At 38.8% G+C, this 72,089-nt stretch overlaps 1 protein-coding gene and 1 non-coding gene across 2 annotated transcripts; both read right to left on the bottom strand.

Annotated features, from left to right (window-relative positions):
- Positions 1-19,850: 19,850 nt before the first annotated feature.
- Positions 19,851-22,052, bottom strand: LOC145089516 (uncharacterized). The gene has a single exon (XM_079027944.1). It carries the CDS (start codon positions 22,050-22,052, stop codon positions 19,851-19,853), a length of 2,202 nt encoding a protein of 733 aa, XP_078884070.1.
- Positions 22,053-49,520: 27,468 nt separating this feature from the next.
- Positions 49,521-49,627, bottom strand: LOC145090939 (small nucleolar RNA R71). The gene has a single exon (XR_013701860.1). It is a non-coding gene; the product is annotated as a small nucleolar RNA R71 (small nucleolar RNA).
- Between the last annotated feature and the right edge of the window lie 22,462 nt (positions 49,628-72,089).

Consider the following 72,089-nt stretch of genomic DNA (forward strand, 5'->3'; position numbering starts at 1 on the left):
CAACTATTACATCTACCCATGTTTTACCCAACACATTTTGTAGATATAAAATACATATACAGTTTAAATCATTGGAAACATGTATAAAATGTTCATCCAGCATAGATAGCAAGTATACAGATAATATACACACACATCACGTAATTTATATAAAATACTTCATATCTATGTGTAAGCTGAAAGTAACTATGCACTCACTTGAAAGGTGATGACTCAGCACTCGGACAGCGCTTCGATACTCTCAAAACGATTTTCCTTCGATAAAACCTAGTACCAATACCACTAGGGTTTAGTCTAACGATAACCGCGACAAATTAATTAGTTTGACTATTATTAAGCGTAGTATAACTCATAATAATAACCCAAATAATTATTTTAAGGACCTAATAACATTCCCATAATTATTTGAAAGCTATATTAAAAATTGCGTAAGCGTAGCACACTTACAATGAATTTTATCGAAAACCGGAACTTAATTGGAGCAGCGTTTCGAAACCGAAAGGCTCTTTTTCTCGGGACACCGGGAGCCTCGGGGCTTCCCTCGGGAGCTAAGGGGTTTAACTAGGGCTTAGGGCGGTTTAGATGAGCTAGAGAGAGAAACTAGTGAGAGAAAGATATGAGAAATGTGTGTGAAATCCGGAGCACTTTGCACCTCTATTTATAGTGCGAGGCTTCGGTCATTACACTGGGCGTAGGGAGGCTACGCGGGGCGTAGTCCTCGGATAAGAATGCCAGCTTCGCACCAGCTGGCTCGCACCCCTTCTCGGACCCGGGCAGATCAAGTACACTGGGCGTACCCAGCTTCGGACGCGGGGCGTAAGCAAGACTTCGTGGCGATCATCGGATGCGAGGCGTGATCAGCAAGCAACGGTCAGGATTTTGCCACGTCATCAACAGGCTTCGCAAATTTGACTACAAACTTTAAAAATTCGTAACTTTCGTGTACGAGCTCCATTTTCGACGTTCTTTATATCCACGCGAAGGTGGGAACGTACTCTACAACTTTCATTTAGACTCCGTCAGCTAATTTTGGCTTGATTTTAAATTTTATATTATTAACGGGCCGAGACAGGATTGGTCCGTTAAATCCTCATAACTTCTTCATCCGACAACCGTTTTCGCCCATCTTTTTCTTGTTACGCTACTCTTAACGAGATCTTCGATTCTCGTTCAGGTCGTGTCAGCTAAAAACCGCTCGATCTAATATTCGAATTTCGGGCTGTACACTGCTAGCTCGAAACTTCGAAAAATCATAACTTCTTCATACGAAGTCAGATTTGGGCGTTCTTTTTATCAATGTTCTTAGTTGGACATATTCTACGACTTTTGTTTAGATCACTAAGGCTAAATCTCGCTCTATCGTAAATTCACTATTTACGCTTCCCGGTGCCATGCCGGTTCCGTCGCGAAACTTTGACGGGTCATAACTTCTTCGTTATAACTCGGATTTCGGCGTTCTTTATATGTACAGAAACCTTGTGACATATTCTACAACTTGGTTAAGATTATTCATTCTAAATAATATTTTGTCGAAAAGTCGTTTCCGACCCCTATTGCCTCTAATTTGACTAGCCCGGATTTGCGGGCGTTACACACAAAGTTATGGGACTGGAGGGTCCCACTGAGACACACTGACCAGAGGGTCATACAGAGTTAAAGCCTCGAGTGGCTAATATGTGTAGTATGTGGTATTTTGGGGAACTCACTAAGCATTTATGCTTACGGTGTTATGTGTTATGTGTTTCAGGTAGTAGCGAGGATCACGGGAAGGCGCTGGCATGAGTCGTACATACTGAGGGATTTTATGTATTGAGATCTTGGGATTTTTTTTATCGGATAATATGTGAACATTGAATTTTGGGATTTCTTTATGAATGAATTATGTGTTTAAAATGAATTTATTTTTGAAAATTACGTTGTTACAATAAAACACATGAGTAGCTCGAATATTACACTTTTACTCGTATTACCTTCATCATCTTTGTAACCTCAGATTAAAACAAATAAATCACACCAAGGATGGTGATAATTATCACCGCCCAATGTTTTATGTCGGAGATCCTATAATGGATCAAGGGCTTTCATTGTAACTCACTTGTCTCACTTTGATCATAATTCTATACTCAAGAACCCTAAAATCATGAACCAACTCGCCGAGTCATTCCCCCGACTCGCCGAGTTGTCTGTCCACTCATAGTCGCAATTAAGCAAGTCAACTCGTTGAGTCATCCTTAGACTCGTTGAGTTCAGCTTACTCAGAATCGGCACAACCTGTCTCAACTCGTCGAGTCTATCCTTGGACTCGTCGATTTCTTCAACTAGGGGTGAGGAAAAACCGAACCGCAAACAAAAAAAACCGCATAAACCGAAACCGAAATGAAAACCAATGGTGCGGTTTTTAATTTTGCAAAAACCGAAAATACTCGGTGCGGTGTGGTTTCTAGTCTTGCAAAAACCGCAAAAAAACCGAACCGCACCGCATATATATATATATATATATATATATATATATATATATATATATATATATATATATATTAAATGTTGATATTCGTAAGAACAAAAAACTTATAACAATTAAAATTTCTATAAATATAAATATATATCTTATCTATCAGAGGATGATTGTATATTTTGAGCATACATTCAGTGATATTTATGATAACAAATAATGTTTATGACATTTTTTAACATTTAAATATAAAGAGTACTAGTGATATAGTATCATTTTTATGAATACATTAATTGATATTATCGTATGTACTTGTGAAACAAATAATATATTAAATTCATATTATATTCAGGCATTAAAAATATGTTGGAAGAGTGGTTATGTAATTTGATTTCAAACCAAGAGGTGGTGGTGTCGGTTTATCTCTAATAAATGATTAGCACTCCTCATCTAAGTCTAAGTAACTCGTTGAGTTACTTGAGTTTTAGTAAAAAGGCAAAAAAAAAAAAAAAAAAAAAAAAAAAAAAAAAACCCCGCAAAAACCCGCAATAAAAAACCGCAAAAACCGAATCGCATAAAACCGAACGGTGCGGTTTCTAAATTTCAAAAAACCGAAGTTGCGGTTTTCGATTCGGTTTTGGCCGAAAACCGCACCATGCTCACCCCTATCTTCAACCTCCAAGTCCAAAACTATGTCCAGCTCACTGAGTCATCTCCTAGACTAAACGAGTTCTCTCATTAATAGAAAGAGTTGGGGAACCACGACCCAACTTGCCGATTCACATGAACAACTCGTCGAGTCCCCCAAAATCTTAATCCATTCAGTCGATTTCAGCTGATTTCAGCTGGGTGTATTGCCTCTAAAAAATAGATTTGGACCCCTAAGGTCCTTATGTCATGTAAGTTTCCAACTTTACATGCATTCATGGGGATTTTAGTTCAAAAGGTCCAAAAAGGTGGCTCATAAGGTGCATGGAACTCCCATGGCCATAAAGTTGGCACCTTTATGTCATGGAGTACCTAAAGGACCTAGATCTGCAGTAAATACACCAACTCATGCTTGCACTCATGAATGGTTCCATAAAGGTACTCCAAAATGCCCTAACAACCCCATTAGAAGATCTAGAAAACAAACGGATAAGGTATAGACTTGATCACTAGAAAGTGAAGGAAATGTGATGTTGCTTCTAGATCTACAACCTTATCTTGGAGTCCTCTAGCTTCACCTTCTTCTCACAAGCTTCATATCACACAAAATCACTCAAAAATAAAATGTTTTCATTAAATGCATTTTGGACAAATCAAACATTAGTATTATATTAAGAAATTTTTTTCATTTGCTAGTTTTCAATTAGTTGTTACTTGTCGTCGAACCACCATCAGACCGTCATCGGACCGCCGCCGGAGTAACACCTTCTGGTCGTATTCACAACTTAATAAAACAAACATTATGACTCCCATTTATTTGGTAATATTTTTTAACACATACAATTATACTTGGCACGACGCCGAGTGACGTAAAATATGAATTTAAGATAGAGCGATATTTAGCCTTAGCGATCTAAACGAAAGTTGTAGAGCGTAGTCTCACCTTCGCGTGGATATAAAGAACATCGAAAACAGAGTTCGTATGAAGGAGATATGAATTTTTGAAGTTTAATAAATATTTAATATTTATTTTTATTTATCCTCCGATATTATCCGAAGAAGGGTTAGGCAGTCTATCCGAAGTACGCGCCGCGTACTGCTGTACGCCCCGCGTACAGCAAAGGGCACTCGAGTATTCCGAAGTCGTATGCAATGACGTATGAGAGCCGATGATGTAAGCGCTGACGACCCCCGAGGCGTACGCCCCGCGTACGTGCGAGGGTCCAGCACTATAAAAGGGGATCCGAAGGCAGCTCATTTCTCATTCAAAATTTCTTCCTTCTCTCTAGTCCTTTGCCTCGTTTTGCGTGCCGATTGTACCCCGAAGCCCCAGTATTATTCCCGAGCCCCGAAGTGAGATCCGAAGCCCCGAGAATCCCGAAGAGCGTTATTCCTGAGCCGAAGCCCTGCCCGCGAGGAGCCCGGTTTTTGTGAAGATCTTCCAGATCTACGGAGAGACGCTGCTTCTATAAGCCGTAGTGCTGTCGGATCATCTTCTGATCAAGTGAGTGTATACTACCTTTCATAAACGCAATAATAATACAAGTTTGGTTCGAGTGTATTAAGTATATTGTTGTTTATAAGTGTGAGTGTGTAGTTACCTTCTTCCAACACATTATTATAAAGTATTTTATATAAAATACGTGCTATGTGTATATATTTTGTTGTTATATGTGTCAATGTATATTCACTCTCTTCTATCTCATAGATCTGAGTTATTCTCTATGAAATATGTGTTATGTGTGTGTGTGTGTGTGCCTCATCTGTTATGTGAAATATGTGTTGATCAAAGCATGCTATACAGGTTTTTGTCTATGTATAAAAATGTATATTTTTATCTACTAATATGTTGGGTAGAACATGGGTAGATAGTTGGTGTGTAATAAACAGATGAGAGGCCTCGTTGTTGTTTGATTTAGTCATCTAGCGGAGTTTAGATGACGACCACTGGCTATTCTAGACAGTCTTGTGGAAACATTAGCAGGTTCGCCACCTGTAGGTGTTAATGAACTTGGGTGTTCATTCGCTGTACTCCATCCCCCTCATGGTTGCCTTATTTGACTTATATTGTTGAGGTACCCCCGAAGCATGTGTTGTCGCCCCGATGAAATATTCTTAGACTAAGTCCCTTGTGTTAGTTGTTTTAGGGACATAAAGTGAGAATAACGGGAATGGGTAATTGGGTTATTGTTGGTTGGTGAAAATTAAATATGATTATTTATTGTGGGTTGAAAACCCTATATGCTCACCAGGCTCCCAAGCCTGACCCACTCAGTTTTATTTGTATTACAGGAAGTGGCGCGAGGGCATGAGATGGATGAACCATCAGTTGTTTTGATTGCAAGTCTGTATATGTTTATATTTGTTGAATGACTTGTAATGTATTCGTTTATGCTTATTGGTCTGTATCGAAACATGACACCCCGAGTTTTGATTATAATGAAAAATACATTTCTTTTAAGAAATGCTTTGGTAAACATTGTTTTATCATGTTTTGTTTTTGGGAACAAATTCCACAACTCTTTCAAATCAAATGGATTTACTCTGAAAATTATTTTAAAAGCATAAATGAAATCGGTCTTTTCTGGCCGAGATTTTGGGGATGTCACAGTTGGTATCAGAGCATTAGTTTAAGCGAACTAGGAATTTGTAGGATTTCTAGACTTAAACTTAGAATGCTAAGTGAAGTTTTGAGATGTGTGTCTGTTGTGTTTTAGACACGAGCACTGGTTTATTTTAGGAAAATTGCCTAAAATGCTTTATGTGCTAAATGTTATATGTTGCCATATATGATATTATTTGTTCGGATCTATGGTCTGTTGCCGACCGGATCTAGAAACCTTATGTGTGTAGGATTCTAAGCGTACGTCTACGATATTAGACCTAGCATGTAAACGTTTCGGAGTGATAAGGATGATTTGATTATCTATCGTGATTGAGGATCTAATTTCACCTTATTCGGTGTGTAGATCAAAATGGTGAGAACCAGAAGTGGAGTTGGAAATACTGACGAAAACAGGAATCAACCACCAGTGATTGAGCAAGTACCTGTCGTAGCAGCAGCACCTGAGCCAATAACGATGGCTGGTGTACAAATGATGATTCAGACGATGTTGGATCGTCAGATGGATGAAACTAGACAGTTGCTTCAACAGAATCGTGAAGAACTGTCAATTCGTGTGGAAGAGCCTGAATTAAATGAAGGGCACTCGGAAGGTGGAAACTTCAGTGGGTCTATTGGTCAAGCCAACCCACCGATAGTTAGGCAAAACAACCATGATGGAAGGAATGATGGAATGGGATGAAAGTACAAGGACTTTCTAACTTGCAAACCATCGACCTTCAATGGAAAGGAGGATCCGATTGGAGTTATGGATTGGATCTCCGAAATGGAGTTAGCCTTTATGACTTGTGGCTGCAGAGGCAAGTTGCAGACTATCTATGCCGTGCGACAATTCCGAGGTGGAGCCGTTCGTTGGTGGAACACTCTAGGGAAGACGTTGAGCCCTAATGAGCCACTGCAATTGTCATGGGCAGAGTTCTTGGTGCAGTTCAAGCGCAAGTTTTGCTCGGCTCAAAATTTGTTGGAGTTGGAGAACAAGTTCCTGACATTGACGAAAGGCAGCATGTCAGTTGATGAATACACCAATAGCTTCACCGATAAGATGGAGTTTGCCTTGCGTATCGTCCCAGACGAGTTGACAAAGGTGGACCGGTATGCGAAGGGACTCCCATGGGAGTACGAGGTGCCAGTACATCAGGCACTTACTCTAGAGGCAGCTATCTGGGCTGCCAAGTCTGTGGAGAACATGATCAAGGGGAGAACCACCGACAAGGTTGAGGTTGGTGAGAAAAGGAAGTTTGAAGGAACATCTGGTTCCGGTAAGAAGGGTAAATTTTCAAAATCTGATTCGAAAAAGTTTGGAGGAAAAGGAGGCGAAGCGAAGTGGTGTGATAAGTGTAAGAAAAAGCACTTTGGGAAATGTAGCGAGGATGTGACTTGCTACAAGTGTGGGAAGGTCGGACATTTTGCCAATGAATGTCCGAACAACAAAAGGATGTGTTTTGGTTGTAATGAAGAGGGGCATATTTTGAAAGACTGTCCGAAGAAGGAGGAGGCAGCTAGGCCCAACATTCCACCAAAGCCGAAGGCGAGAGCCTTCCAGATGACACTCGAAGCTGCGAAAGATGAAGCTGATGTCGCTTCAGGTACCTTTCTCGTAAACAAATTACCTGCTCAAATATTTTTTGATTATGGAGCCAACTACTCCTTTATTTCGCATGAGTTTGTGAGTTTGGTAGAAAGCTAGCTTTGCCTGTTGATAGACTAGAGAATGCCTTATTAGTCAAAGTAGCTAGTGGCAAGTTTGTACCTGTTAGCCATCGTATGAAAAACATCTTAATCGACCTTAATGGGAATAAGTTTCACGAGGAATTATTGCCCATCGATCTTAATGGTTTCGACATCGTGTTGGGAATGGATTGGCTTAGCGCCAATGATGCCGAAATTTTGTGCAAGAAGAAGATAGTTAAAGTAAACCCGCCTGGGAAAGATTCATTTATCGTGTATGGGGACAAACGCAGAGTGAATTCTGGAATCATTTCCCTAATGAAAGCCAGAAAGTGTTTGACCAAGGGATGTACATCATATTTAGCATTCGTGATTGATGCTAAGAAGGAAAATAAGGTGATGCAGAGTATTCCAGTGGTGTGTGATTATCCGGAAGTATTTCCCGAAGATCTTCCTGGATTACCACCTGATAGACAAGTGGAGTTCAGAATAGACTTGTTACCAGGAACCACGCCAATAGCAAAAGCACCCTATCGATTAGCACCGACGGAGATGAAGGAGCTAATGATGCAACTTCAGGAGTTATTGGACAAAGATTTCATTAGACCTAGTTCATCGCCCTGGGGAGCTCCGGTGTTATTTGTGAAGAAGAAAGATGGAAGTATGAGAATGTGCATCGATTACAGAGAGCTGAACAAGGCAACAATAAAGAATAGATATCCGTTTCCGAGGATTGATGACCTATTTGATCAATTGCAAGGTTCGAACTATTTCTCGAAGATCGATCTAAGGTTAGGATATCATCAGCTGAAAGTAAGAGAGCAAGATATCGAGAAGACTGCATTCAGAACTAGATATGGACACTACGAGTTCTTGGTTATGTCGTTTGGACTAACCAATGCTCCGACAGCGTTCATGGATTTGATGAATAGGGTTTGTAATCCGTTTCTTGATAAATCCGTGATAGTATTCATAAACGACATTCTGATTTACTCGAAAGGCCAGGAGGAGCATGGCAGACACTTGCGAGAAGTGTTAGAATTTTTGAAGTAGGAGAAGCTGTATGCGAAGTTCTCCAAATGTGATTTTTGGATTCGTGAAGTCCAATTCTTGGGTCACGTGGTCAACCAAGAAGGGATAATGGTTGATCCAGCGAAGATCGAAGCTGTGATGAAGTGGGAACAACCGAAAAGTCCCACAGAGGTTCGAAGCTTTTTAGGATTAGCCGGATATTACCGAAGGTTTATCCAAGGTTTTTCCTCGATCGCTACTCCATTGACAGCTTTGACCCACAAAGGAGCTACTTATGCTTGGAGTGATAAGCATAAAGGAGCATTCGAGAAGCTAAAGAAGAAGCTATGCAAGGCACCGATACTTTCTTTACCCGATGGAGTTGAAGACTTCGCTGTATAGCGATGCGTCTGGGGTTGGATTGGGTTGTGTGTTGACCCAAAGAGAAAAGGTGATAGCATATGCGTCTCGATAGCTGAAAGAGCATGAAAAGAATTACCCGACTCATGATTTGGAGTTGGCAGCGGTAGTTTTCGCTCTGAAAATATGGAGGCATTACCTCTATGGCATGAAGTGCAAACTTTTTACTGATCATAAGAGTCTCCAATATCTCTTTAATCAGAAGGAATTGAATATGAGGCAACGACGCTGGCTAGAATTACTTAAAGACTACGACTGTGAGATACTTTACCACCCCGGTAAAGCTAATGTTGTTGCTGATGCTCTCAGTCGGAAGGTCAATCTTGAAAGGAAAAGGCCAAGAGCGTTGAGAATTGAAGTTGTCTCGACAATTGTGGAGAGTATAAAGAAAGCTCAAGAGGAGGCTTCTGAGAAAAATGACCGAAAGGAGGAACGTTTGGGTAAAACGTTGGTGTTAGGTACAAACGGTCATGGACAGAAGGTATTCCAAGATCATATTTGGGTACCTAAGTCAGGAGGAATTAGGGATCTTCTGATGGAAGAAGCTCACAAAACCATGTACTCAATTCATCCTGGTAGCACTAAAATGTATAGGGACCTGAAACCCTACTACTGGTGGCTGACGATGAAGCTTGATGTTGCAAAGTATGTGGCTGAGTGTGTGACTTGTACGAGAGTCAAGACACAACATCAGAAACCTTAAGGGAGTTTAGAACCATTTCCTGTGCCTATGGGTAAGTGGGAAGACATTGTTATGGACTTTGTCACTAAAGTGCCCAAAACAAAGAATGGTCACGACATGATTTGGGTGGTCGTTGATCGATTCACTAAGAGTGCGCATTTCATAGCAGCCAAGGAGAAATGGTCTATGGAAAAGCTTGTGAACTCTTACGTGAAGGAAATTGTGAGGCTTCACGGTGTTCCGTTAACGATTGTATCGGATCGTGATAGCCGTTTCACCTCAAGGTTTTGGAAAAGTCTACAAGAGGAAATGGGTACCAAGTTATGTTTAAGCACAACTTACCATCCGCAGACTGATGGTCAGAGTGAAAGAACGATACAAACACTTGAAGATATGCTGAGAGCATGTACCTTGGAATTCCTAGGTAACTGGGATGAACATTTACCTTTGGTAGAATTTTCCTACAATAATAGTTTTCACTCGAGCATTAAGATGGCACCTTATCAAGCTTTGTATGGACAGAAGTGTCGTACGCCGTCTTGTTGGCTTGAGGCTGGGGAAAAACAGTTTATGGGACCGGAGATGGTTCATCAAACCGCTGAAAAGTTGAAAATAATTAGGGAAAGAATGTTAGCAGCTCAAGATCGTCAAAAGAGCTATGCTGACAAGAAGCGAAGACCGATGACTTTTGAGATTGGAGATTCGGTTTTGCTTAAAGTCTCGCCGTGGAAGGGACTTATAAGATTTGGAAAAAAGGGAAAGTTGAGTCCAAGGTTTATTGGACCGTTTAAAGCTCTTCAGAGAGTTGGGAACCAAGCTTACAAGCTCGAATTACCCGAAGAACTGAATGGAATTCACAACACTTTTCATGTGTGTTATTTGAGGAAGTTCACGGGAGAAGTTCCCGACATAATTCCAATTTCTGAATTGAGAATTGATGAGAACAAAAGGTTGATTGAAGAACCAGAGGCAAATGTTGACCGAAAGACTAAGAAGTTGCGACGCAAAATGGTTGGGTTAGTGCTTGTCCGATGGAAACACACGAATGGGCCGAATCTCACCTGGGAGACGGAGAGTGACATGATGAGTCGCTATCCGCATTTGTTTGCTGGTGTGTGATTCCGGGACGGAATCATTCTAAGGTGGAGAGAATTGTAACGCCCGTGTTTCTGGGCTTGCCATTTTTAGCAATGTAATAGTCTAGGTTAACCTTTGTAACCCCTATTTGAAATAATAAAAATGTATTATTTGTGATTTATGTGTGTGTTCTTAATTATTATAATTTAATGAATTAAGAATAAAATAAGCGTCAAAATTAAAGTATTAGATATGCCCGATATCTTTGCATAAAGTTGTAGTGGTTGAAACAAGGATTCCGGAGATATAAGAAATGCCAAAATCCGAGTTATAACGAAGAAGTTATGACATGTCGAAGTTTCGCGACAGAACCGGCACGACGCCGAGTGACGTAAAATATGAATTTAAGATAGATCGATATTTAGCCTTAGCGATCTAAACGAAAGTTGTAGAGCATAGTCTCACCTTCGCGTGGATATAAAGAACGTCGAAAACGGAGTTCGTATGAAGGAGATATGAATTTTTGAAGTTTAATAAATATTTAATATTTATTTTTATTTATCCTCCGATATTATCCGAAGAAGGGTTAGGCGGTCTATCCGAAGTACGCACCGCGTACTGCTGTACGCCCCGTGTACAGCGAAGGGCACTCGAGTATTCCGAAGTCGTATGCAATGACGTATGAGGGCCGATGACGTAAGCGCTGACGACCCCCGAGGCGTACATCCCGCGTAGCCTCGTACGCCCCGCGTACGTGCGAGGGTCCAACACTATAAAAGGGGATCCGAAGGCAGCTCATTTCTCATTCAAAATTTCTTCCTTCTCTCTAGTCCTTTGCCTCGTTTTGCGTGCCGATTGTACCCCGAAGCCCCGATATTATTCCCGAGCCCCGAAGTGAGATCCGAAGCCCCGAGAATCCCGAAGAGCATTATTCCCGAGCCGAAGCCCTGCCCACGAGGAGCCCGGTTTTTGTGAAGATCTTCCAGATCTACGGAGAGACGCTGCTTCTATAAGCCGTAGTGCTGTCGGATCATCTTCTGATCAAGTGAGTGTATACTACCTTTCATAAACGCAATAATAATACAAGTTTGGTTCGAGTGTATTAAGTATATTGTTGTTTATAAGTGTGAGTGTGTAGTTACCTTCTTCCAACACATTATTATAAAGTATTTTATATAAAATACGTGCTATGTGTATATATTTTGTTGTTATATGTGTCAATGTATATTCACTCTCTTCTATCTCATAGATCTGAGTTATTCTCTATGAAATATGTGTTATGTGTGTGTGTGTGTGTGTGCCTCATCTGTTATGTGAAATATGTGTTGATCAAAGCATGCTATACAGGTTTTTGTCTATGTATAAAAATGTATATTTTTATCTACTAATATGTTGGGTAGAACATGGGTAGATAGTTGGTGTGTAATAAACAGATGAGAGGCCTCGTTGTTGTTTGATTTAGTTATCTAGCGGAGTTTAGATGACGACCACTGGCTATTCTATACAGTCTTGTGGAAACATTAGCAGGTTCGCCACCTATAGTTTTTAATGAACTTGGGTGTTCATTCGCTGTACTCCATCCCCCTCATGGTTGCCTTATTTGACTTATATTGCTGAGGTACCCTCGAAGCATGTGTTGTCGCCCCGATGAAATATTCTTAGACTAGGTCCCTTGTGTTAGTTGTTTTAGGGACATAAAGTGAGAATAACGGGAATGGGTAATTGGGTTATTGTTGGTTGGTGAAAATTAAATATGATTATTTATTGTGGGTTGAAAACCCTATATGCTCACCAGGCTCCCAAGCCTGACCCACTCAGTTTTATTTGTATTACAGGAAGTGGCGCGAGGGCATGAGATGGATGAACCATCAGTTGTTTTGATTGCAAGTATGTATATGTTTATATTTGTTGAATGACTTGTAATGTATTCGTTTATACTTATTCGTCTGTATCGGAACATGACACCCCGAGTTTTGATTATAATGAAAAATACATTTCTTTTAAGAAATGCTTTGGTAAACATTGTTTTATCATGTTTTGTTTTTGGGAACAAATTCCGCAACTCTTTCAAATCAAAAGGATTTACTCTGAAAATTATTTTAAAAGCATAAATGAAATCGGTCTTTTCTGGCTGAGATTTTGGGGATGTCACACCCGTAGATCCGGGCTAGTCAATTTAGAGACGATAAGCGTCAAAAATGACTTTTTGGTAGAAGATTATTTAGGGTGGATAATCTTAACTAAGTTGTAGTGGTCATGACAAGGATTCCAGAGATATAAAGAACGCCGAAACCCGAGTTATAACGAAGAAGTTATGACCTGCCGAAGTTTCGAGACAGAACTGACACGACGCTGAATGACGTAAAAAGTGAATTTACGTTAGAGTGATATTTATCCTTAGTGATCTAAGCGAAATTCGTAGAGTTCATTAAACTGAGAGCGTGCATAAAAAGAACGCCCAAATCTGACTTCGTATAAGGAAGTTATGATTTTCCGAAGTTTAGACTTAGCGGCATGCAGCCCGAATACTCGATTTGAGATCGAGCAGTTTTTTTAGCCGAAACAATCTAAACGAGAGTCGAAGATCTCGTCGATAGTAGTCCAACTACAAACAGACAGACGAAAACGGAGTTCAAATGAAGGAGTTATGAATTTCGAACGGAGTTTTCCTGTCCCGGCCTACTAAAAATAATATATAAGTAATATATTTATAATATATTAAAAATATAGTCAAAATTAGCCAATAGAGTCTAAACAAGAGTTGTAGAGCATAATCTCACCGACGCGTAGGTATAAAGAACATCGAAAACGGAGTTCGTATGCGAAAGTTATGAATTTCTAAAGTCCGGGGCGCGAAACCCCAAAACTGTCAGATACCAAGACGTGGCAAGCAGTGCCACGACATAGCAAGTCTTCTGACACCTGCTGGAGTCCCCCAGACGTAACTTGCGATGACGCATGCAGTGACGACCAAGCCCACGACGTGGAAAAGGTGCCACGACGTGGCAAGGGCAAATTTTGCCCTTTAAATAGATTTGAAGGGCCAACCGATTATGGTTGCTCCATCCCTTCTCTCCCACTTCCGTAACACCCTCTATGCCCTATTTTAACCCCCTAAAGCCCCGATATCATCCCGAGACCCGAAGCATGTCCCGAAGTCCAAAGATCCCGAGAAGAAAAGAGTTTCCGAGCCGAAGCTCTGCCCGCGAGAAACCCGGTGTGTGAAGTGATCCCGGTTCCACCGAAGAATACTACCATTGCAAGCCGTAGTGCTGTCCGATCATCTTCTGATCATGTGAGTGTATAGTCGCTTTCTTCTAATACATTAATGTTAAGTATTTGCTATGAAATACGTGCTATGTGTGTATATATATTGTTGTTTATTTGGGATGTTTATGGGATCGATAACTTATATACGTTTTAATGAGTTAAACTGTTTATGTATTTTGTATCTGCAAATATGTTGGGTAGAACATGGGTAGATAAGATTGTTGGTATGTGATAAAAGATGACTTGGATCATGAGATAAAAGGATAAAGAGATAAACTTGTTTTAGATCTGTATATATGGATCAGATCAGGAGGTTGGTTTTAGATCCGAGAGTATGGATCAGATCAAGAGGTTAGTTTTAGATCCGGGAATATGGATTAGGTAATGAGGAAAATTTAAGATCCAGGAGTACGGATTATGTATTTTTGAACTACGTGTTCTTTCGATAAGGTATCATGAGTATATTCCCTTTTAGGAACATGATTTTAATACGAGTATTGATTAAAGTACGAAATGTACATATGTATGTGAAGTATTTGTCATTGTCCGAAATACGTGTTAGATATATTTGATGATATACAACGTGCGAATCAGTTATGGTTCAATATGTATTAAGATATGAATATATGATATTATTACTTAAAAACTTTGTGTTAAGTATACACTAGTTTGCATTACCTAAACGGAGTTACTATCGAAAATTGATTATAAGCATTGTAGGCTTGCCTAGTGATGGGTTAAGACTTAAATAGGAATTTTTAGTTCCATTAAGTTTGGACATTGGGTAGCCTTATATTAAGAGTACGTGTGTTGTGAGACTGATGATCGGTGGAGTACGTCCTACGTATAGAAGTACATTTTATGTACGAAGTCCTTTTCAAAGCTCCGTGTCTTGGGTGCTACTTGTGCCAGGTTACTATTATGTTCTCGGGTACGAGTCTTTCGCATACTAGAGTACTATAATGTGCCAGAAGTACTATCATGTACAAAGTCTTTTTGACAATTTTGTGTGTCGGTTACGGGAGCGTATGGGAGTACTCTAGTAGTATTTCCCCATACTTTTATTTTGAGAGAGCTTTGGAGTCAGCGTTTCTTTTATGAAGTGATCGACCGAGCATCATATGTTAGCATTTTCTTTCACAAAGTAATTAAGGGAACTTTGCAGACTGCCTAATAAAGTGTGTCGGTAACATACCACTGCTAGGTATGTCTGGTGTTATATTGTTGGATAGGGTGCGTCTGGGGGTGAAATACCTTATGTATTCAGGCCACTGCTAGGCACAGTTCGATGTCGGGATAGGTAGAGTCTGGGGGTATAATACCTCAAAATTGTCAGACCACGCCTAGGCATTGTTATCTAGATAACTACCCCTGACTTAAAGTGTCTTGTGGTTCTTTCTTTTACGAAAAAAGGTTCGTGGTGAAACTTATTCCATTCCCCTCATTTGATGTCTTTATTGATCCTCGTTTGCTGCAAGGGAATTTCCGAAGCAGCTTCGTCAGTTTTTTGGTTCATATCGATTCTTAGGCTAGATCTCGTAAGATCATTGTATAGGGTCAGTATGTGGGGATCGACGGGATGGGATATATTTTTTAGAAATATGATTTATATGTGTTTATAATATTAGTGGTTTTTCAGGATCGAGATGTAGATAATTATTACATTGTTTGAACTAAGAGCTTTCGTACTCTGTGTTCCTTAGGTGATTGGGTTCACCAGGGATATTCGAACTAAGTGTTCATTCGATATTTGAACTTAGTGTTCATCAGAGATATTTGAACTAAGTGTCTATTAGGTGTTCTTGAACTAGGTGTTCATTAATTATTGTGAACTGTGTGTTCACCAGAGGTAATCTAAGAACCTTGGCGGCACTAGACTTTGTACCAGTTCCTTAGGGCAATCCTTAGGAATGAATGGGAGAAGGGTAATCGGTTCTTAGGATAAATATTTAAGAAATAAATGGAGATAAAGGGGGTGGGTAATTGAATTGATTATTTGATAATTAAATATAATAATTATATTATTGTGGGTTGAAACCCTATATGCTCACCAGACTCCCAAGCCTGACCCTCTCAGTTTTCTTTGTATTACAGGTTATGGCACGAGAGCATAAGTTGGCCGACATAACGAGAGATTTTGGATTATAGGCCAGTAGTTATGAATAACTGTTGTAAGGTCTATTTTGTTCTGTTTATGCTTTTGGTCTGTATTGAACATGACATCCCGAGATTTTGTTATAAAATGAAAATACATTTCATTAAAGAAATGCTTTGATAAATCTTTATCATATTTTGGGAACAAATTCCGCAACAGTTTTCTTTAAAAGATCACTATGATTTTAAAAACAAAGCATAAAAAAATCGGTCTTTTCTGGCCGTGAAATTGGGGATGTCACAAAACTTGAACACCACCAACTACCACATGCCACAACTAACCACTATGCCACTGTCGTAACCATCATTCCTTCTAAATCATATATGTGTATAAAATAATAGATTCACAGCTTAGATATTATATTCACAGTTTAATAAACCATATAATTCACTAATTCTAAGTTTAATGCAAAATAATTATAAAAACTAATACATTATTAAACATTTATACAACACAAAAATAAATATATTCACAAGAAAACCAGTATAAACATACTTACATAAATCACTCATATTTTAAAATAAAATTTATAAAAAATTCACAACCTAATACAGTGAATTCACATTTCAGTACACAAGATTCACAGCTTAATATAATGAATTTATAGCTTAATGTACATAATACACATTCAAAACCATATTCTCAACTTGAAAGTTACATGTATACATTTAGATATATATATGTAAGTTCTTCTTTGAAAGTTTATTTACACAGATATTCATAATTTATATTTTATATCATTTTTGCAAAATTAGATACAATCATATATGTGTATAATGTTTCTTTCATCTTATATTATCGAAGTAAAAAAATTATAAAAAAAAATCATACTACAATACTAGTCAATTCACAACTTAATACAATTAATTCACAATCCAATACACAAAATTCACAGCTTAATATAGTAAATTCACATTTTAAACAGAAAATTCATGACTTAATACAGTCAATGAACAGTTTAATATACAAAAATCACAACTTAATGCAATAAATTCACAATTTAATACTCCCTCCGTCCCAAATTAATCGTCCACTTTTTACTTTTGAAGTCTTTTTTCTTCAACTTTCACCTTAAATATTTTTTTGTGTTATATATTACTTGACGAAACTTATAACATTGAAAAGACATTTAAAATACAATCCATTCATATATTTTGCATCAAATATTATCAATCAAAAAGAAAAATATTTAAGGTCAAAGTTAAAGAATAAAGACTTGAAAAATGAAATGTGGACAATTAATTTGGGACGGAGGTATTATATAAAAAGTATGCATTCACTGCTATATTATCAATTTATATTCTAGAAGAATATATATATATATATATATATATATATATATATATATATGTATATATATATATATATATATATATATATATATATATAATCACAACTTAATGCTTATCAATTCATAGCTTAATACAGTTAGTTCACAATTTAATACATAAAATTCACAGCTTAATATAGCAAATTCACGTTTCAAATAGAAAATTGATGGTTTAATACAGTCAATTCATACTTTAAAACACAAAAATCACAACTTAATGCAATAAATTCACAGTTTATTACATAGAAAGTATGCATTTCACTGCCACATTATCAATTTAAAACTCTTAATACAGTAAATTCACAACTTAAAAAAAATCATTATTTAATACACAAAATTCACAACTTAATTTAGTCAGCTCACAGTTTAAATAGCAAAGTCACATCTTAATTTAGTCAATTCACAGTTTGAAACACAAATATCACAACCGAATACACCATGTTAATATAATGATTTGTTTATAATTCACAATTTAATACACAAGTTTAGGACTCTCATTCACAGTTAATACATCAGTTTAGACATGTATTCATAGCGTAAAATTTTACTAATATTTTGAAGCATTTTATCCAACACCTTGTATGCCAAATTTTAAAGCTAGATAGTATTTATTATTTAAGTTCCATATAATCAATCTCATAATAAAAGTTTGCTTACTATTAATATGTATTTTATCGTTAACTTAAAGCTTATATAATTTATGAATTAATGCCTGAGATGTTTTTTTGACATATTTAGATGCATTGGGGTTTCTGCCAAGAAAGAGGCACCTGTAAACTTTCTGACTGACCCATTGGAAGGAAGATCAACACTTAGACCAGCTGATGTTTTAGTATTTGGATGGGCTGGAGGAAAACATGCATGCATGGATCTAACAGGAGTTTCCCCTCTTGTGGGTTTGGGGAGTGGAGTTTTCATGGTCGGGCAAGCTGCTTTAAAAGCTGCATCAAGCAAAGTGGCACAACATGAGAAAGCGTGCATGGAAAATCAACACATGTTTATACCCTTTGCATTTGATACTTTCGGTTTCCTTGCGTCAGAAGTTGTGTAGCTACTCAATAGATTCCAACGGGTGATGCATTGTAATGTTATGACTCCAAGATCTATAGATGTTGTTTTTAAAAGAATTAGTTTTGTCATCCAAAAAAGGGTTGCGGCACAACTTGTTGCTGATTTATCCACTAAGTCTATGTAAACCGAAAAGTAAATTGTGGAAAAAAAATACATACAATTTTTTTAATTATGTGCAGCTTCTTGGAAATGATAAACTCTCAACCGAAGCAAAGTAAAAAATTGATATCTGGCACACTGTTTGAGCATATAAAAAACATCATTAAAGAGCAATAACTTCAAACTCGCTTTTTGCATTTTAAACATAATCTCTTGAAAAAAATACTCACAAAAACAAATCTCACGCATTTCCCGTCGATCCTTCAACACTTCCTTCTGCCGGAAATCGTGACCAAATAACACACATGTTTGTGTTGAACTTACCGGTAACTCTAAATCATTCTCAGAGCATCTCGATGGAACACCTCCTCATAAGACGTCACTAGAAAATCATTGCATACTCATACTCATATCTGATTTGAAATCTGCTGTGATTATTGATAGTTTAAAAGGAAATGTGATCGAAAAAGTATTAGGGATCTTGATCTCTGTTAGCCGTCACAGAAGTGGCTGAAGGAGAGGAAGAGATTTAATGCAAACAATGGTGTACCGATCTCTAATGGTTAACAGAGAAGACGGTTGTGGCAGATGAAAGGATCTTGGTGGTCGGAAATAAACAAGGTAGCTAGATACAATCGAAGACGAAATCATGAGAAATCGGAAGTAGATTTGGAGGAATCAAAAGCATATCTGGAGGGGCTGGTAGTAAGTCTAGAGCAGGGGCGGAGCCAGGATATAAGATTAAGGGGGGCTGACATCGTAATAATATATTAAAATATAATGTTATACCCGCATAAAGTAATAAGTCTAAATTTTTTTTAAAAAAACTGACAAAGAATTAAAAATTTGTCTCCATTAGTCTGAATCTTCAAATGTTGTCAACTAACTAAAAGCATCGACTCATATTCATCCATTAACCTGCAAGTATTAAAATAAGTAATTATAACATAGATACATATGGTTCATTTTACAAAATTAATATATATATATATATATATATATATATATATATTAATACATATATATATATATATATATATATATATATATATATATATATATAAACATAAAGAAGTAGTACCTTATGCACTTTAAGTTGTGCTCGTCTTTGTTTAATGGAATAGAAATTATCTATAATATCACCCGTAGGAAATATATCAGCAATCTCTCTCTCTCGATGTTAACAAGCAAACAACTTTTAAGAAAATCATCATTCATGGTATTTTGAAGTCGTGTTTTCACAATTTTCATTGCTGACAATGCTCTTTCAGATGTCACGGTAGAAACAGGGAGAGTCAATACAAGACGAATCAATCTGTCAAGCAAAGGATAAGTACCAGATTTTCATGTTTCATGTAGGCCTCTACACAACTTAGAAATTGTAAAAGAATTTTTCAATTGTGGGTGATTTTGCACATCTAGTTCATAATGTTGTAACTCAAGTTTCAACAAATTCCTTTCGTGCTCCGTAAAGTCCATAGGATAATATGATGTTGCCAATTTACATATATCCTCAACATTTAAGGATTTTCTTGGATCTAGCATAATTCTGAGATGGAGAAGCTCTGTTGCAGACTCATTAAATCTAGAGTTCAACTCTTGCAACTGACTATCAATAGCAGCAATGAATACTTCAACTCGATAGTGATGCTCTGTGGTTATATTGTCTTTTTCATGACGTTGGCGAATTACATATCTATAAGTTTCATTCATGTTAGGGACAAGAATGCTATTTTTCTCACAAAAAGAAACCACTTGGTCCAAAAGCGATTGCCAACCTTCATCTCTCAACTTTTGAATCAATATTTTTGTTGTTGAAACCAAGGATAAAGCATTAACAATATCAATAGATTTTTGTTGTAAAGTTTGGCAAAGCTTGTCAGTTATCCCCATTATTTCTTTCATCATGTGCATAACAATGACAAAATCGAATGATAAGGCATGTGTAAGTGCATATGCCGCATCACCTCTTTGAGAAGATGTAGAGCCTTTTATAGCAATATCATTCAATACTATACAAGATGGACCAAACAATCTCATGAAACTGCATATTGATTTGAAATGAGAGCTCCACCAAGTATCACCAGGCCTCTGCAATGTTTGCATTTGATTTATGCCTTTTCCACTCTCAATATCTCCAACCTCAGTTAAATGAGAAATTTCAGCAATTTGAGCATCTTGCAATTGATCATTACGTTTGGAAGAAGAAGATATGACATTAACTACAAAGTTTAAGGTTTTAAAGAAGTTATGTACCTCAGTCACATCTTTAGACGCTGCAACTAGAGCCAATTGTAGTTGATGTGCAAAACAATGTATATAATAAGCATATGGACATTCCTTTAATAATAAAGCTTGCAACCCATTCCATTCTCCACGCATGTTACTAGCCCCATCATATCCTTGACCCCGAATATCTTGAACACTAAGTTTATGATAAGATAAAGAACATAATATCTCATTTTTCAAGGTCAATGAAGTCGTGTCTTTAACATGAATTAAGTCCAAAAATCTTTCTTTGACATGCCCATCTTGGTCAACAAATCTCACGACAATAGCCATTTTCTTTTTCTTAGATTCATCTTGAGACTCATCAACTATTAAACAAAATTTTGACATCCCGATTTCATCACGAATTGCTTTTTGTACATTTGTAGCTAAAACATGTAAAATTTCTTTTTGGATATCTGGTGATGTGTACTTTCCATTTTGAGGAGCATTTTCTAACACAACATCAGCAACAATCTTGTTATAAGAAGCAAGGAACTTTATTAATTCATGAAAATTCCCTTGATTTCTTGAGTTCGGTCGTTCATCATGACCTCTTAAAGCACATCCTTGAAACGTGAGCCATTTAATGGCTTCAATAGAAACTTTAAGGCGTAGTTTGTTGTCCATAACCTGTTGAGTCGTTTGCTTCTCTATCACATTCTCTATGTGACATAATTGGTTTTTTAGATCTTCATAGCACCTAACAGAAAAATTATGCGCTGAGGCTGGACTCTTACCTTCATGTACAATGAAAGCACAATCTTTACCACAATTTACCTTTTTCCATTTATTAAACCCTGATACGGTAAATGTATCTGACCCGAATTTGCCAATAGGTTTTTTATTGAAAAGGAAGCAAGGGAGGCAAAATGCAGCATCTTTTTTCTCAGAATATTCCAACCACCAAAAATTCTTGAACCAAGCTTGTTGAAAATTGCGCATAGATCCTCTTGGACCACTAGGACTGAATGGATACTTTACTTTTTGTAATTGGTATGGTCCAAGTTTAATATATAACCGTCTAATCTCATCACGCTGGTTACTTGGATAACTTAAGATTGAAGGCCGTTCTCCTGGATCACGAATCAAAGAATCTAACATATTATTTTTTTCATGTTCAATATTATTGGGCTCTTCAATGTTACTATACCAATCAGGTTGTGGGTGTGTATTTTGAACATCTTCTTCAATATTATCACTAACCGGATGCAATTGTGGGTCATGCACATCCTCTGTTCGTTTGAAAAAAGAATCGATAGTTCTTTTCTTGCTCATTATTTATCCTATAAATTTATAATTATAATAAACCAAATTATAAAATCATAATTAAATTATTAATTACAAATAACAATAAATAAAACATGCAATAAAAAATAAAATTTACCTACTTAATTAAATAACTGAAATCATTGTAACAGTGTTGCCGAAAAACAAATTTAACCACTTCGATAAATAACAATAGCTGCGATTGAAAGTTGATCCTTGATGAAGCGTCGATTAACAAACCCTTTTTTTATTAAACAAATAGGGTATTTTGGTGTGGGTATTGATTCATACGATCATATCTAATAATCAATTGAATAATATATATATATATATATATATATATATATATATATATATATATATATATATATATATATATATATATATATATATATATATATATGGTGAGATGGTGATTGTAAAATAGACATGGGGATGGGCCCTCATAATTCTCATGTCTTGACTCATTTTATTATTTGTATAATATATAAAATAATTGTTTTTTAAAAGTGGCAGGGGCTCAAACAATGAAACAAAGTTAATTAATGGATATGAGCTAATTTTTCTATCAGAGGGCTTATAATATAGCAAAAAATGAAAAGAGATTGGGGGGGGGGGGGGGGGGGGGGGGGGCAGAACACCCGGCAACCCCCCTGGTGCCTTCGCCCCTGGTCTAGAGGTAGGTAGTAGATCCTCGTCGGGAAAAGGTGTTCGTCAATGTTAGAGCACCAAAGAAAATAGAGAACGACGTGTTTTCTAGTGTTTTTGTGAGGTCGGAGGTCGTTGGTCGGTGCACATATCAGAGGTTGTAGGTCGGAAACGAACACAAATCTAAGGTGTAGAAGGTAGATATGAACGATGATGGTGTTAGCTAGACTAAACTAACAAAAATATCCTACAGTGGGTTACTAATAATAATCATTCTCCGAATAAAAATAGAAATCTAATGTGGAGATGAAATTGAAGTCTTGGGCTTTAAAGTATAACAAAAAGGAAGCATGGGCTTGTACGCCAGATACAAATAAGCAATATACTTGATTATTACAAGTACTGTTTGGGTTTGTAGTTTGGATCTGATTATCTAATATGTGCAACTCTCTCATAATGATCGTTCTTTTTTACTTTTTAGTATATGGGGACAGGGTAATTATTTTTACCTTTGTGTTTTTATTCTTTCATTGTGCTTTGATTCTTTTATATTTCTTATGATTTTCTTTTCGATTAAAGTAAAGAAATATAAAAATGAAAACTCCATGTTTTTAAGTTGGTGAATTATATATATATATATATATATATATATATATATATATATATATATATATATATATATATATATATATATATATATATATATATATATGTTTTGATTATGTTAATAGTTAATTATAGCACGTAGGGGTGAAATTGGTTTATGGTACCATATATTTTTTTCCCTTAAACTGTGTACTGTACCAATTATAATAGTTTTTTTTACCAGTACCGTATAAATATAGTCGATACTAACTTGTATGGTACCAATAATCTCGGTTGGTATATGTTGATTATAGTATATACCATAATGTATGAAAGGTTTTATGAATGAAGATTTCCATGTTAAACATGAATGAGGGGGTTCTTGTAAATTAGAGGTTTGTAATTGTGGTGGATTGAAGTTTGATCCAAAATGATTTTTTAAGTTCAACCATAAGTTTAAAAGTTAATAACAGTTAAAGAAACATAGGACAAACCAACATGAGTTTAAACTTCAAATTTACTAATATAGTAACTGCTAATATCAAAGCTTATTATATATATATATATATATATATATATATATATATATATATATATATATATATATATATAATGAATTGGTTGATATGGTTGTAACACTCGGGTCAGGTGCATATTATTATTATTATTATTATTATTATTATTATTATTATTATTATTATTATTATTGTTGTTATTATTATTATTATTATTATTAAGTTAAAAGTTTTCAATTTTGGCCATTCTCACAACGTAAAGAATGCTTGCTCACGTCGTGAGGAGTAATTTGGACCCGCACATCATTTTGAGTATCCCGACATGAGCAATCCAATGCTTATGACGTGAGAGCAGTATGAGAACCAAAAAACCTATTTTTTTTGGTATTTAAAGGAAACAGGGGGCTAGGGTTGTTCACCCTCCGCCTCCCTCACACTCTAAGCCCCAGAGGACCCTAAGATTTATCATCCTTGAAGTTCTTAGCCATTTTGGTGGCATTTCTAGCTTAAAGAAGGAGAGAATAAGAGGAAAGGAGTAATCTGTTAGTGGATTGGGCAAATTAGCAACATTATCATGACGTCTTCTTGCGTTCGGACCTTTATAAGTATCAAATATTTAAACTTTATTGCATATCATAGGTAGATCTAGGATTTTGTGCACTTTCCTTCATGTTAAGTATGCTTGAGTGAAGTAAATCCATAAACTTTGCAATTTTATGGATTTTAAGAGTTCCTTGATCATCATATTGTCCAGATCTGAAAGTTGGTGAGGTTTAAGAGACATTCATGAGAGTTAGAACCATATTTCTTCACTTTTGACCTAGAATAAGGATGCATTTTTATGGACTTTAGGAGTCCTCTTTAACTTCTAGATGAGATGGATTCCAGGAATTAATAGAATAAGGAGTTAAAGTAGTGACTTTCAGTTCCAGACGGTGCTCACGATGTGAGACATAAAATCTCATTGCATTAGATTTGAATAACACCCGTTTTCTGTTAAGATCCTTGGAGCTCACAATATGAAAGTCGGTGCTCAGGTCGTGATGTCAACTCAGGTGACTTCTTTGACTGAGTTTGCTAGGTTGGGTCGAGACGAGTTGGAATCGGACCAAGTGGACTATCATAAGATGACCAAGGTCTGGTCACGACGTAAGGATGGACATTTAACATTAAGGGATGTTGACTTTGACCAGGATTTTGTCTATGTTTAATTAAGGGTATTTCAGATATTTTGGATTGTGTTTGAGAATTGGTCACTGTTGATGGGTAGGTGACAGGTACAACGGAGATTCGAAGCTGGGACCTTATTAACTATCATTCGGATTGTAAGATGAGTTTCCTCACTGTTCTTGGGGTCAAAGTCACCAATACCGACCCCTTTGGTTATGTATCCTGATATCTAGGACGTTGCTATACATTAATAATGTGTAGTTGTGTCTGCTAGTATGTAACTGGTTATATGATTATCTGTTATTTTTTATGCGCATGTCGACATGGTATGGTGGGGTTAAGACTATACTGCTTTGTGTTGTAAGTCAACCATCTGCAGCATTCCAACCGTAAGGTTGTGGGCTAGGGCATTCCAACTGGAAGGTTATGGGCCAGGGGTAATCCAACTAGGTGGTTATGGACCCATTATGTATTAGGCATTCCAAACATAAGGTTGTGTGTCGGTGCATTCCAACAGTAAGGTTGTGGGCCATGGGTAATCCAACCAGGAGATTGTGGACCCGTTATCTGTTTGATTATATGTTGTGTGATGGTACTTTGGGGGAAATTCACTAAGCTTTGGCTTACAATTTTAATTTATAGTTTCAGGTACTTCTGAGGGAAGGCGAAGGCATGAGCGTACACAACTTCCTGTTTTGTCACTGGATCTTGGGAAAAAGACTCTGATTTGAACTAGTACTTTTGAAACAATGACTATTTTGTAAACAAGGCTGAAGAATGGTTGATTTTTGTGAAAAATTTTAAATTAGTGTGATTTTTGGAGTGTTACAATGGTATTACCGTGGTACTAAAAACTTTGTACCACTATTGTATCAAGATTATGCAATTTGTATGGAACTACCAACCAAACATATTGACTACCAAAAATACTGGTTACAAATATTTTTGGTTCGGTTGGTAACATGTTGGTTGATTTTCCGTAGTACATATTTTCCAGCTCTAATCGCACAAAAGAAATTATCTCTTTTACATATCACATAATATATATATATATATATATATATATATATATATATATATATATATATATATATTAAATCTCATCACAACTTATGAATAATGATAGTTTCAAGCCAATGGTTTATGGTTTAGCTTTTGATAGCTGGTTTGGAGGTGTGAAGTTGATACATGTTTTAATTTCTTATGTATTCCATTGTATTCATCTAAATCCTTCTTATCTATCTTCGATCACATCTTTCACCAGAACTCTTTCTTATTCAATTTAATCTGAAATATGCAATGAAAATCATTGGTGGTCTTTCATTATCTCTCAAATTCATCTCCGAAAGCAATTTCATCCCCATATGTCGACGACGAACTTAGTCAGATCAGGAATATGATACGAAAGGAAAACCACAAAACCTGCAATGCTTCTACATTACCATAATTGTTTGTCAGGCTGTTGATTTTTAACTTTTTCCTTTACTTACCCTAATTCTTTTAAATTGTGGGCTTTGGGAAAGTATCAGTGGAAAAAGAACACCATGAAATCTGCAATGGATCTACACCCACGATTCTTTCTAAGGTAGATTAAATTAACTCAATAGTGAAATTTGTTCATTGATCCGATTTAGGTTTTTATTTGCATTCATCTCGATTTGTTCAATGCTTATAGTTGATTTTATAAATTACCATTTTCATGTGTCTTTGTGTGTGTTCTTCAGTTCTCGATTTGTATCACTTGATTTTCCACTATAGCAAGTAAATAATATATTTTTTTTTAAATGTCAAAGGTACGCTATAATTTGCAAAAAGAAAAAGGAGTCATCATACTCTATATGCTTTATAATAAAAAAAATCCCATTTTCATTACTTTCTTTTACTTTTTTTCACAAATGGTGGTTGAAAATGCTATTGTACTTGATATTTTTTCAAATATGATGCTTACAATTTGTCTCAGATCAATTATGGTAGTGTTTTACCATTTTCACAAAATGAGAAGAAAGTTAATTTACACTGAAACCCCATTTAAACAATATAGAATTAGATTCACTTCATGTCTTCGTTGTGATATACAAATCAATTTGTTCTTGATCTAATTGCAGAAGAAATGGGAGCCAAAGTAGAATCCATGACATATTTCCTAAGTTCAATGATAGATCTCAACAATATTTTAATAATGATATTTGGAATCCATATCACGATGATAAAACTCACAAGATATCCGGCCCCACAAACAGTCACCATTATAACAACTTTCTAGCAACACAAACCATAGATGGATATGCTAAAGAATATATTAGGCAAACTATCTTGAAGCACAAATCAATCTTCAAACATCAGGGATGATATTGTCTGATTTTGAGTCTATCATACTTAATTTTCCAACATCTTTTTCTTTAATCCCATGATTATGCTTTTGAACCATAAATTTCTTGAAAAGTAAATCATTGATTCTCATCATTTCTGCTTATATTTTGTTTAATTTATACTAATTTTTTTTTCTCATGTAGGTACTTATCACCGATACTCTCATTCTTGTTTGTGATTATTTTTAAAGCCAAATTGAAGCACCGGTGGGCTTTGAAATGTTGGATACATGGAGAACGGTTTTGAAGTTCCTAATGTTGTGACACATGAGTATGTATAATGTATCATCAGTTGCACATTTTAACTTTTTTTTAGTTATTTTCTTTTTACATTTTCTTCCTTGTAATTTTGTTTGTAGATATAAGGGACTTGTGATTGTAATTGGGAGAGACAATGATGGCTACATTAAGGTTATAATCATAAGTGATATTCTTTTTCCATTTGTTATTCCAACAAACTCCTACTTGAATCCATGCTTTCTTCCAGCTTTCACTAAGAGTTCTAAAAAAGAGACGATTCACTATCATTTTTATGTTATTGTTTTGTTTCCTTCGTAAATTTTTGTCACGTATGTTTTCAACTGTAGGTTGCTGGTGGGTTTCTTGAAATGGTAGATTTCAAGACCGATGATTTAAGTTTTCTACTGATTTGAAGTCTAACAATTTTTTTCCGCGTAAGTCACTCACGATTCATCCATTGTTAGCTTATTCTTTTAACTTATGGTTCGTTCTTGGAGATGAATTTCTTTCCATTTGTTTAAACATATGCCATATGTAACTAGTCAATTTCAGATCTCTATTATAGCACTGTACTTTCACCACCTATGGATTGAGGATGGTTCCACATATAGATGGACCAAGCTTTATCCCGATTTTTAGTTTCCTGTTCTACATATTGCTTTTTAGGTATGTATTTGTAACAAAAGTCAAAATTAGGTCAATAACAATCACATGCGATTATACCAATCATGTAATGTGATTTTGTCAAACAAGTAATGTAGTAAACTTACTATGTATTTCATGATAATTCTAATGCAAATATGAAAATTCATACATACTTTATAGTATAAATCAAAGTATACGTCCATACGATTCCAAAAATATAGAGAACGTCTAAATCTGACTTCGCGTGAAGAAGTTATGATAAATTCTAACGCTATAGATCCTTATGACAATAGGATTTTAAAATATACTTATAAATAGCTCTTGGAATCTAAAAGAAATATTTAGTACTCGGAATTACCTACGCGTGGATATAAAGAACGTCAAAAAACAGAGTTCGTATGCAAAAGTCACGACCTTCCGAAGATCCAGCTGTCTTAGAGCATGACACGTGGTAGAAAACCCTAGTTGTCTGGATTCACGACGTGAAAGTAGTCTGGGGCACACTTTGAGGCTACAAAACACGTGTGAATTCTACGGGAGTGAGGTGTTGAATCCTCACGATGTGAACATAAAAGACACTACGTTAAACTAGAATCGTGACACCTTCCGAAGCTAGGACCCAAATGGCAAGACTACGAGATGATGGAGCTCAAATTCATGACGTGAACCTCAAGGTCACGACGTGAAAGTCCAGCATCCTCTCTCCTTATACCATTTCTTTTTCTCTCCTCTGTCCTTTGTTGAAGCCATCTTGCATCCTGAGCCCGGTGATCGTAAACCGCTGAACGTTTTTAGTTAGATACAGCCAAAGCACACTAGTAAAGTGAGTTTCACGGCCCCACTTTTTTATAATTTTGGGGGAAAACACATGCTAAATATAGTATATATGTTAATATTATGTCTATATGATAGTATATTAGTATCAACGTAGATAGTTATATTAATTGGGATATAGTTGTTTAAATATAATATTTTGAATATATACAACTATTATCAACTTGTTAGTATGTTATTATACTAATGTAGATCTTGAGTTATACTTAGGATTCTATATATATATATATATATATATATATATATATATATATATATATATATATATATATATATATATATATATATATTCGGAAGTTCTATATGTTAATTTATAAAGTATGTTGTTATTATTGGTTTTTATGTCAAGATAAAACTTGGTATGCTATATGTTGTTATTTTTGGTTTTATGACAAGATAAAACTTGGTATGTTATATATTGTCATTGCTTTTATGATAAAACCTTGTTTTTCCTCAAGTTATAGTTGTTGTACTGCCTAAAGTAATATGAACTTAGGAGTAATGTTTAAAAGTATAGTCTAACAACTTAGGGTTTTAGACAAAAAAATGCTTTTGTTGTTAGAGCTATAGGAAGCCGTTGAAGTCTACATGAGTAATTGTATTCATCAACTAAGATTGGGGATCTTAGCAGAAATCCTCTGAACTGTAACCGTTAATCCTGTGTGAGCGAGGAAGTCATGTATAATTAGTATACGGGTTAACAACCCCACTCGTGATTGCTAGCTACAATCAAACATTAGCGAGTGACGATCTATCCTTTTATTTGTTTATTGTTCCGGCGTTGATGAAGCGTGCAGTGTTCTTCATGGAAATCATGAGTAGGTTGTCCTCATTGAAATCATGAGTGGGTTTTATCAGAGGTATTATGTCATAGCAGCGGTTACAGGCTCATGGTAGTAAATTGTTAGAAGCATTATACTTTGTGGATATACAAGTATGAAAGTATAAGTTTCCCAAGGACTTATATTCTAAGTATAAAAATCTGGTAGGTATACTACTTGTATATTAAGTAGACAACTATACATATTCTACTTACTCGTATAGAATTCAAATAGATTTATACGTAGCGGTTTTACTCGTATAGAATTGAAATAAGTTTTATAAGTAGCAACTTAGTTTGTATGGAATTACAAAAAATTATATTTATAATATATAAGACTTATAGGTATATACTTATTTGGTAAGTAAACTATTATACCTAGGATATATATACTAAATGTTTGAGAGTCAAATTGATACTTTTAAAACTACACTTTTTGAACTTGAGAAAAAGTGTTATTTCATATGGAGTCAAAATCTGTGAACTCACCAACTTTATGTTGACATATTTTAAAATGCATGTGTTTTCAGGAAGTTGATAACTATGATACAAGAAATGACGTTACACTGCCCGGTGTTTCCGCCGATGGCCGCAGTGTGAGAATATTGCTTCATCACAACTATTGTTGTTTTTCACTTAACTCTTGATGTTGTTTTCAATTCTTGGATGATACTTCCATATGCTTTCTATATTAAAAAATCAAATATTTCAGCCTTGCAGAATAAAAACCAAAAGACAAAAGATCTCAACTGGTAAATTGTATTCATGTTATGGATATGTTCTTCCGTTATTCCAACTTTTTTTTATTTTTTATTTTGAGCCTTCATTTTATTCTTAGTTTCTGTATTCAATTAATGTCCTTCAATCGAACATGGTAACGAATAACATGAAGATACCACGTTTATAGTTGTTGTAAAATATGAAATTCAATGAAAAAAAAATACAATTTTATGCTTTTGTCTGATATAGAAAATTGAAATAGTTGCAAATAATTGGTGAAGTTTATCTTGCACTTATATTACATGCAAATCATTATGGGTTTGTAAGACTGAAAATGGCATTCATAACTAGCTTTGTTAAACTCTTTAGTTTCAATTACTTGGAAGATCTATTATCTACACCTGCTTAAAGTTATGACGAACAAGTTCAAAAACTATTGAAATATATATGAACGAATGGAAATATTGTATTTACCTTAATACATTAAACTATATTTGTATCATGCTACCCTATTCAATAAGGAAGTGCTCATTTTCTACTCGAAAGATTATGTGACTTTGTTTATGGTGTTAATGGTATTACTGGTGAAAGATGATAATTTGGTTCCAAATTTGGTGCAGTGAAACTTTCCTACTTATAAGCAATTTGAAAAACATCGTAGACACCAATGATGATTGTAACCTTCTTTATTATCAATCATGCTCCTCACAGACTTTGATAAATTTTTGCTCATGGTGGATATTTAGGTTGTTTCAAAAGTTGAGATCACATCTCAACAACTAAAAATATGTATAGCCTCATGGTATTATAACAGGTCATCATTTTCTTCAAACGCCTATATCTTGGTACCATAAATGTTACAACTTTCAAATATTCCATTTTATATTTGATATGGATGAAATGAGTGCATCAATATGAATTTTACTTGAATATAAGACCTTCATTAGTTTACTTTTTCTCTCATTCGAACATATAGTTTTCTTTTCTTAATACTTCTTTTGCCCCTTTTCTCAATTTAGTGTACCAAAAATAAAAATTAATGTAAATTTAAATGATAATATATTACCATTTTCTCTTAAGAATTGTTATCTACTTATCCTTGCATCTACATGTAACATCTCAAAATCACGAACCAAATTTTTCATTTTTGTTTGATAATTATAAATATTTGTCTGAAAACATGATAGTGCTACTCATATCTAAACCAGTGTAACCATCATCAAAACATGTCATCACAAAATAATATCAGAGACCAAATCCCAAGAACATCATAGTGCGGAAAATAGTGGTGTGATGTGTTGCGGTCATGTCGGCTCCATTCGCTTTGAGGAAGAAGTACCTGAAACCAAACCTGAAAATCGTAAGCACAAAGCTCAGTGAGTTCCCCCATCATACCACGTACCAAATATTCACATAATGCCTAGCATATCTGGTTGCTGACCTATCCCTTCGGTCTTTTTCAACCGGTAACCGTCTAGCATATCTAGGTGATGGCCTCCCCTTCGGTCTCTTTCAACAAATAACTGCCTAACATATTTGGTTGCTGGTCTACCCCTTCGGTCTCTTTCAACTGGTAACCGGGGGACTATTTCACCCTTACCACTACCACATAAAACCTTAGCGCATACATATAAGTCATATACTACCTTGCATATTTGGGTGTTGGCCTACCCCTTTAGTCTCTTTTAACTGGTAACCAGGGATTATTTCACCCCTACCACTATCACATAATAACATAACATACTAGCACATAAAGCATAGCATATAGTGGCATACCAGACAATTATTACAAAAACAATCATCTCAACTATAATCAATACTAGTGGGTCGTCATTGGTGCCTTCGACCCACTCCTACTAGAAGGTAACTCACCTCGTAAAGCTAAATGTCGAGTATCACTAAAAGGAATATCTAACAGCTGCTCCGATGACTGCCCGACTATTATTATCATAACAACACTTAGTCAAAATCCATAATACTTCTTAAAGTAAAATGACCATTTTATCCCTTGGTCTAATTTGGACCATACCCAATGCCCAATTCCATCTTATCTTTCCCATCTCACTAATGGACCACTAAAGGCCCACTAATGGCCCAATTTTCTAAATTGGGCCGAACTCTTCAAATAAGCCTTTTCACAAGCCCAATAAATCCTTAGCCCAAAATAAATAATTTCAAGTGGCCTAATACTCTCAATCTCATTTCTAGGCCCAGAAACTCTACTCCACAGTGGGCCATGGGGCCTAACTATCCAGGCCCAAACTTCAAAGGCCCAAAAGCCCAAGTTTGACACTCGGCATGTGTATGCGTGGCGTACCTGGCACGTACGGCCAACGTATGTTGGCCTTAACCAAAATGGGAAGTTGACCCAATACGTGCAACATACCAGGGTATACGTACGACGTACCGACCAGCTTCCTTAGGGTTTCATTTGTGACTTAATCCATTAAGTCCTCATGTCTAGAATGTAGATCTAGGTCCTGTAGGATATCCTAATCCATAAAGTCACAAACTTTATGGGTTTGCATGTATGGTTTGGGGTCAAAACATGATTTTGGATCTTTAACCAACTTTGTCACCATCAAACAATTGCATGGTTGTGGCTTAACCATCAAGGACCAATTTTTATGACTCTAAGTGCTTCTAAGAGCTCAAAAGGACAGCTCTTGTGTTCTGAAACTATCAAAATTCAAGCAACCTCAACAATGGGGTTCAAAAGTGACATAAAACACCCCAAAATCAGATCTAAGCATTCAATGATCAAGTTTGAAGGTTGATACCTCAAATGAGTCAGAAATGGTGCTAATCTCCTGGATCTACAAGCTCCCTTTGAATCCTTGCTCATTCTTCAAACTTCTTTCTCTTCTAAACACCAAAACAACAATAAAATGTTCTCTAGTGGATTCCAAATCACAAGAACACAAAATAATGGGTTAGGGTTTTCGTGGTGGTTGGCTAAGGGTGAAAGGGAGTCTGGACCAAAGGCATAAGGTACTTTATATAGGGATCAAACCCTAAAATTTAGGGTTTTAGATTTTGCATATGCCGTTGCGCATACTCTTGGTATGCTAGGCGTACGTGCATGGCTTCTGCGTTCCAGTCTCTTGCGTACGCTGAGCATACTTGGCATTATACGCCCCATGTACGACACTTCTTAGCCCAATATCAAGGGCCCAAAGGTCTAAGCCCAAATATTTTTAAAACTATTAACCTTATATAATTAAAAATAGTACCTTATAAATCCCGAACGTTACAAATCTCCCCTACTTGAATTAGACTTCGTCCTCGAAGTCTGTTGCTGCTGCCGGGAATAACTCGGGGTAATGCTCCCTTATCTCGTCTTATGGATCCCATGTTCATTCCGACCCCTTATGGTGCTGCCACTGTACCTTCACCAGTTCTACTTCCTTGTTTCTCAGAGCCTTCATCTTCCTATCGAGGATGGCTACTGGTCGCTCGATGTAGTTTAGGCTTTCGTTCACCTGTATATCCTCTAGTGGCACCACTGCAGGGTCATCTACCAATCACTTCCACAGTTGGGAAACATGAAAGGTGTTGTGGATCTGACTCAGCTCAGCTATCAGATCCACCCTATACGTCACCTTGCCTACTTGAGCTATAACCCTGAAAGGTTCGATGTACTTGGGGCCCAGTTGGCCCCATTTTCTGAAGTGAATGATACCTTTCCAATGTGACACCTTCAGAAGGACCATATCCCCGACCTGGAACTCCAGGTCTGAATGGCGCTTGTCGGCATAACTTTTCTGCCGACTCTGAGTAGTCAGAAGCCTACTCCAGACCTGCTGGATTCTCTCAGTCGTCTTGACTATCACTTCGGTACACCCCATGACCATTTTCCTAACCTCACCGCAACATATCGGAGTTCTGCACTTCCTCCCATATAACATCTCGAAGGGAGGATGGTCGATACTCGCATGGTAGCTATTATTGTATGAAAACTCCGCCAAGGGAAGGTTGGTATCCCAACTACCACCGAAGTCTAATATGCATGCTCGCAACATATCCTCCAGAGTCTCACTCTGGAGGATATCCCAACTACCACCAAAGTCTAATAAGTATGGTCCGCTCACTCTGACCATCCATCTACGGGTGAAAAGACGTGATGAAGTGCTGAGGAGTGCCCAACTCATCATGAAATTTCTTGTAGAATCTAGAAGTGAACCGTACATCTCGGTCAGAAATCAAAGAAACTGGTACTCTGTGTCGAGCTACTACCTCTCTGATGTAGATGTCGGCTAACTTCTCGGTCGAGATGCTCTCCTGGATCGGTATGAAATGGGCACTCTTGGTTAACTGATCCATGATGACCCAAATCAAATTTACTCCCTGTACGGTCCTGGGAAACTTCGTGATGAAATCCATAGTAATGTCCTCGTACTTCCACACAAGGATATCTAACGGTTACGTCTTGCCGTGAGGCCTTTGGTGCTCTGTATTGACCTTCCTGCTGGTCAGGCATCTCTCAACATACCAGGCTACATCCTGCTTCATGCAGGGCCACCAATAAGTGGGACGAAGATCTCTGTACATCTTCATCGCCCCGGGATGGATGGAGAATCTGGACTTCTGAGCCTTATCCATAAGAATCTGTTGTAGTCCGCCTCAGTACGGAACCCAGACCCTCCCATGCAGGGTTATCAGCCCACGACTATCATAGTCAAACGAGGCCACCTGACCTATTATCCGCTCACGCTTTCGGTGCTCCTCCTTCATTCCCTTGACCCGCACCTCTCGGATCCACTCGAAAAGTGGAGTCACCACTATCATCCTCAAGTAGATGTCTCTGATCAGGACTGCCTTGCGGCTAAGCGCATCGACCATAACATTGGCCTTCCCCGGGTGGTAAAGGATCTCACAGTTGTAATCCTTCACCACATCTAACGACTGACGTTGCCTCGTGTTCATAATCGGTTGATCCATGAGGTACCTCATACTCTTGTGGTCCGTGTAAATGGTACAACGAAACCCATAGAGGTAATAACACAAAATCTTAAAGGCGAAGACAACCGCCCCTAACTCCATATCGTGCATCGGGTAGTTTACCTCGTGAGGCTTCAGCTGCCTCGAGGTGTAGGCAATGACATGCCCCCTCTCCATCAATACTGCACCAAAGCCCGAAATGGACATATCGCGGTCCACTACAAAATCGTCCACGCCCTATGGCAGGGCTAAGATAGGCGCCTCGCACAATCTCTGCCTCAATGTCTCAAATTTTGCTTGTTGCTCAGGCCCCCAACTAAATACAATGGACTTCTTTGTCAGTTGGGTCAAGGGTACTGCTATCTTGGAGAAGTCTTGTATGAATCTCTAGTAATAGCCTACTAAACTGAGGAAACTCCGAATCTCGGATGGAGACTTCAGAACCTCCCATCTTATCATAAACTCCACTTTGTCCGGGTCAACTAGAATACCTTTTTGGTTGAACATGTGCTTTTGAAACTACACCTCGGGTAACCAGAACACACACTTTGAGAACTTGGCCTCATCAGGGTATCCAACACCTCTCGCAAGTTCTCCTCGTGCTGCTCCTGCCCTTGGAGTAAACCAAGATGTCATCAATAAAGACTATCACAGACCAATCCAGCATCGGTCTGCGTATGCGGATCATGAGATCCATGAATGCAGCAGGAGCATTGGTGATCCTAAAGGGCATCACCACGAACTCGTAATGACCGTAGCGAGTCCGGAAAGCAGTCTTCAACAAATCCTCGTCTCTGACCATCATTTGATGGTAGCTTGAACGTAAATATATCATGGGAAAACCAAGATGCCCCCTGTAGTTGGTCGAAGAGATCATCAAGCCTCGGGAGTGGGTAACGGTTCTTCATTGTTACCTTGTTCAGCTCCCGGGAATCTATACACATCCGATGCGACCCGTCCTTCTTCTTCACAAACAGGACCAGGGTTGTCCAGGGCGATTTGGCTGATAAATCCCATGTATAATATCTCTTACAACTATGTAGACAAGTCCTGCATCTCAGGAGGAGCCAACCGATATGGTGCCTTGGCTATCGGAGCCGTCCCTGGAAATAGGTCGATCCTGAACTCCACATATCTCTCTGGTGGTATCCCAAGAAAATCCTCTAGGAAGACATCTGGATACTCCCGCACGCCTGGCACATCACTCACGGTCGCCTTTCTCACCTCTCGGGTGTCCATAATGTAGGTGACATACCCAACACAACCCTGCTAAAGGTAGCTCCTAGCTCTCGCTGTTGAGCACAATGTTGGTCCACACTATCGCCTCTGACCCTGAATTACCAACTCTCCCCCATTTAGGGTCCTAACACGTACCAACCGTTGCGCGTAGTCGATCACCGCCCCCATTAGGGCTCAACCAATCCATGCCTATGATGACCTTTTTCTCACACAAAGGAATGGGAACCAGATCCATGAGGTAATGCTCATCATACATCCTCAAAGCGTAGCCTCTATAGACCTTTGATGCCCAAACATATCGGTTGTCAGCAATGTCGACCTCTAAAGGACAATCTAACATGCCTAAAGGCTCCATAAATCTCTTTCCGAGCACAAGAGATACAAATAACCGGGTAGCCCCCGAGCCAAATAACACATGTACTGGGATACTGTTCACGTGGAACGATCCTAAACAAAACCCATCAAACATAGAACATAAATATCATACCCAACATGTAATAAGAGTTAGGGAAAAGAAAACATAATTGTCACCACATCCGTTGCGGCACACACCTCCTCAGCGGTCAACTGGAAGGGTCAGTTCCTTACCACTGGAGCATCTGTCTTGCCCAGTCGGCCATCCGTGATCCGCAGGGTCCCTAGAGTTGGCGCCACCACTAGCACTTCTGGTACTAATCTTGGGCAGTTGGCCTTTTTATGGCCCTTCTGATTACAATGAAAGCAAATCAGGCATGATGTCTGAAGTGTGGGGGTAGGAGCAGTACAATCCCTACCATAGTGCCAAAGCTTGACGCACTTATATCAGCCTGATCCCACTAGTCTACAAGCTCCATCATGTGTCTTGCTACACTTCCAACAGCGGCTCCGACCCTGCTGGCCCTTCGACCTTGAGTTCAATCCCTTGGGTTTCTTCCCCGAAACCCTAGTCGCCTGCCCAGTCTCAGCCTTCCTCTTCCTGAGGTGCTCTATATGAATCTCCTTCTCCCTCGCCCTAGCTATCATATCCTCCAAGGTCGGACATGCCGAGTAGCAAATATGTTTTCGGATGTCACCTCTCAACATGTCGTGATACCGAGTCTTCCTCATCCCCTTGTCCCCTGCGTACTGAGGCACCAGTAACGCCCTCTCGCTGAACTTGGCAGTAATCTCAGCCACTGAATCAGTCGTCTACCTCATATCCAAAAGCTCCCTGGCCAGCTGTTGAAGCTCCACAGCCGGTGCAATCTCAGCCCTAAACCTGGTCATAAAGTCCAACCAAGTCATAGCCTCAATGGTTGGTGCTCCTAACGAATCACTGACTACCTCTTACTAGTCTCTAACTCTGTCTCTCAAACAACCTACATCATATCGGACCTTCGAGCCCTTAGGGTTGAAGCTCGTCAACTGTGAAGATTCGATGTCTGCAATCCATCTCCTAGCCACAATGGGGTCCTTCACCCCGTAAAAATCTGGCGCACCACATCCCCTAAAGTCCTTGAAGGAGAGTGTGTGCGTCCCTGACCGGATGGATGTCATGTCATTCCAAAATACCCTGAGGCGATCCTCTATCAGCTCAATGATCCCTTCCTTGATCGACCCAAAAATCACCGGGGTCGCCTCAAGGATGCCTCTTATAATCTCAGAGGCGATAAACTCATGTAACCCATCGTTAACTGGCTCTAAACCCGCACCCGCACCCGAACCTGAACCTGATCCGAACCTTGAACCTTCTGCTCCGCGACGTGTCACTACCATTCTAAAATAAAACACATAATCTTTAAGGTCATACATAATGTCGAGAGGTCACACACTCTGCAAGTTCCCTGGTTCTATCTTAGCCCTCTTTGACTCGAGTACGGATCCTCTTCTTTCAGTAGTACAGATCCATACTACCTTCCACATCTAGTCGTACTTTCCTCAAGGATTGCCTTGACTTCACCAAGTCCCTTTCACTACTATTCCTCTCCTTACTAATCTCATCCTAGGCTTACCCTAGGGTAATCTCCGACCCACTCTCCTCCATCAGCTGCATAAGAGGTCCCTGCTACCTCCCCTTAACTAGCTCGTGAATACCATTACATATTACTATGACCAGATAATTCTTCGAATGAGAGACCCTACCCTACAACGGTTGGACTCAAACAAGAGCTGCGAAATAGGGCTAGACCTAACCTTCTGAAATGATTTAGTCCTCATAATATTAACTCAACATATTCATTTACTAGTTATTTAAAGATAACTATGATTCCTAAAAGCACAAAGCAAACAGTATTCAGGCTTTGAGTAACTCAAACCAAACATATCCTCTCTAGGCTATCACATCACTGACTAGTCAGTACTATCATAGAATTCGATAAGCACATATAGCAGGCACATAAGGTATCTTCCTAGATCCTTAGCCTTAATCTAGTATGCAACTCTCATATACATATAGTAGGCTTATAAGGCATCCTTCCTACATCCTTAGCCCTAATCTAGCATGCAGTTCTCATAATCATATCATATATCATAACAAACATGTATAGGTACCTTGGGGAAAACTTACTTGAGCTCAGCCGATTGCACGCATCAGACACCTTGTTCTTTCTCAAAACTCTTTATGTTAATTTTTGAAAAAAAAAATTCTTTGTAAAAGCTTTTTAACCCGAGGTTTGAGTCCAAACACATCCGAGAGTGTGTCCGAATCCCTCAAACCAGGGCTCTAATACCAACTTGTAACATCCAAAAATCCAAGACCAAAAATTTCATTTTTGTTTAATAATTATAAAATATTTGTCTGAAAACATAATAATTCTACTCATATCAAAACCAGTGTAACCATAATCAAAACATGTCATCACAAAATAATATCAGAGTACAAATCCCAAGAACATCATAGTGTGAAAAATAGTGGTGTGATGTGTTGCAGTTATGCCGACTCCTTTCCCTTCGAGGAAGAAATATCTGAAACCAAAACTGAAAACTGTAAGCATAAAGCTTAGTGAGTTCCCCAATCATACCATATACCAAATAATCACATAATACCTAGCAGGATAGCATATTTGGGTGTTGGCCTACTCCTTCGGTCTCTTTCAACCGGTAACCGTCTAGCATGTCCGTGTGCTGGCCTCCCCTTTAGTCTCTTTCAACCGGTAACTGCCTAGCACATATGGGTGCTGGCCTACCCCTTCGGTCTCATTCAACGGGTAGATGGGGACTATTTCAGCCCCTACCACTACCATATAAAACCCTAGCATATACATATAAGTCATATACAGCCTAGCATATCTGGGTGCTAGCCTACACCTTCGGTCACTTTCAATCAGTAACCGGTGACTCATTCACCCCTACCACTATCACATAATAACATAACATACTAGCACATAAAGCATAGCAAATAGTAGCATACCAGCCAATTATCACTAAGACAATTATCTCAACTATAATCAATACTAGTGGGCCGACATTGGCGCCTTTGACCCACTCTACTGGAAGGTAACTCACCTCGTAAAGTTGAATGTCAAGTATTACTAAAAGGAATCTCTAACAGCTGTTCCGGTGACTCCCTGGCAATCATTATCAAAACAACACTTAGTCAAAATCCATAATACTTCTTAGGGTAAAATGACCATTTTACCAATTGGTCTAATTTGGACCATACCCAAGGCCTAATTCAATCTTATTTTTCCCAGCTCAATAAAGGCCCACTAATGGCCTAATTTTCTAAATTGGGCCCAACTCCTCAAATGGGCCTTTTCACAAGGCTAATAAATCCTTAGCCCAAAATAAATAATTTCGAGTGGCCCAATATGGCCCAAAAGGCCCATTACTCTCAATCTCAGTTCTAGGCCCACAAACTCTACTCCACATTGGGCCATGGGGCCAAACTATCCAGGCCCAAACTTCTAAGGCCCAAAATCCCAAGTTTGCCAATTTGCATGCGTACGTGCGGCATACCTAACACGTTTGCCTAGCATACGCTGACCTTGACCAAAACGGGAATTGACCCAATACGTGCAGCGTACCAGGATGTACGCACGACGTACCGACCAACTTCAATGGGGTTTCATTTGTGGCTTAATCCATTATATCCTGACATCCAGAATGTATATCTAGGTCCTTTAGGACATCCTAGTCCATAAAGTCTCAAACTTTATGTGTTTGCATGCATGGTTGGGGGTCAAAACATGATTTTGGTCCTTTAACCAACTTTGTGACCATCAAACACTTGCATGGTTGTGGCTTAACAATCAGGGTCTAATTTCTATGACTCTATGTGCTTCTAACAGCTCAAAAGGATAAAAACTGTCAAGATTCAAGCAACCTCAACAATGGAGTCCAAAAGTGACATAAAACACCCCAAAAGGAAATCTAAGCATTCACTGATCAAGTTTGAAGCTTGATACCTCAAATGAGTCAGAAGTGGTGCTAATCTTCTGGATCTACAATCTCCCTTTGAATCCTTGCTCCTTCTTCAAACATCTTTCTCTTCTAAACACCAAAACAACACTAAAATGCTCTCAAGTGGATTCCAAATCACAAGAACACAAAATAATGGGTTAGGGTTTTTGTGGTGGCTGTCTAAGGGTGAAAGGGAGGCTGGACCAAAGGCATAAGGTCCTTTATATAGGGATCAAACCCTAAAATTTAGGGTTTAGATTCTACATACGTACACTGCACGTACTCTTGGTACGTTGGGCGTACGTGCATGGCTTCCGCGTTCCAGTCTCTTGAGTACGCTGAGCATAATTCACATAGTACTCCCCATGCACGACACTTCTCAGCCCAATCTTAAGGGCCCAAAGTTCCAAGCCCAAATCTTTTTAAAACTATTAACCTTATATAAATAAAAACAGTACCATATATATCCTGGACGTTACAATACAGGTCCCACAAATCAATGATATGACAAATACTATTATCAAAACTATGAATTCTGTTGAACGACGAATGAAACTTCTGCCCGTCACCCACCTGCTATCTAGCATTTCTCAGCCATTTGTGAGAGAAAAAAACCATATGTTAAAGAGGAAATAGGAGGTGAACGAGGTTTACTATTTCTCATGCGATTTAGGAGGAAGATAAGGGTTAGTGTTAGTAACATACTTTTATTTGGAAACATTTCACCTCTAAATACAAAATCGATTTCTTGGCAACATTTCACCTCTAAATTGCTAAGTTCTTTCAATTCACATTCTACCCTTAGCCAAAATGTCTTTCCTTGAGAATTTCAAAAAATAAAATGTTGTAATATTTAAAGGATACAATGCAGATTGCAAAAGAATACTTGAAGGACTTAGCTTACTTCGATGTAAATGTTGATTCGTATTCTCAACAAAATATTTTCTACATAGAGTCTTTGCATATGGTAATTATTCAACCATTCATCTTAACACTTTGGAGCTATTTTTTCATTAAATTATATATGTCTTCAACGGTTGATGATTTTGATTCTTTATTTTTCTTACTTTTTACAGATTTAGAAGATGTGGATTTGGATGTGAAACAATTTGTGAAAGAGATTGATATAATTATGAATCCTTCAATTGGGGATGGGGATGACAATGATTATCATAAACAGCTCCATTCTGATATGGATTTGGGTAATGAAAATTTTTGCAATAAGGAAATCATGGCAAATAACAAGTTTTTTTACTCTATTGTGATCAATATAGGCAATCAATTTATTATTTATTCATAACAATTATTCACCTATAACAACAACATACTTTCTTTTATTTGCATATCATTTTTGTGTTTGCAGGTAAATGCCAATTTCTTCTTCTCTAATGCAATACAATAAAACTCAACTGATACCATATACTTTCGACATGTATGGTTCATTTTGTTTATGCATACACTTTATTATTATTATAAATTATAGCGTCATACATGTGAGGTGTATATTAGACTAGGAAAAAAGGATTTTGAGAATTAAAGGCAAGAATGAAGATGGGGAGTTACAGCCAAAAGCGGTGAAAAGAGGAAGACCATCTGGAAAGCATGTAAAAATGACACCTATCGGAAAATGGTATATAACATGTTCTATTTACTTTCAATTATTGAGTACATGAAACAAACAACAAGACACTTTCATATATTTGTTTTCTATAGCATCATACTTTTGTTTCTTTATATTACAACATTTTAATTTGGAAAAAATCTACTCAGTTTAGTGACCACCCATCTCTATTTTGGTATCAAATAATGATGACAATCCTAACTTACTAAATTATGAGATGATTAAATTTTCTTTACATATTATTCATAACAAATTAGTTAAGCAAAGTAAAATGACAAGATTAAAAAGAGTTATCTTGACTAACAAATTCACCCATTTTACCCATTGGAGTTTCTTTTGATTAATCTATACTTCAGAAAATGAAACAAATAAATCGTCCTAGAATCAAAATTTCTATGCAAGATGATATCAGGTTTTAGCTATTTCAATTTTTACTTGGCTTCATTCTATAATATTTAGTTACCCTTCTTTGTAATATGAAAGCATTTACACAAGATTGCTTTAATATTTTGAAGGATTACCGTGGCACTTCATTTTACTATCTTTTAGTATATAATTTTCATTTCCATTTTTCCACATAATTACAAGTAATAACAAACCACTTTTAGCTAATTGAATAAAAATATTTACATAACATTGTCTTCTATAGGAAGGAATTCGACTGAAAGTATATGTAACACTCCAGAAATCACGATAAATTTAAATTTTCAAAACCAACCATTAATAAACATTGTTTACAAAGTTATTGTTTCAAAAGTGTTATTTCAAATCAAAGTTTTCCGAAGACCTAATGTCATAAAATAGGAAGCTGTGTACAATCATGCCTTTTCCTTCCCACGGTCCTAAAAAGTACCTGAAACAATAAACTAAAAACTATAAGCTAAACCTTAGTGAGTTTCCCTACAGTATCATGCCTTTTCCTTCCCACGGTCCTCAAAAGACTAGACCACCTCGTAGGGCCTACAACCTATCTAGACGGCTCTACGAGCCTTCAACATCACATGACCACCATGCAGGGCCTACAGCCTATTCGGATCGCTCCACGGGCCGCCAACCTGACTGGACCACCTCGCAGGGCTTACAGCCTATCTGGTCATTCTCAGGTGTCTTGTCTTACAGAACAAAGCAGGACCGCCTCAACCCAACACAACATGTCGACATATGAAACGAATAAACATAAACACAAAGCCAACAAATACAGATAATCATACGGATCTATGAAACAACTACAAACTATCGAATCCCTATCCTGACCAGGATAGATAATCTAGTGGGTTGGCATTAGTGCCTTCGACCCACAGATACAGTGAGGAAAACTCATCTCTAATATATAAATGCAGTCTGAAATAAATGCCTGCTCCGACTACCAGCTCTACCCGAATCCTAAATATCAAAACAGCTCCCATTCTAAATTAATAACATTTTTCCCAAAACTGGTTAAAATCAATAAAGTCCACTAAGCCAACCCAGTCAATTCAACCCTATTGAGTCAACTCAAGCTTCATAGGTGAGGTTTACTTCGGGTGTATATTGGGCGTACTCATGTCAAAGGCATCGGGCTAAACGTGAAAACACACAACGTACTATTTGGTATGCTCAGCGTACGCACAAGTTTTCTTCTTAACCACTTAGGCACTTAATACTTCGACTTTTTATGTCCAAATGCAGATCCAAAGCCAAAATACCACTGAGAGTCATAAAGTTTCCAACTTTATGACTTTACATGCCCATTAAGTGCTTAATACGTAAAATCCCAACTTCTTAACAATTTAAGACCATCTAGAGCATCCATGTGGAAGAACTAAGCATCAAGATCACCAGTGGTGGAGACTATATGGTGGCACACAGGTTCCGTCCCCTAACCTCTATATAAAAAGAAACTCAACTATGATATATAGAAATAAGTAGCCATTATATTGAAGCCCATATCAGTTTGTTGTAAAGTTGTGCCCCCTCCAATCTCTTTATGGTATATAAAAATGAAAAGACCATGAGAAACCTAAATACTTATATATGTATCTTCCATTTTTTAATTGCCAAAAGTCTTGGTATCCTTTTTGTTTAATATAACAATGTGTTTTTAAATACATAGCTTAGTCTTGGCTACATTTCCTAACACTTACAAATTACATGACACAATTTTCGTTCTCTGATCAACAAGAATTAAGAAAGTAAATTTTAATGCATCGTACACAGGTAATATTCTATAATTTGTAGTTAGTAATTTTATTGTCAATGTTAATTTTGTTTCTTATATTCATAAGATAAACCATGAGTAAGAAAAGAACCAAGATGTTCATGACCCACATTTGTATATTGTTAGCAATAATACGAGAGAAGATATTCATAATACATGTCCACAACCAAACTATGAATATGTGCTTATGATCATTTGACAACTATTGAAGATTGATTCTTTAGATATCTATATAACTTCTATTTAGATGAAATTTGCATTTTCGATTTAGTTTCAAATTTACTGACTCTATTATGTACATTGCTCAAATACAAAATATATTTGACTATCATATTACATGTAAGCCCCCTTATTCTAAATTCTTGGCTTCGCCCCTAAAGATCACATTTTTATGATTCAAGACCCCTCATTGGGTTTGAAAGGACAACTTACTTGATCAAGAGCATGCCATGCTCAAGAATCACAAAAGTTGGGACCAAGAATTTCCTAAATGGACGAATATCTAGATCTACATGAAAGGATGATCAACATAGGAGCATTTTACCTCCTAGAGATTGCTAGCAAGTAGGGAATCCGTGATCCAAGCTTCTTCCAAGCTCCAAAGTCCTTCTACCACCTTCTTCTTCAACAACACCACTAAAACATAGAAATGAGCTCAAAATGCACTCTTATCACATAGGTTTAGCTAGAGGGACGAACTTTGGATGGAGGTTGATTAGGGTGAATTTATTGGGGTCATAAAGTTGTTTAAAAAGGGTCCAAACCCTAAATTTTAAGGGTTGAAACCCTCACACGTACACCATGTGCACACAATGTACGCCCAGCATACAAGCGTCGCGCACGTATGCCGTGCTTGAAGCATACGCCCAACGTACTAAGTATTTGTCCAAAATCACCAAAATGCCACTCTGGGCCATTTTGAAATCCTCCTCATGTACACAGGCCGATATGCAATATTCTTCACATATTGGGTTTAATTCGAAGTTACCTCATCATCGGGATGTTACAGTTCACCCACACTAGGACTAGACTTCATCCTCGAAGTCTGCTGCTATAAACAACTCCGAGGAATGCTCCTATATCTAAGACTCGGGCTCCTAGGTCCACTCGGAGCCTCTCCGATGTTTCCACTGAACCTTTACTAATGATATCTCCTTATTGCATAGGACCTTCATATTTCTCTCCACCACTGCTACCAACTTCTCAACATAATTCAGGCGCTCATCGACCTGAATATCATCCAAAGGGACCACTGCCTCTTCGTCCAACACGCACTTCCGTAACTGCAAGCTCACTCGATAAATCTAACCAGTAGGCCACGCTACCCACCCTGGTGATCACATGGAGCAGTCCATTATACCGGACACCCAATTTCCCCCTCCTCCTGAAGCATATCACACCCTTCCAGGGTGAGACATTCATTAGTATCATATTGCTGACCTAGAACTCCAACTTTGATCGACGTCAGTCGACATAGCTCTTCTATAAACTCTGAGTTTTCTTCAATCTCTACCTGGTCGGTTGGATAAGCCTTGTAGTCTGGAGGACCACCTCAATCCTCCTCATTACTCTGTGACCAACCTCCCCCCCCCCCCCAATAAACTGGGGTATGCCATCTCCAACCATACAGAAGCTCGAAGGGCGGTGCACCAATGTTGGAGTGATAGCTATTGTTCTAGGAGAACTCCATAATAGGTAGGTAGGAATCCCAACTCCCACCAAAATCTATGACACAAGCCCGCAACATATCCTCAAGTGTCTGGATGGTCTGCTCGCTCCGGCCGTCAGCCCGTGGAAGATAAGTAGTGCTGAAATGCAGCCTAGTACCTAGCTCCTAGTGGAACTTCTGCCATAATAGGGAAGTGCACCGAACATCTCAATCCAGTATAATGGAAACCAGAACCCCATGACGAGCAACAATCTCATGAAACTACATATCGGCCAACGTTTCAGGTGAGGAGGTCTCCTGGATGGCCAGAAAGTAGGCACTCTTAGCAATCGATCCACGATGACCTATATAACATCAAAACCCTTGGCAGTCTTTTGTAGCTTGGTGATAAAATACATGGTGATCTGTTCCCACTTCCACATAGGAACCTCCAAAGGCTACAACTAGCCATGCAACCTTTGATGCTCGACGTTGACCATCCTATAGGTCAAGCACCTCTTAACGTACCAAGCTATCCCCATCTGCATACACGACCACCAGTGATATGTGCATATTTAGTTCATATTAAGTATATATTTTTTTATCATTTCTTAGCTAAATTATTGCATATCATGGACAAAAGGTACTTAAAAATGTTTGAATTATATTTTCAGTCCAAAAGTGAAGCTCAGAAGCAAAAGGAAGCAGGAGAAGCGGTTGGGAGCTTGGGAATTGAACAAAGAAGAAAAACACCAAAAACAACACCTACTCGACGAGTAGGGTCGTCTACTCGGCGAGTCCTTGCGAATATTCGAGAAGATAAAGACTCAAAGACCCAGAGGCTTATCGCATACGGGGATTGAGAGATGGACTCGGCGAGTCGGCACCTAACTTGACGAGTCGTTTCGCAAATATAATGATAACTTCTCAGATCGACAGAAAAAAATTCTGGAACCCTTCTGGAGAGATTAGCTGCGATTGAAGAACCAGAAAAACCCTAGAGAACGAAGAAAGAAGCTAGAATCCAATTCCGAAGGAGATTTGAGGCAAATTTCATCATACTACTTAATCTTTTGTTTTCCATAATGGCTAGACAATTAGAATTCGTTTATTTGTTGTTATTTACTTTAATCATGAGCTAAAACTCTTAAACTTCTGTTTGGGGATACAAAATTGAGACTATGGTTTGAAATTTGGTAGGATTAATTCAATGTTGGTGATTTTTGTTAGTTTTAGCTTGCTAAAGAACCTTGTGTGTGAATGATAATTAATTTTCTGTTAATAGGAAGGTAATTAAATAGTATGAACATCTTTTGATTATCAACCTCATATGTTTATGTGACCACTTTGTCATATGTCTAGGATTAATGAACGTGAAACTAGATTTAATAAGAAAAATAGGTAAATTCATGTGTGAGCTTGTGTGATGACCATCAACAAGAGGTTAACTAAAGGACCAAATTAGTTAATCATTACAAGTCTAAATTAACTCGAATAAATAACCTAGTGAATTGAATTAAATTAGACAACTGGCCACTGTTTGACTTAGTTTGTTCTCTAAGGATTAGTGCAGCGAACGTGAATCTAATCACTTGAATCGGTAGCCAATAGAAGAATTAATCCATTGCACTATTACCATAATATCAACCATAGGATCAATTGAGTTGAACTAAACAGAAGTTCCCTTCGTTATTGAATTTAGTTGAATCTTTGCTTATCTAGTTTTTAGTTAAGTAGTCTAAGTATTAGTTGGTAAGTTTCTAGTCATGCAAAACTAGAGAAACCCCCTTTCTATTACTTGTTTTATTTAGATAATATTAGCATTTCTTTTAATTGGTTACCGTTACCTGTGTTCGATACCCTACTTACCTGAACTAAACTGCTAATCGATAGGTACACTACCTTTCGTTTTTTCATCTTTGTGTTTAAGTTAGTAGGATTAAAATTAGTTGGTTTTACACACATCAAGTTTTTGGCGCCGTTGCTGGGGAACGGTTCTAAAATTAACGTTAAATTCTAGTTTAATCGATCCTTTGTGTGGGATTTATCTTACACAAAGTTAGTTAAAAGGTAATTTAGTAATTAGTATAAGTTTTAATAAAAACCGTTTTTAAAAGTAACTAGAATTTTTTTTTTCTGTTTTTGCCTTCAACTCGCCGAGTGCACTCGCCCCGACTCGGCGAGTTCATCGCTGATTCACAGTTTTAATTTTTATTTATTTTTTGTTCTTTTTACGCGTTTTTGTTTTGTTTACAGCTGTTTCATGACCCGAGGATCTGATACACCTCTAGTCCCTCCTCTCGAAGACCTGGAATCCGCATTAAGGAGGAGCAAAGGAAAAATCGTTGGAGAATCTGCTTCTTCAAAGAACTCGCCACTCAAGAACCTCAAGTCCGTTTTCAGCAAGAAGAGGAGCAGCAAATCAGGAGCATTTAGTGCCTCTTTGAAAATCGAAGACCCAATTAAAGAAGACACCGAGTACGAGACCTAGGAAGAAGAAGAACCCACATTCGAGCATGAATCCAACTTTGAAGACGATTTAGCTATCACTATGGCTAATATCGATGAAGTCCCCACGGGGGAATGGAAGAAGAGGATGCGCGATGACACTGTCCCGGGACTTGTGCAGCCCGCAATTCCCGCTACCGCTACTTTAGAGCTAAAGGGTCATATTCTTGCTCAACTCAAGGAGATTCCTTTTTATGGGAAGGACCACGAAGACGCCTACAAGCACTTGGATGAAGTAAATGATGTGGCTGACTACTCCAATGTGCCACGCGAGACCCAGCTACTTCGCATGCTTCCAGTCACATTCAAGGGTGCTGCAAAGGGTTGGCTCAAGTCACTTCCTCCCAGATCGGTCACCACATGGGCCAAGATGAAAGAAGAATTCATAGCCCACTTTTGCCCGCCTTCCAAAATAGCTAATTTGAAGAAAGCCATCGCCAACTTCGAGCAACACCCCGGGGAATCTCTTTATGAAGCTTGGGAAAGGTACAAAGGTCTTCTTAGAAATTGCCCACACCATGACCTCAATAGCCAACAAGAGGTCTCCATTTTCTATGATGGAGTCAATGTCACCACAAGACAATTGCTCAATTCACAAGGCCCGCTCACGAAGAAGGAACCCCCCGGTAATCAAGGAGTTAATTGAAGAATTCTCTAAGCATTCTAGAGAATACCACAATCCAAGAAATGAAGTAAGTCGGGGGGTCGTGAACTCAGCAAACGATAGCATGGCGGCGGTGATAGCTAAGCTCGATAGTCTAGATTGAAGGATGACAAAAATGGATCAAACAATCCATGTTATTCAAGTTGGATGTGAGAATTGTAGAGGGCCCCATCTCACAAAAGATTGTGACTTGGATGAAAATGGAAACAAGAAAGCTCAAGTGTTCTACTCAAGCGGCGATCGATACAACGAGAATTGACGGAAACCGAAGAAGGAATGGCTCCCATACGAAGAATACAAGAAGGCTAAGGAGGAGAAATACAAGCAGAAAGAAAGGGGATTTTATCAAAAGGAAGAACCGGTTATGGAAAAGAAAGCCGATTTAGAAGAAATGTTCACTAGATTCATAGCCGCGTCCGAGAAAAGGCACAATGATCATGATGCTACTATACAAGAGACCAGAAATATGCTAAGGAATCCGCAGGCATCTATTCTCAACATTGAGAAATAGTTAGGACAACTTGCACATCAAGTGAATGAGAGAAGACCGGTCAACTTCCAAGTAACACCGAAAATAATTCGAGAATGTAGAATTTGAACGTTGTGAGTTCCAGCTATGAAGAAATTCTCACACCTGCTCAAAAAATCTCCATGGTGAATACAGAAAAGGCAGAAGAGTCAGCTCCAGCTAAACCCGACCAGACTCACCGAGTCCCTTTAACGGACTCAACGAGTCCATGCGCAGAAGACAAAACTGTTAGAACCTACAGTCCCCCTTTGCCATTCCCAATCAGAGCCATTGTAGTGTTCGATATGTGTTGCGTCTTGGGCTCGTTCATTAGTCCATTTTTGTTTCCGGATTGGGCCTATCCATCCGTGAGTTATTTTCTAGGGTTTAGTATTTATAGATTCTTGCATGCATCTTAGTACATAAGTTTTTGGACTCAATCATTCATAGAAAATACTTTTTTATCGTTTGTAAACCTAGTTGCCTCTATAGCGGAAGTTCTTTGTCGAGCTCTGTTGAGGCTTGAATCTATTGAATCATTCGACGTATTTTGATTCACTCTTGTGTTTGATATTTCTGTTTACGTTTTTGTAATTAACCTGTTTAAGATCTAAACGATCAAAGAGTTATTCAACTCATCAATTGGTATCAGAGCAGGAGACTATGTAATTCATACACATCTCTTCTGTGAAAGAAGTGATTAGGGTTTATTCCGCATTCATTGATATTTATTGAGCCATCACTCCATAATTGATGTATCTCATTAATTATTCATCTTGCCCTAATATTACATATTACAAAGTCCGATCTTATAACAGGTTAAACGATCAAGCATGGACGATTCTCAATCCAATCCTATTAACATCTCTAACAGCATAGGATCAACAACCAAGATTCCAATTCTCTACACTCAAGACTATGAAGTGTGGACGCACCACTTTGAAGATTACGTTATTGGATCTGAAGATAATGGGTATCTGATATGGGAAGCTATTATATCTGGCCCTTTCACTCATTCAGGCACATCTAGAATCATTAAAACTCAAAAGGAGTACAATGATCTAGTGAAAGATGTGAAAGACGTCGCTCAGGACGAAAATGAGAAGTTTCAATGCAACATTAAGGCACTGAAACTAATTCGATTCGCTCTTCAATCCGACATGTTTCGATTAGTGAGTTCTTGTGGTACAGCAAAGGAAATATGGGATCGGCTGCGAGAGCTGTATTCCACAAATGATGATCTGGAGCACTCAATTTAGACCCTGCTTCTCTCTGAATTTGGAGAGTTCAAGTAGAGGCCAGAAGAAGTTGTTACGCAAACATTTGATCGTTTCAATCATCTTCTCAGCAAGATGATCAAACATGATATTGAAAGGAAGCTCATTGAATAGAAGGTCACTTTCCTAAATGGCCTAAGACCCGAATGGAGAGCTGCTGTGTCGACGGTTAAAGCACATGAGCAGTTCAAATCGTACTCTTTGGCAAAACTGGTGGGAATTCTGAAATCCCAGTAAAAGACAGTGCTACAAGAGAAAAGCGTGGTTTCAAATTTGGGGTCTTTGGCGCTTCTGTCCAAAGGTAAGAGTGCAGCAGAAGATGAAAAAGATTTAAATATGGGAGACCACGATTTGACAGCTAAAGACTATGTTATGATGGTGTCAAATCCCAAAAGGTTCATTAAGAAGAAGTTCCCTACCAACAAAAATCGAAATTGGCAGGGAAGCTACAACTCTGAAAAGGTGAAAGAGGAGCCGAACGCTGAAGAATCAAAGAAAGAAGCGAAGGGTGAAGCTGACTCTAGTGTCAGTTGCTTTTACTGTGGTGGGAAAAATCACTACGCAAAAGATTACGTGCTGAAGAAGATGGCAGAGAAAGATGAAGAGAAGGATGAAGAAGCAAGTCTCCTGAAAAGACTGGAGGAGATTAAGAGGAAGAAAGCTGCTACTAATCCCTCTATGAATGCTCTTATTGTGCAGGGTTTGGTGGATGATGATGAGTTCGGTGGCGTGCAGGTGTGGTCAACTGACTCAGAAGATGATGAAGTGAGAAAGCCTTCTCATGGAAAGGCTTATGTGGCAAAGAGTGGTAATGCTGATGGAAGATGTCTGATGGTGACAGATGTATCTTAGATGAGGGGATACAACACTGATGGTGGAAACGAAGAGGCTAAGGAGCGAGAGGACTTGTGCTTTACAGCGAAGCTTCTCAGTGTGCAGATCAGTGAGCTAGATGAACTGATCAAGAAGGTACAATCTATTTTTATTTCATTTAAAATTCCACAAAAATCATATGAAAAGGAATTAAATAACTTGAATTCAAGAATTTCAAATCTAGATAGTTGTTTAACTCAAACACGGGTCACAAATTCTAATCTAACTGACCAAATAAGCAGGGTGTCATCCAAGAGTGAGGAGAGAAGGATATGGATAGAGCAGAAGGAGTTGGAGCTGGTTAAGTCTAGGGATGAGAATATTTATTTGCAAAGAGACAATCTCAAATTATTAAAACAGAGGAATGTGTTTTGTTTAATTTCCAAAAGACTTTATACTAAGGAGGATGAAATCGATGCATCGCATGATTTTACCCTTCCTTGAGTTTAAGGAGGATGAAATCGATGCCGAAGCATACAACTGTGAAAGTGTTGTATCTTCGGATGATGTCAATCCTACTTATATGTATGGTCTGGACAAAATTGAATCTTTTATAAAGTCCAAAGACCATAAGGACATGCTTAAAAATCTTTTGGACGAAAATGATAAGTTGAAACTCAGGGCCGAAATTATACAAAAATTTGACTCATTGAGTACCAAATTAAGTTCAGAAAATAAAATTGATGTTGAAAATGCATTTGAACTTAATGAGGATGATGACATGAGTGAAATTTTTGTAGAGGATGAGGTTGACTGTTCCGAGTTCGTAAGGAGCGAACTTGAAAACCATAAAAACCTGATTTCTGAAAATTCTGTGGAATTCGCTCGTTTGTCCAAAACTAAGTCCCCAATCCTTAAAGAAAAGGCCGTTGTGTATCAAAACGTTAGAACAACTCCCAATCAGGTTTATAAGGTCACAGGAGTAACCGAACATCAGACAGCCGAACTCACTGCCATAGTGAATGAAGATAATGCAGATGGCTGTGATGAGTTTTTCTGGTCTGCACCGATAGACAACGCAGATGAAACAGTTGGTTTGTCAGAGCGAACATCATGGAAGGCCAAAGGTAGATATGTGGCAGAACCTCTGAATAAACCTACCAACTTTGACGTACCAAGTTCCAGCGGCACAAAAGAGATTCCAGTGGAAGATGTCACCTCAACTAGCGAAACCTCTTCCATGAAAAGTGAACCTGCTGCTAAGAAGCCGAAACAGAAGGCAAATATTCACAGACAACCGAAACAGGTGAAAAATCAAAAGCAGCAGAGAAACTTTAGATACAAGAAAAATCTCTCAGAGCGAAAGTAGTTTTGGCGCTCCCAAAATCCTCACTACACTCACTTTGACAGAAACTCTAAGCCAAAAGGAGAAGAAAACAAGAGTAAAAGGAGCTCCGATCCATCAATTCAAAAGAACCAGAGAAAGACTTTCGGGTCACAGGAAGAACAAAACCGAAAGGATAGGTTCGGTCCCGAAAGCAACAACGACTGAAAAGCTGGTTTCGGTCCACCAAACAAAAACAGGCAAAGACCAGAGTTCAGTCCGTCAAGCTTTTATAGTAAAAGACCCAGTTTCGGGCCAGCAACCTACAACAACCGAAAATCCAGCTTCGGTCCATCATCAAACAGCAACCGAAGGTCCAGGTTCGGTCCCTCAAATGACCATTACCGAAAGGGTCATTTCGAACGTCAAGTCAGGAAAGATTCTCATTCGAATTTCTTTTCCTCTAATTCTTCTCGTTCTCATTCTTCCTCTAAGCCTAATTTTGGTCCTACACCAAACTCACAATCGTAAAAGGAGTTTAAAGGAAAAAGGAAGATTTCCTCAGCTAATGAAGACCGAAAGCAGGCTAAAGTCCAAACGCCAGAACCTGAATCAAGAATACCTGCATCTAACTCCAATAAAATCAAAGTGTTTACTATTAAGAGAAAAGATGAAACAACCTTAATCAAACGAACATATCTTGTTGATGTTTCTATTACTATTCCTGTTTCTGTAAAAAAGGCTCACGTGGACCCAAGAAACTTTGGGTTCCTAAATCTGCTTAATTTTTGCATGTTATTAATGACGAGCAGTTTGACAACGAATGGTACATAGACAGTGGCTGCTCACGTCACATGACAGGAAGGAAGGAAGAGCTAAGGGAGTTTCGGTCACTTCAAAACGGTGGCAATGTCAAGTTCGGTAACAACTCTTATGGAACAATAAAGGGTTATGGGATGTTAACCAATGGAGACTTTACAATAAAGAAGGTGGTGTATGTAGAAGGGTTGCAGCATCACCTCATCAGTGTATCTCAACTGGTGGGAGGTACAGGTCTCAAAGTCTCGTTCGACGACGAAGGTTCAGAAATTATAGAGAAGAAAACCAACAAATTCATTCTCAAGTTAGATCGAAAAGTTGAAATGTTCCCTCTGAATCTCAGACCAATCAAAGGGAATCCAGCCATATGTCTTTTGTCCAAAGCTCATTCAGACGAAAGTTCGTTGTGGCACCGAAGGCTTTCACATCTCAACTTCAAAGACATCAACAAGCTTGTCACCGGTGGTCATGTTCGGGGTCTCAAATTGCTTAAGTTCGATCGAGAACACTTATGTGCTGCATGTGAAATGGGGGAAACAAAGTCGTCAAAGTCACCCAACCATCATAAACACCAAAGTTGTTGAACCACTTGAGTTGCTTCACATCGACTTATGTGGTCCATCATCAATCGAGAGCATTGGCAGTAACAAGTATATCCTTGTTATTGCTGATGACTTCTCATGTTTTACTTGGGTATTCTTTCTAAAGCACAAATATGAGGCGACTCCCAAGCTGAAGATCTTTATCAAGCAAGTAGAAGTGCAACTGAGGAAAGTCGTTATAAACATCAGGAGCGACAATGGACTGGAATTCAAGAACAAAGAATTTGAAGATTTCTTGACAGAAAAAGGAACCAGTCACAATTTCTCAGTCCCCTATACACCTCAACAGAACGAAATTATCGAAAGGAGAAACCGATCCCTGTGTGAGGCGGCCCAAACCATGCTAAGTTTTGCTTCTCTTCCCTTATATTTCTAGGTTGACGCTATTGTTGCAACATGTTTTACTTAGAATAGGTCTTATCTCAACAAGCGTTTCTCTCTCACTCCTTATGAGATTATTAACAACAGGAAGCCGAATGTCAAGTTCTTTCACGTGTTCGGTTCTAGGTGCTTCATCTTCAACTCCAAAGGACATCGCAACAAGTTTGATGTCAAAGCTGATGAAGGTATCTTTTTGGGATATTCTCTTACTTCAAAGGCATATAGGGTTTTGAATAAGCGTTCTAAAAGAATTGAAGAAACCTATTATGTGACGTTCGATGACAATTACGTCAAGAAGTTAAAGTCTACCAAAGGAGCAATTGGAGAGATTTTCTCTCAAACAGGTCAAGTCACAGCCTCAATCACTAATTTATTTGACCAGTTCATAGACTTATTTGATGAACCTGAGAAAGCCAAGGCAGCAGACAACAAAATCGATCACCTTAAGCATATTATCAAAGATGCAGCTAAACAAATGGGAGAAGGAGAACCAGTTCGAAACGAACCTCCCCAGAGCAGTACTTCTGTCGAGGGGGAGAATCAATTCTCTTCAAATCAACAGGACTCACGTATTCAGGGGGAGAATCCAATCTTTGACGGACCCGAAAGTCTTGTAGCACTCGAAAGCCCAGCTACACCCAAAAGTCTTGTAGCACCCGAAAGCCCAGCTACACCTAAAAGCCCTGTAGCACCCGAAAGCCCAGCTACACCCGAAAGTCCGGATCAGCCCGAAAGCTCAGTTGAAGAAAGAATTTTTGGGTCAAATCCAAATGATTTGTCATCTGTCGAGGGGGAGGATTCTGATATGCTCTATAACGATGATATTCAATCAGAATTAGAAGAAATGGTGAATGCTGAATTGGATCCGTCCTATGACCCAAAATATCCTCCTCTCACCAAATGGACCAGAGATCATCCTATATCTCAAATAGTGGGTGACGCATCAGAAAAAGTTCTAACTCGTTCACAACTGAAGGCGAAGCAAAATGCTTTATTCTCCAAAGTAGAATTCTGCATGTTTAATTCTTTCGTCTCCAAGATTGAGCTGAAGACCGTCAATATTTCTCTTGATCATTCTGATTGGGTCTAGGCAATGCAAGACGAACTCAATGAGTTTGAAAGAAATAAAGTCTGGAGACTCATTCCAACACCAAAAGATGCCTCGGTTGTCGGTCTCGAATGGGTGTTGAGGAACAAAATGGAAAAGGAGGGGAATGTAATCCGGAATAAGGCTCGGCTAGTGGTAAAAGGATACTGCCAGGAAGAAGGAATTGATTACGAAGAGACATTTGCTCCGGTAGCAAGGCTGGAATCTATTCAAATATTTCTAGCTTATGCTGCACATAAGAATTTCGAGGTCTTCCAAATGGATGTGAAGTGTGCTTTTCTGAATGGAGAACTTCAAGAAACTGTGTACGTGGAGCAACCTCTTGGCTTCATGAATGAAAAGTATCCAAATCACTGCTACATCTTGGATAAGGCGGTTTACGGTCTGAAACAAGCTCCAAGGGCATGGTATGAAACATTAACTAAGTTTTTAAAGATGTCTAAATTCAAACAAGGTTCGGTTGACCCAACCTTCTTTCGTAAAAAGGAAGGTAACCACCTTATGATAGTTCAAATCTATGTCGATGATATCATCTTTGGCTCAACGAATCCTAGCCTAACAGTTGAATTCAGAAAGTTGATGGAGACAAAATTTGAAATGAGCTCAATGGGTCGGATTAACTTTTTCCTTGGTTTAAATATTAGACAGGGACCCGAAGGCATCTTTATCAACCAGGAAGCATATACCAAGCCTTTTCTTGCCAAGTTCGGCATGATGGGAGATTCAAAGGTCAAAGTCCCTATGGCGTTCGGTACCAAGCTCACACCATCTTTGGAAAAACCGGCAGTCAACATAACACTTTATCGACAAATGATTGGTTCCCTGATGTACCTCACAGCTAGCAGGCCCGATATAATGTTTTCTGTGTGCTATTGTGTCAGGTTTCAAGCAAATCCTCGTGAACCACACATGCTGGCAATGAAGAATATATTCCGGTATTTGAAGCAAACCACCTCTCTCGGTCTCTGGTATCCCTCAAACTCAGGTTTCTTTGTTCAAGCGTACTCAGATGCAGACCTAGGAGGATGCGGTTTAGATAGGAAAAGCACTATAGGAGGCTGTCAATTCCTCGATGGGAAGTTGGTGAGCTGGCAATCTAAGAAACAAACATGTGTTTCTCTGTCTACAGCCGAAGCAGAGTACATTGCAGCCGCCTCCTGCACATCTCAAGTGATTTGGATCCAAAGCCAACTCCGAGACTATGGACTCAATATGAAAAAGATCCCTCTATATTGCGACTCAGAAAGTGCAATCAGGATCTGTCATAATCCAGTGCAACACTCCAAGACCAAACATATTGCAATGAGGTATCACTTTATTAAGGATCATGTGGAGGACGGAAACATAGAGATTCACTTTCTTCGAACCACTGATCAACTGGCCGACATCTTCACCAAAGCCCTTCCTGAAGCAAGTTTCAATAAAATTCTACAAGGACTAGGTATGATGGAATTGGAGTCAGTACCAAAAACACCTTCTCAAAACTAAAAGTTGGAAGCGAAATGAACCGAACACTCGGTCTATTTCGGGTTCGGTTCACATGGGAACCGAAATGAACCGAACGCTCGGTCTATTTCGGGTTCGGTCCCATTGCACTTATTTTCGCTTATCTTAAAAAGGTGATATCTTTGAATGTATACTTTTGTACAAAACCTTTTCCAAAAATTAAAATCCAACAATAATTTTTTTTAAGGAACCGAAATGAACCGAGCGTTCGGTCCATTTCGGGTTCGATTCCAAAAATTTTTTTGTTTGTTTTGTTTTTGTTTTTCTCTTTACCAAATTATCAAAAACTCCAAAAATATTTTATTTTTCTTTTTGTCTCTACTTCTGTTTGTATTCACAGTTTATGGATTATCGATGGGGCAGGTATCACTCTCACACCTTTTTCTTAGTTAAGTGTCCCTAGAAGCATGCTGCTGCATGTTGTCCAAACCCTGCATGCTGTTGAATAAAGCCTTACTGACTTGGTATATACAAACCTTGTCTTCCCAATTAGGCTACTACATTTATTCTAATCATGAGCTACCTTACACTTTTCTCATATGAGATAAGAGTTTTCTGCTTAGTCATTATTTTCATAGCAGAGGTACTTTGGTTTCCTTACACCACCTCAAATATTTTTCTCCATCATATTCGCTTCATACATGTAACCCTTGAGACTATCAGAAATTACCACTGAGGTTTATGGTTACACAATCTCTGTGTTTGTGATCTTAGCTTCGTGTCACTACGTGCTAAGTGAAACCCACAATTCAATACCTACTATGCATTGACGGTGAACAATTAAATCTGCTCTAGTTTTCACTCATGAATTAACGAATCCACCCGAGTGGTTGTACCATGAAATCTCTAATTTTCTCTTTGTGTGATTCTTATGAAATTGTTACATACCATAACATTTCTTCCCTTAGAATCCAGTTTTAAATTTTCTTGAGATTTCACACCTAGTATTTCCAATGAGTCACTAACACATTGTTCAACCCTACTTGCTCAACAGACCACATTGGTCTAACAAGTACTTCATTCGATTTCTGTCTTATGTCAAGATCAGGAATTCTGAACTGAAGCAAAAGCCTCCCAAATAAGCCTTATTAAAAGATGCCTTTCAACACTTCTTAACAAGTGATTGATCGTAATTCAACGGGAAACCACACAAACACTTTAAAGTCTCTCTTGACTTTGAATGAAGAGATTCATACCCGGGATCCATAGTTTCGTGTCTCTATTGACATCACAAATTCCCACATATATGTTGCTTTATTTCTATATCTTTGACACTCTATGCACGGAAATCTTTTTGATTTTCTAAAAATCTGGTTTCATTCATTACAAGCTATTTTTTTGGCTCCGGGTTTTAATGCTATATTCTCAACGGGATGTTGTTGTTAATTCGACACGTGTTCGCTTTTATTTAGTGAAGACAACTAATTTTAAGGATAACATGATGACTCAGCCGGGAGTTTATCGGTTTAGGAATTCAAAAAGGCATTCGATGGGAAGGCGTGCAAAACGGAAGAGTTTTTCTCTCTCATGCGTAATCATCGGGGTTGCTAAACTGTCACGCGTCAATCAACTCAGGAAACACTTCGATTTTCAAGAAGATTTGGGGCCGGATTTTTCTCTCTCCTCTACACACGGTATAAAGGGTAAACCCTAAGGTCTTTTACCTCTTTATTGCACCCAAAATTCAGAGAGCAAGAAACGATTATTTTCTCCCACTGTTCATCTTCTTCTCCGAAACACTCTTCAATGATGGATTCTTCTTCTGTTCACGAAACCTCCCACATTCTCCCTATCTGACCTCAGCAAAGCCTGATCATTGATCTCACCCCACATGCCTATGATGCCTTCATGTTCCCAATTGTGGAGTGTCTCAAACACTCTCCATTGGTTCTAGCATTAACCAAGGTTGAGGTCGTTCCAATGGAGTGTTTGTCGCAGATCTTCTCAACTGCCCACTATGACAAGTCTGTCGATCGCATATTCTTCGACATTCTTGATACCAAAACCTCCATCTCCGAACAACGATTCTGCTCGCTTCTAGGGTTCGAACCTGATGAGTCAAGGGTTAACCGTGAGTCTATTCCTGTGGGACAGTTGTTCTCCATGTTTTACAACATGGGATACACTGAGATTCTAACTACAGTTACAAAGTTCAAGAAATCTTGTCTTCCTCCACAGTGGAATGGCTTCTTCACGGTGTTGTTCAAGGGTTTGTTAGAAAGAAGTGCAGGTTCTGACGGGGCTAGCCGTCTATTTATGACGATTCTCTATGGGTTATACCACGCCATTAATCTTGACTATGGCTCTGTGTTATGGCAACAGTTGATTCAAAGTCTTGCCTCTACGTCTCGCCATTTTGAGATTTCTTTTGCCAGATTATGGACGCTGGTCACCAAGTGGGCAATGGACAAGTATCATGTTCCTGTAGTAGTTAATTCTCCACTCTCCTCAATCGGCGTTTTCCATACAATGAAGATCATCATGACTGATCCTTCCAAGTTTCAGTTCGTTGCTCAATCCCTGAGTCAATGTATGCGTGTGTTCTAAGGGATAGTCGTATCATCAAGACTTACAAGGATTTTCTTCGTTCAGGCCCCAGAGAGCTCACTCCAGAGACGATTCAATCTATCCATGACGCTGATAAGCCTGCTCCCAGGGGCAAGAAACCAGAAAAGGGGAAAGACAAGAAGGTTGTCAAAGGAGCGAAAGGTCCTTCTCCAAAGAAGCGAAAACCTTCGAAGGCTGCTCAATCACCTCCACCAAAGAAGAGGAAAACCCATCCCAGGTGCAAACTCATTCTTGCCTCTTCCTCCAGTGAATCAGAGGATGAGAGTTCAGACTCAGAAGAGTCGCTTCGTGGTGACACTCCTCCCCGCTGGCCTTCACCTGAGGTACCCGTTTCAACTAAACCTGTCTCTCCTCCCCCAATCTCCATCTCTATTTCCATTCCCCCATAACCTCCACTACTCATATACCACCCATCTCTATCCCTGTACCACCTCCTATTTTCTCAGAAGCTACGACAATAACCACCACTAGAGTTCGAACCAACGTATCTAATACGGGGGCTCATACTTTAGCACCCAAACACACACCCGCCACTGAACATACTTCCACACCCGAACCTACTCCCACAACCGAACCTCCACCTTCGCCTTCATCTCCTAATCACTCAGCAGATGACGAGACTTTTCTTGGAGGAGAAGACATGACTTTTGACTCAGTCTATTATAGTCCGTACCAGGTTCAAAGTGATGATGATGATGATGCTCCTATCACTAAAAAGCATCTCAAGGAACTTCATGAGAAAATCGACAGTATCATCGCTTCCTCCTCCTCCTCTCGGTCCAATATCTCAGAGGCTGCCATTCAGGGGCTAGTTTATTCGTTCACCAAGGCACATGAAGCCTCAATCAACTCCGCCACTGCTGCTATCGACGCATCTACCAAAGCCTGTGCTGCTACGATCAAAAAAGTCAAAAAACTATGTCTCGATGCTAATAATCTTTTATAGTCTTTACAGGGGCAAGATGACTCCAATGCAGCGAAGGTTGAATCTATTCTCGAGAAGCTGGCCACTTCATTCACATCAGAACAACAATTCTTTGCCAGTCTTCGTCAGTCTCTTGTCGCTGACAATAAAACCTTCCAGGCGACTGTTGAGGAGCGCTTGACAAAGCTACAAGAAGATCTCGCTTCAAAGAACTCCGTGATGGATGCTCTTGCTCGCAAAACCACTGCTCTAAAGGTCAAGAGTCTTCAAATTTTCCAATCAGAAAAGGAGGTTGCGTCTCTCCGATCTAAGCGAGCGGTCATTTTCACGTGTGTTTCGCACGTCCACGCCGCCCTCTCCAATATTATTGAAGTGCACGATCCAATCCTGAACTACTCCGTAAGGCGAACTCTGGCTGAGAAGCTTGCTCCCGCCCTTGACCTGCTCATCAAAATTGAAGGGCTTCCTGAGTTCGTGGCCAATCCAAAACAAGGGGGAGAAGGTGTGTCTAAGGCTGAAAATTAATCTCAACCGCCTCCTACTTGTACATCAACTAAAGCAACCGAACCTCCAACAACATGTCAAGCTTCAGGTTTGGGTGCTAAAGATAAAGGGAAGAAGATTCTTGAAGACAGTGATGGTGATGATGACAAAGAGACCATTGCTGATCTCTTGAAGAAACAAGCCTGGGAAAAGGATTCGGACATGAGTGCTTGTGTTGCCAGAGATGCAGAGGCGAACGAAAGAAAAATGAAGGAGGCTCATGATCTCCTTGAGAGTCGAAAAACTCTATTTCCTCCGTGGACCCTCGAGAAGCTTATCAAAGAAGCTATTGATACTCCCAGCATCCTATGGCTCGAACCGGTGATTTCCTTAGATAGGGTCAATTCTGTCGATTCTCAGTTTGACATGCCCTTGACACGAAAGGCCTTCATATTTCACGCATTCTCCCATGTTGCTGATGTCCCTCATCCTCACCCGAAGGTTGATAGGGAGCTCGTTGAATTCTATCTGAGGTCTGCTCAGCCTCAATATCATACATGGAGTGCTCAGAAGATCATAAACGTTCGGGTCCTCAAACCCTTTCGGGAGGGAAACTTCACAAATGTTCGGTTCAAAGTGCTGAGGGGGTCTACTAAAATAGAACATGTTATTTCACTTGCTGATCTTCCCAACCTGAATCCACAGGATTGGATTATCCTGCACAACATCCTCCTCACCAACGAAGCTGAATATGGGCCAATCATAAATCACTTCAAAAGGATGTTGGTTTGCTACATCATGGAGGTCGCCAAGATGGAGCAGGAGATTGCAAGTGGGGAGGATCGACCCAAAGCGGAACTCAGTCATGTTCACAAGGAACGAAGGCCAAAAATGCCTCTTTGCCTTGGCAGACAAGCATTTATACACCACTGCGTGCTTGGAACATGTTCTGGGGATCATCAATCGATGCAAGCAGAACTCTGATGACGACAAGAAATACTTCGATGATATGATCCAGTGGTACATTCACTTCAGACAAACCATCCTTGCTCTCATTCCTCGTCTGTTCGAAACCACAAGGAAAGTTCCTGCAGCTGGACCCAGCAAGCCGAAGTAGAGTCTCGCTCCAATTGACGCAAAGGGGGAGATTGTAGGGTTCGATATGTGTTGCGTCTCGGGCTCGTTCATTAGTCCATTTTTGTTTCCGGATTGGGCCTATCCATCCGTGAGTTATTTTCTAGGGTTTAGTATTGATAGATGCTTGCATGCATCTTAGTACGTAAGTTTTTGGAGTCGATCATTCATAGAAAATAATTTTATCGTTTGTAACCCTAGTTGCCTCTACAGTGGAAGTTCTTTGTCGAGCTCTGCTGAGGCTTGAATCTATTGAATCATTCGACATATTTTGATTCACTCTTGTGTTTGATATTTCTGTTTACATTTTTGTAATTCACCTGTTTAAGATCTAACCGATCAAAGAGTTATTCAACTCATCATCCATGCCTAGTGAAAAAGTTAGAGCATATAAAGCTTTCATGGAGCATGTTCGAGCCCTTCAAGTCAACATTCCATTTGTGGAAACAATGCTTCAAACACCCAATTACTTTAACTTGCTAAAGGGTCTCTTCGCTGCTAGGAAGGATTTAGCTGAAGTCGCGGAGATAGTATTGAGTGAGCTACCAGAAAAGAAGGGTGATCCGGGGAGCATCATAATTCCATGCCAATTTGGAAATGTACTTGCCACTCATGCGTTGACCGATTCGGGTGCAAGTATCAACTTAATTCCCTTCTCTTTCTTCAAGAAGCTGAATTTACCGAAGCCAAGACCAGTTAACATGAAGATCCATTTGGCAGACAAGACGACAATTCATCCAAGAGGCGTGTGTGAAGATCTTCTTATTAAGGTCGACAATTTTATTTTTCCCATAGACTTTGTGGTGCTTGATATGGAAGAAGACCCCGAAATTCCAATTATATTAGGGAGATCATTTTTGAACACCGCATGTGCCTTAATTGATGTATGTGAATCCACACTAACGTTGAGGGTTGGAGACGAGTCAGCGGTGTTTAAAGCTTTACCAGAGATCAAGCAAGAAGAAGAAAGAAAAGAAGAGATCTCATTCATTGATTTGGATGATGAGATACTACAAAAAGAACTTGCACTTTTGCAAGAAGAAGATCCAAGCAAGTTGTTGCTACCCTCTGGAGGAAATGAAGATGTTGACAAGGACTCGGAGGAGTTAGAAAAGCTGCTGAAAGGAGCCGACTCGGAAAACACAGAAGGAAGTATGGAATACGACCCAACTCGCCGAGTCGCTTTCCCAGAATCGACGAGTAAATTTCTAGCAACTTGGACGATTTTGATCTGTTTGTTACCAGCTCCCTGCATGTTCCGGACATGAAGATTTTCCCTCACCCTTTAGAAGAACAAGCAGCAGATAAAGGGGAAATGGATGGTAAATTTCAACACGTTCATGTAGCATGCCTTGATAAAATTATGCAAGAAGAGGAAGATAGTCCATTTGAAGATGAGGCAAGCTTTAGAGAAGAAGAAAAGGCAAGGGACAAAAGAGATGATGCAGATCAACCATTCATTACCAAACCTAGAGCACGAGTTTTCACCAAATATGAAGTAATTAAGTTTAAGGAAAAAGGAGTGCAAGAGAAGGTGCAAAAGAATGGGGTGAAGAAGAAAAAGCTGAAGAAAAGAGAATGTAGTGCAGCTGAGGATGATGCTATAAGGAATAAGAGAAAAGGATTAAGACGGACCTACAAAAAGAAGATTCACGCTTACAAGACAAAGTACAAACCACAAAAGATTAGGCGTGCGTTCCCGATGCAGAAAGATGAAGAAACGTAGATGGGAAAGAGTCCAGCTAACGACTCCTTAAAAAGAAGCGTTTGGCGGGAGGCAACCTATTTTTTATTAGAGTTTACTTTCTTTCATCTTTTTAGTTTTGTTTGAATTTTAATCTTCCAAATCATCAGACATGTCTGCTTGAGAGTGCGTATGGACTAAGTGTGGGGTGGAAGGAATATTCTTTTCTAAATGAATAGCACAATTATATAATTTTTGAATTGTTTACAATAGACTCGCCGAGTCTGGCCATGACTCGACGAGTCGATTTAGATTCCAGATGGGTTTAAAAATCGCGACCAGACTCGCCGAGTCTGACCCTGACTCGACGAGTCGGTTTCATTTACAGAAAAAAAAAATTAAAATTAATTTAAAATTATTTTGACAAATGGTAACTAGGGTTTTTAACCCTAATGAAATCAGTTCCCCCCCCCCCCCCCGTTCACTCGCCGTGCGCCTCCATTTGTGCTCTCTCTCAAGCATTCATCAACTTCTTCACTCTTTCTTCAAGATTTTCAATTTCTATCACAAAAGGGACAATGTTTCACAGAAGTTAATGCTCAAGTGGACATCAAGGAGATTTTCCTTGATTAAATTTTCCTCAAATTGAATCGGCCTCTACCATGACGAGATGGAAGAAGAAGTTAGCTGAAGTTAGAAAGAAGGAGATTTACGTACCCAACATGGTTGATTGGGATTGGTTGCAAAATGTTCGGTATAAGGAGGAGTTAGCACCTTATCTTTTGAAGGAATTTACATACGAGGGGGAGACGATGATTTGTGATGGATGAAACAGAGTCTTTAGGATTCAAGAACCGGTGTACCGGGAACTTTGCTGGGAATTTTTCTCTACAGTATCTTTCCATGGAGGTGACGATTGTTACCATCCAGCGAGTTTCAGTTTTTGCCTTGGGGGCGAGTTTCATCAGTGCTCCGTTATTGATCTTGCTTGTCGGTTGGGAATCTATGACCGGCCATTGGTCTCGACTGCTATTTTTCGCGCCTTTTTGGAACACTCTCACAAGGTGTTCCCCGATGGTGTTACGAGTACTGGTTGGTGGAACATGATCGCCAACAAGTTGTACATTCCAAACTCGGCCAGAGAAGGAAGTATTCGGTCATCCACACACCGTCTGATTCACCCACCTTATCTCCACCACCATCAACCAACGAAAGGATGATGACAAGGTTTCTAACCTTGATGTCTTTTATCTATGGAGCATTATCACACCAGACACTTTTTGCAACATTCCACAGTGTTTGGCTTCCTATTTGGTAGAGGGTGCGGATCGCAAGACCTCAAAAATTAATGGTGGTATGTTCATCACCCGGCTAGCCAACTCGTTTGGGTTGATGACCCATGGTGCATGGAATTTGATGACGGTGATTCCTACCCCTCCATTTAATCCCATTCTTTTTCGGAGGGCTAGGATTATTGAGGACTATGGTGGTGGTCATTATGCTATCCCACATGATGATCCGGTGGTTGGTCCCAAGGCGCCATGAAGGAGGGTTAGGCCGAAGAGAGAGCAAGACGTGGAGGAGGAACCGCCGGTAATCCCGGTGGACAATGATGAAGTCCCAATGGACTGGTATAATGTTGAGATGAGGAGAATGCAAGATCAAATGTCAAGGAGTCTCAATTTTAGCAACCAGTCCAACATTCTACTTTTTGACCACTTCCATATTCCGCATATCGATGGTGGTAACTTCCCATATATTCCATCTTGGGATGAGGTGATTAATGCAAGAAGGAGTGGTGCTAGTGGAAGTGGAGCTGCAAATGATCATGATGATGAGGAGGAGGATTAGTTCTTTTATGCTTTGTTGAACAATTTTTAATTTGTTTTTGTTTTGTTTGGGTCTGGTGTGTTTAAATTTAAGACTTTTATTTTATGCTTGATGTTTAATTGCCTTGATAATTTTCAGATTTTGGGTTAGAATGCTTGCATAAAAGGGTCTAGAGTTTGAGAGAGAAAGAAAAATATAAAGAATGGAAAAGAGTCAAGAAATGGCGGAGTTTAGAGTTAAGGTGTCGAGTCCGGTCCTAAGGGACATGAGTGAATGATTCTAGAAGATATGAGGAGTTTTGAAGATTTATCAAAAGCTAAAACGAATGCAGAATCTGAATTTTTCCGCCCAGTGGTCTACTCGTCGAGTGCACTTAACTGACTCGACGAGTCGCCTTGTATTCTCGCATATTCGAAGCTGTCCGCGACTATACTCGACGAGTCATTTATATGACTCGCCGAGTCACTCAATCTTATACCAACAAGACTGCTGATTCGATACTATTGGGTGTACCACTTGACCATTTATTCCTCCATATCGATTCTTGAAGATCTTACACTGTTTTTCCTGCCTATTTAGAGCAGCCACATGTGATTTGATGCCCAAGATGTGGATAAGCTATTTTCATGTCTAAAGTCAATTGAAGTTGGAGCAGAAGAGAAGAGTTATCAACCTATCAACTGTTACCCCAGGGGAGTTTGTTCCAATTCTCTCTATAGTTTGCATTTTTATGATATGCAATGAGGGCATTGCATAAATTAAGTGTGGGGTAGGGGTTGATGTCATCTTAGTAAATTTACAATCTTAATTTAGGTCTAATTTAAAATTTTTGCATACCAAAAATATTACTTAGGAACTAATTTAGGAAATTTTGGTAAAAAGTAATTAGGATTCCATGTTAGAGTTGTGTGGATGATTGCATGAAGACCCAAATGTTTAGTTGAGCCTATATACGTTCTAGTGCATTTGTGGCTTCCCTATTCCAGTGAAATCATAGGACAAAAACACGACCTCGCTTAGCCCAAGGGATGCAATATGTTTAGCATCGCGTACCAGAAATGTATCCAGGAAAATTATTATCGTTAGCCAATAAAGGTTGAGGTTGAGCGCCCCTGCTTAAGCATGTAGGGTTTTGAGTGAAAAAAGTGAGGTACATGTAGAAAAGAGAGAGAGAGAGAGAGAGAGAGAGAGAGAGAATTGCAAGAAAAGTTGAAGAATTTTGGAGCAAATAAAGTGAAGATCAAAAGATCGAAATTCCAAGAAATTCAAAAATTGAAGATACCAAAAAATCAAACAACAAAGGTGGTGAATTCAAAGAAATCAAAGATCAAATTATCAAGGAAGTGAAGAATTCAAAAGAGCTTCATAGTGGTATCATAAATTGTAATTCTAGATGATGTATGCTTGGGTTGCTCAACTAAAAATACATTGAGGGTAAGAGGTTTTCTGCGGATGGATTCGGAGGGATGCATAAAATGAGCATAGTTCGGGGTGAGTGGGCGAATGTTTATGAGGATTGTGAGTATTTGGAGGGTGGGGGGTTATTAGGAAAATTTTAGACACAAATGTATGCATTACGGTCTTGGCATAATGGTTGGGTTAGATTGGAGTTGTCATATGTGATTCTAATGTGTTAAAATTCAGTTTTGCTTGGGGGCAAGCAAAAGTCAAGTGTGGGGTATTTTGATATGTGCATATATATTTAGTTCATATTAAGTATAGATTTTTTTTATCATTTATTAGCTAAATTATTGCATATCATGGACAAAAGGTACTTAAAAATTTTTGAATTATGTTTTCAGTCCAAAAGTGAAGCTCGGAAGCAAAAGGAAGCAGGAGAAGCGGTTGGGAGCTCGGGAATTGAACAAAGAAGAAAAACACCAAAAACAACACCTACTCGGCGAGTAGGGTCGTCTACTCGGCGAGTCCTAGCGGATATTCGAGAAGATAAAGACTCAAAGACCCAAAGGCTTATCGCATACGGGGATTGAGAGATGGACTCGGCGAGTCGACACCTGACTTGACGAGTCATTTCGCAAATATAAAGATAACTTCTCAGATCGACAAAAAAAAATTTTGGAACCCTTCTGGAGAGATTAAATGCGATTGAAGAACCAGAAAAACCCTAGAGAATGAAGATACAAGCTAGAATCCAATTCCGAAGGAGATTTTAGGCAAATTTCATCATTCTACTTAATCTTTTGTTTTCCATAATGGCTAGACAATTAGAATTCGTTTATTTGTTGTTATTTACTTTAATCATGAGATAAAACTCTTAAACTTTTGTTTGGGGATACAAAATTGAGACTATGGTTTGAAATTTGGTAGGATTAATTCAATGTTGGTGATTTTTGTTAGTTTTAGCTTTCTAAAGAACCTTGTGTGTGAATGATAATTAATTTTCTGTTAATAGGAAGGTAAATAAATAGTATGAACATCTTTTGATTATCAACCTCATATGTTTATGTGACCACTTTGTCATATGTCTAGGATTAATGAACGTGAAACTAGATTTAATAAGAAAGATAGGTAAATTCATGTGTGAGCTTGTGTGATGACCATCAACAAGAGGTTAACTAAAGGACCAAATTAGTTAACCATTACAACTCTAAATTAACTCGAATAAATAACCTAGTGAATTGAATTAAATTAGACAACTGGTCACTGTTTGAGTTAGTTTGTTCTCTAAGGATTAGTGCAGCGAACGTGAATCTAATCACTTGAATCGGTAGCCAATAGAAGAATTAATCCATTGCACTATTACCATAATATCAACCATAGGATCAATTGAGTTGAACTAAACAGAAGTTCCCTTCGTTATTGAATTTAGTTGAATCTTTGCTTATCTAGTTTTTAGTTAAGTAGTCTAAGTATTAGTTGGTAAGTTTCTAATCTTGAAAACTAGAGAAACCCCCTTTCTTTTATTTGTTTTATTTAGATAATATTAGCATTTCTTTTAATTGTTTACCGTTCCCTGTGTTCGATACCCTACTTACCTAAACTAAATTGCTAATCGATAGGTACACTGCCTTTCGTGTGTTTGTCTTTGTGTTTAAGTTAGTAGGATTAAAACTAGTTGGTTTTACACACATCAACCAGTAACTTAGTCTCAAATCCCGATACAACTTGGTGGCTCCCAGATGAATAATAAAACGAAACTTGTGTGCCTCCTCCAAAACTATATGTCCGACCCCGCCAGAAACCAGAATCCAAACCCAACAACAACGGGTCAACATTCCCCGACGCCGCCCCTGATCCTCTCCTGTTTTGAGTTCTCCTTCTTGACTCCTTCTTCCTGTGCCCCTCTAATCAAATCCAAAATCCAAGAATCAATGGATATCCTCATACACATATCCCCAGCTGAAGATCCAGCCGTCTTGTGGCTTAAAGCATTCGCGACCACATTCACTTTACTCGGATGGTAAAGGGTCTTGCAGTAATAATCCTTGACCATGTCTAGCCACCTGCATTGCCTCATGTTTAGGTTCGGCTGGTCCATAATAGATTGCAAACTCTTGTGATCCCTATAAACGGTACACTGGACCCCATATAGATAATGTCTCCAAGTCTTGAGGGCAAACACAACTGCCCCCAACTCTAGATCATGAGTACGATATTGTACCTCATGCGGCTTCAACTGCTGAGAGACATACACAATCACTCGCCCCCTCTGCATAAGAATCACCCCCAAACAAATGATGGATGCATCACAAAATACAGTGAAATCCTCAACACCCTTTGGAAGGGTCAACACTTGGGCCTCATATAATCTCTGTCGTAGTGTCTAAACTGTCGTCTACTACTCAGGGACCCATCGAAAATCCATGCTCTTCCTCGTCGGACGAGTGAGGGGTATAACAATCTTGGAGAAATACTGGATAAATCTTCGATAATATCTTGCTAAACCCAAGAAACTCATGATCTCTGAGGTAGACATCAGAATCTCCCACTGCATCACAACCTCAATCTTTGTTGGATCAACAAACATCCCGTTCTGTTGAACAAGATACCCCAGGAACTGGACCTTCGTAACCAAAACTCAAATTTCGAGAACTTCGCATACAATCATTCTCGCCTCAACACTCCCAAAAGTTCTTGAAGTTGCTCCTGATGCAGCCCTCTGGTCATGGAATACAAGAACATGTCATCACTAAAAACAATAATTGGTCGATCGAGCATTGGCCTGCATACCCAATTCATTAATTCCATTAACACCGCAGGCGCATTGGTGAGCCCAAATGGCATCACCATGAACTTGTAAGCCCATAACAAGTCTGAAATGTAGTCTCCTTCACATCCTCCTCTCTATCCATCAGCTGATGATACCCCGAAATCAGATCGATCGTGGAGAACCAAGATACACCCTGCACATGATGAAAGAGATCGTCAATCTGAGGAAGTGGATAACGGTTCTTCACCATCAACTTGTTCAACTTCTGGTAATCAATGTACATCCGGTGTGAACCATCCTTCTTCTTGACGAACAATATCAGTGCTCCCCACAGAGAACTGCTTTGTCTGATAAACTGCTTGCCTAATAGATCCTGAACCTAAGAGGATAACTCTTGCATCTCAGGCGGTTACAAAGGATATGATCCCTTGGCAATCCGAGCCGCACCTGGTACTAGACCAATCCAAAACTCAACCTACCCTTTCAGGAGGCACACTAGGTAACATATCAGCAAACTACCTAACAACTGGCATATCTGAAACTGATGCCTTTTCCTCCATCCGCGTATCAACCACATAGGCAAGTTAACCCATACAACCATGTTGAATGTACTGTCGAGACCTAGCCGTCGAACAAAACCCTGATCTAAACCTGGTATCCTCTCTATAGATGACCAGTTCTCCCTTACTCGAGGTTCAAACTACTACTCTCTGACCCTCGTAGTCAATCATCGCACCAAACTTGCTCATTCAATCAATCCCTACTATCACACATACATCCCCCATGGGGATATGGATCAAGTCAATCGGATAGGACACCCTGAAGACTTCCAGTACACAACCCTGATACACTCTGGAAGCAGAAATCCCATGTTCATTGGTGATAGAAACCCACAACGGATACTCCAACTCGTCAAGGGTCATATCGAAATCCCTACTAAAAGACTGGGCTACAAAGCACCGAATCGCGCCCGAGCCGAATAACACAAGAGCAGGAAAAGAATTCACTAAGAATGTACCTATCTGAAACATAAATGTAAGCATACCATAAAATAACTAACAAAATGATAAATAGAAACATACCAGTAACGACGTTTGGGGCAGCCCTGGCCTCCTCTGCTGTGAGTAGAAAAGCGCAACCTCGAGTAATCGGAGGCTTTGCCCTACCCTGGTGCCCATAGGTGATCCTAA

The sequence above is a fragment of the Lactuca serriola genome, chromosome 2 (assembly GCF_051521515.1).
Source record: "Lactuca serriola cultivar US96UC23 chromosome 2, Lser_US96UC23_V15, whole genome shotgun sequence".
Lineage (NCBI taxonomy): Eukaryota > Viridiplantae > Streptophyta > Magnoliopsida > Asterales > Asteraceae > Lactuca > Lactuca serriola.

Excerpts from the sequence above, each read along its gene's own strand:
- LOC145089516 (XM_079027944.1), bottom strand. The coding sequence starts at position 22,052 with ATGAGCAAGAAAAGAACTATCGATTCTTTTTTCAAACGAACAGAGGAT.